Below are 72,089 nucleotides of genomic sequence, written 5' to 3'. Positions count from 1 at the left end.
CCCCTTCTAAATTTTGCACTGAGAGTCATTTCTCACAAGTTCTATCAATCCAGTAGTTTGAATAGTGTACCATGTATTACTATGGATGTGGCATATAAACTTGTCAAAAGGGATCATACATATGATCTGGCAGAACTATTATTACAACATATCATGGAGAATCTAGGAGCAATCAAAAGATCCAAAGGTGCTCAGTGTAAGTTTGGTTCAGTCCTTGTTTGCATATTCTTCTATGTTTTGGAAGAGTTTCCTTCAATTGGGAAAGTAAAATGGAATTCAAAAAAATCTGTAATTACTCAAATCAATGAGTATATTGAACAAATGGGTGACAACTTTGAAGCACAAATGACAAGCTACTTTGAGGATTTTAAAAAATCTATGAAACGAAGATTAAGAATACCATTTTCGCTAGTGGAACAACATGTCAATGACATCTACTTCTTAGTTGATATTGATTACACCTACATCCAAGTAGTAGTTTCAAGGGTGAGATGGCTAAGGCCATTGGGTTATGAACTAGATTTGGATGAAGCATCAATAGTAATAACTGCATTTCTTATAGAAGAAATAGACAAGATTGCCAAACCTTTTGGCACATATGATGTTGTAAAGTCTAAAATTGAAACAAAGTTGAAGATAGCCTCTGTAATTAAGAGGAAAGATAAACTAGTAAAGAAGATAAAGAAGAACTAAATGGTACAAAAATTGAAGGGGCAGTAGGTGCAAAGGATGTAGATGAGGAAGAAGATGATGATGAAGAAGATGAACTACGGCAAAGCCCAATGGAATTAACTCAAGGCTTAGGTGAAGATAAGGAGGAAGGTACAGAGGAAGAAGAAGCCAAGGAAGCACCATCACAAGTCAAGTCAAAGAAAGGAAAGGCCAAATTAAAGCCTCCAGCCCAGCCCAAAGGTAAGAAGGTTACAAAGCCTACACAACCCAAGTAGACACCTACAACAAGAGCTACCACAAGGGCCTCTACTCAAAATGCCAAGGAGCAAGCGAAAGAAAAGAAGAAGGCCATTGAGCAAACTGGTGAAGTGCAAAAGAAAAGGAGAAAGTATGTAGCACAACCATATTTTGATGATGAGGAGAAGACTAAATCAAAGGACATCATCAAGTATAAAGTGGTAAGTGATCCTTCTAATTCACACATAGATAAAACCTGTAAAAATATTAAGAATGCAAATTTTTTTGGTTTGAAAAATATTGATTTCAATAAGTTAAGTAGAGAGGATCAAAACAAGATAGAAGAGTCAGTGTATGCCATGATGGTAGAATTTAAGAGTACACCTCTTGAGTTAGACAATACTATGCCCAGGGAGTTGTATGAGATTATTGAAAACAAGTGGCAGTATTGTCTAAAAATGGAAAAGGAAATAAGAGAATCAACATTGGCACGAGTGATGCCTGATTTGACTAGAGGTCAAATAACTAAGGCTAACAAGAAACATGGTGGAAAATTTGCACCAAAGTATAGAGCCTTCAGCATCCTACAAAAAAAAATTGAAGAATTTGTCAACAAGTCCAAAAAATTGTGGAAGTCATTATACAAGTTGACTAATGACAAGGATGAAAAAGGAGAAGAGGAGGATGCAGAAGTAAATAAGGCAAAGGCTAGTGAAAAGGAGAAAGAAGACAAAATAGAAGTAGAGGAAACAAGAAAAGGAGAAGAAGAGAAGAGAGAAGAAAAAAAGAAAGAGGAAGAGAAGAAATAAGAAGAGAAGAAAGATGAAGAGGAGAAAGAAAAAACTAAGGAGGAGGAGACACAAAAAGGAGATCAAATGGCAACAATTGAGCAAGAGTAGCAATAAGACCAGAGTGTGCAAGACACACAATTGCCACCTCCTAGCCCTCCTCATATAACCATCACACTTGTAGACATTATAATTATGAAGGATGTTACTGACAAAACTTGTGAGAACATCAATCCACTGACTGGAGAGGATCTTAAGAAGATCCTTAACCAATCAATGCTGCAAGCATAGCTATGCACAAATCCTATATTGGTGAGTGTGGATGAGTTGAAAAAGGTAGTAGCAAAACCAATTAGAGACAAGGTGAAACCACAAGAACCACCTTCCACCATCTTTACAATGACTAGTGGTAAATTCCTAATGCTTCCACCACCATTTCCAATAGTTGACACATCTGTAATAGTTGATACCACAATGCAGAAGCCAAGTGTATAGGTAGTGAAACACACAGAGAAAATAGGACAAATTGCTACATCTAATCCTACACTATTGTCAACAGGAACACCTTAGATTATTGTGATTGATTAGGGGAGAACAGATGAGGAAAAGGAGGACAAATCAAAAGAAGAGGAGCAGGCCACAATACAAACATTAGTAGAGTTACCAAAAATAGGCACTCCTAAAAAAACTCTTCAGAACCCAAGCATTAATGTCATACCTTTGCACTAGGCTTGAGCTCAACCAAAGTGACAAGGGTACTTCACTATGGAGACCCTTAGTTAGATGAAAAAATGTCATACCTTCCTATGACTCTAAGACAATTAGCATTGAGCAAATCATAGAGATGTAAGATGCATTGAATAGGAGAAAGAGGCAAGAAATAATCAAGAAGGAGTACAAACATAAGCAAGAATTGCATGAGATTAAGGACATCTTTATAGATGCCTTTAGCTTGTAGTCACCAGATGAGACAAAGCCTATAATGGAACAATTGTCAAAAATTGTTGACCAGGAGACAAATGTGAAACTCATGGAATGGTCTGAAAGGAAGTTTCAAGGAAAAGTAAATGAGAAAATATCTAGTGCCATAGCACTTCAACAAGTTGAATTGGCCAAGAATATTGTAAAGGACAAAAATGTACTTGAGAATATCTTCTCATTGTACAACAAGCTGTGTGATTTTTCCAATTTCAAACAAGAGACAGGCCAAAGAATATTGAGCTTGGAGAGAAATCTAAGGATTTCTAGCATGCAACAACCAAGAGATCTAGCTCAAGGTGAGAAGCATTTTACCCAATTGCTTCACACCAAAAAGGAGTTAGTTGCAATCACAAGTGAAGAGGCCAATATAAAGGCCAAATTAATGCAAATTCAATCTTTCATAACCCCACATTTGGAAGTACTCCATATAGAGAAAGTCTATGTTGAAACTATTTTAAAGAAAGATTCTAATCTTTCTACATTAGATGGACTTGTACATCTTGCTGTAGAGACTACCATCCAGCATAAGTCACTAGAAATTTCTTTCGAGAATTGGGATGTAGCTCTTAAGATGAGAATGGAGGTCAATAGTACATTTTTGGTGAAATATGGTATTACTCCTTAGCACCCTTTGACATAAGTGTCAAAAAGGGGGAGATATAAAATAAAATGGGAAATATAATAAGGGAGATATAACAAAGGGGGAGAATACTAAGTATTTCATTCATTATTTTGGAGAATAAAGGGGAAAGATTGTAGATAGCCATAAAGGGGAGATACAATGTTTTGGGAATTGTATGGAAGGTAACATAGGTACAAACTACAGAAATAGGGCAAAGGTAAAGAGTATCAAATACATCAGCACAAGAATTTTGGTTACAGGAATGAAATGGCACAATCAACTCAGGGGGAGTTATAAGAATTTTAAGGTATATTTTTCCTTCCAAAATCTTGAACAAGTTTTTGAAATTTTGTACATATGCCAAATAGATTGGATAATGTACTGATAAGGTCAGATAAATAATGCTTAGTTAAGTGCTTTTGACACTCATGTAAAAGGGGGAGATTGTTGGTCTCAAATTGGTTTTTACAACTAAGTGTCAACACACTCAACCAATTTTCATATAGAAGCCAAGTACACTATATGTGCCGAGCTACAGTATGTGCTGAGCTAGAATTCCAATAAGTGTCAAGTGATCTTCAAATGCCAAGCAATCTTCAAGTGTTGAGTGAAGATCAAATGCTGAGTGACCTTAGGTGCCGAGTGAACCATATGAGCCGAGTGATATATAGGTATCTAGTCACAGTTGATATCGAGCAAGCTAGAATGCAATAGGTTCCAAGAAAACTAGAATCATACATGTGTCAAGCACCAGTAATCCAATATGTGTTGAGTAACACAAAATCAACATATGAGTTTGTGCCTTCACAAGCTTAGATGTAAACCATTTTTTGGGCCAACATAAGAGAATCTCGAAGGTTAATAAGGCTAAGAATGAATCTTTTATATTTCTTATGCAATCAGCATGTAGCCAATAAGAAAAATGGAGAAAGCATGCAACTAATAAGAAAAGTGCAAGGAATGAGCAAGAAATAAAGATTCAATATGGATCGTAGATCCATACCTAACCCTAAGTCTTTGATATCTTTAAAAGGAGGATGAAACCCCATTGTATGTGTGGATCAATGAAGTGTATGTATAAATTATAGTGAAATTCAATGGGAAGAGTGAAAAGACTTAGAGGAATAGAGTAGCATTGCAGTATTCAGTTGATCAAAACAGACCAAGGGATCAAACAGATATCAGATCTCAGAGGATCAAGATTAGAAAGAGCAGATCAAGTGCCTGAATTCAAAAATCAAGGATTGTAAGCTATCAGGTTTATTTAGTCTAATACTCTCTAGAAATTTTATTAGAAGGAAAATCCTATGTTGATGATTTAGCTTAATAGCTATGTTGTAGATCCTTTTAAAAAATGATAAAATCCTTTAACAGGGTGACACTTCATGTAAAGTGTTTGTAAATGCTTTAAACAAGTCACTATTGATATAGTGTAAAGCCTTTAATAGGGTAATTCTTTAACAAGGTAGACCATCAAAAGTGGTCAAACATTTTTTTTGCAGTGATTTTGTGGGTATCATCCCCACCCCAGTTTTACCTTCTCATTTTGGAGGGTTTATGGGTTACCAAATTTGGTGTTATGTTTTGTGATAAATGTGTTTACTTTATGCTTATTTGATATGTTTACATGCATGCAGTTTACTTTCAGTTAAAAAATTTTAAGGTTAAAAGTGTGATATTTTTTATCCACCACCCCCCGCCCCCCCTCTCTTAGAAGTATTCTTCCCATTTGATTATTCCAACAAGGTGGTGAAGAAGATGTGATCATGGGCCCAGTCAAACATGAAACATAAGGTTGAATGCTAGCAGGATGGCAAAATGATAGACGATGATTGGTCCATGTGGCAAGACCTCAGGGATGACTCCAAGTTGAGTGATGACATGATTTTTTTGGCATACTAATGACAAAGGAAGTAGCTCTCTGATGGTAGATCCGATCTTCTGAATCTCCTACGACCACTCTCATTGTTCCCCATGTTTGATAAATGAAAAGAGACACTCCATCATTTCCTATTGGTCCATCTAATTAGTCAAAACATTAATGGCCATCATTTTTGTCTTCTCAATGGCTCTATTTGTTGAATAAGTAATTTTCTTTCATCTAGATGTGTGCCATGATCATATCTTTCCCACATTTTGAGTGATTGCTCTCTACCATTGGAAATATGGTTTTTGTGTTTTGTCTTAGGGTGGAAAATATCTGAGTTATGCTTAAGGTATAAAAGCACATTTTATGCTAGTTTTGATATGCATATATTGTAAATGCCCTTTGCCTCTAAGCTATTCATGACATTTTTCCTTATCTCTTTCAGACATTGATGTACTATGAAAGATCTATTTGCCTCTCTTCAATGTATTATGGATATTTGTAATTTGCATGATTGTATCTCTCTTTGCCTATGAATGATATAAAGTGAAACTCTTCTTCCTTGTGTCACTCATTTGGTTGTCTGATTTGCATGTAGTTGATAGGTTAAACAAGTCTAGATTTGTATATCTTTTGGTGTCATGATAGTTACTATGCATGTATGGGTAGAGATAGGGTAGAACACTATGTTTTAATGCATCACCTCCTTAGAATAGAATGGGTAGTTTCTTTCATGCATTCCTTTTCCATTTTCCTCTCCAAGTGTAAATTAGGTGCATCTTGTTAGGAAAGGAAGTTAGCCTTCTCTGTAGACTCAACCTCATAGTTCAAGTCCTATAGCTTGGAGGTTGTTTCCATGTTTCACAAGGTTGTCCCTAGGTAAAAAAATTGGACAAGGGTGCAAACTTTTGTGACAATATCTTTTGGCATGCCTAGTGTGACCTTATTTGAGAGGATTTCAAGTCTACTGGTGTCAAAGAAGAAAAGTTCCAATACGTGCTGAGAAGATAGTGTTGCTCTTAGTATTTTCAAGCCTTCAAGAGGTTCATTTTTAAGTACTTGGTGACTCTTTCCTACAATATATCTACTTTCTAGACCAAGTTATTTTGATTCATGCCAAAAGCTAAAACAAGGGCATCTTTTAGAGGTAAGTTTCAATACCAAGAGCTTTCATTTTCAAAGTCTAGAAGAAGAAAGTCTAGGGTATCTCTATCACCAGTTAGTGCAGTAATAACACATACCCCTGCAAGATCCATCTCTAATCCACTTGTTGTTAGATCTCAACCTATAATACCATTTGCTCATATTAATAGATCACTTGCTCAACTGGATAGAGCTCATTCTTTTTCTACCTTTAATGGTGGAAGTCCTCTCTTATTGGCTCAAAGACATGGCATACCAATATCATCTCTGAAAAGTATACCTGAGTTTACTAGTGGAACTTCCATGTCTCCCTTAGAACACATCCAAAAAGTTGTAAATGTTTGTAATATACATGAAATATCTAAGGATGATGTTTTTTTTAGGCTCATAGGTTCATCTTTGAAAGGGAAATCACTAAAATGGTATAGAGGTTTGCCTTATAACTCTATTACTGATTGGGATGGGTTAGGAGAAGGACTTTGTAAGCATTTTGAGGACAAAAGTGATCACCTATCACTTTTAGAGTAGCTAACAACCATCAAGAGGGCACCCCATGAATATATGATAGATTTTAATTATAGGTTTTATAAAACATGGGATAAAATACCCACTTCAATAAAGCCTTCTCTAGGTAATGCATTCTTGTATTACCTCAAAGCCTTCAATAGTGATATCGCTACCACTTTGCAATCTATGGGAGGAGACACTTTATCAAATGCTTATGAGGTTTCTATAAGAGTAGAGAATATCTTGATACAAGGAGGGAAGTTAGCTCCAAGACCTCTAATGCCCTTCTTTCCTAACATGCCCAATCATCAACCTATTGTAGCCCCTATTCATACTTCCTCTGCAAGGCAACCTCTTGTTATAGTCCTAATAGCTTCCATATCCTCTAATGGGGTTGATAAGATTAAGGCCATGATGCAATTGATGTAGAATGTGGATAAGAGGATACAAGATCAAGAAAAGAAGATGGAGGGAAACAATGCAATAGTGCAAAAAAAGGGTAATGAGTTGGTGACTATAAAGAGGGACCAAGCTCAAAATAATAAGCCTCCCCAACTTTAGTATCAAGGTCCCATACATAATAGATCCTCAAACTAGAGTCATGTCCCCTACAATTAGAATAGACCTATTTACAACACCCATCCTATGAATACCAAGCAAAATAGGGCTTTAGTCCGTCAAAATAATCTTGCTCAAGATCAAGATTTCTACCCTTCTTGCAACTACTCCTATGGATATTGTATGTGTCAGAGTGTAGAGTCTTATTTGGAATTAACTACACACGAAAAAGCAATAGGCCAACAACACAATGCTACTCAACCTATTGATGCTTCTCAGAAAGGTGGTTGGTCTTTCATGAATCATTAAGTGGAAGAGAATTGTAATTTAAACTAGGATTCTTATGCTCACAATACTAGGAGAAAAAGAAGAGTTGTTGAAGATGTTACACCTCCTCCCAATCAAGCTTCAACATCAATCACAATACCTCATGTACAAGCAATAGATTAGCAACAAAATACTAATCAACTTGCTAATGTTCCTTGGCAACAAAGTAAAAATAATAGCAAAGGAGATGTGAATGACCCTCAAGTTGTTCCATCTCAACTTCCTACACATGTAGCTCCCAAGGTTTCTACCAAAGAACCTAATTCATCATTCGGTGTGATATATCAAAGAATTGGAGAACATTGAACCAAAGGATCACCCACCTAGCATAGAGAGTTCCACAAGTTTTGTACAACCATAAAAGGAGGTAAAAACAAGTAAAAAGGTTAGACCTCGTCCATTTTATGTTTCTCTAATTATAGGGGATAAGCTAGTCCACAATTGCATGATTGATTTAGCGGCTAGCAGTTCAGTAATGCCCAAGTGTGTTGTTGATGCATTAGAAATGAAATATGAGCCCATTGTTAGGGATGTATTGTGGTTGGATGGTAGTACTATCAAGACTATAGGAATCCTTAGGAATGTTTAAATTGCCCTACATGCATGCCTTGGTTGTACTATAGTTAAAGATATATTAGCTGCTAAAGTCAAGCCACATTTTTCCATTTGCCTTTCAAGGTATTTCACCACCCAAATAGGTGGTTACATATCCTCTTATTGGTCATACATGTTTTTTAGAAAAAGATATGGAACTAAAGCTTCAATTAGAGAAAAACACTTAGCCCTCAATCATATTGAGCCCTACACTCCTAATCTCATCAATATGAATTGTAGTATCCTAGAGATAGATGAAAATGACATAGAAAATGAGCCTGCCACTTCCCTAGCAAAGATACCTAATTTTCTTTTAGATGAATGGGCTAATACATACCAGTTTGATCCTATATCAAAAAGAGATGGGCCTTAGTACTTATTATATATCAAAGAAGTATGCTCTTGTCCCTAACCTAATGAAGAACAAAAAGGATATTAGTGGGGTATGGTGCATGTACTTTGATGGATTAAGAAATAAAAATGGATCAAGGGCTAGCATGATGTTGGGTTCTCCTACACTAGAAGGGTACTACTTCTCATTTAGGATTAAATTTAGTTGTACTAATCACATAGCAGAGTACGAGGCCTTGATCCAAGGTCTCTTACTCAACAAAGAGGAATTCAAGCCTTAAGTGTATATGGAGATATTGAGTTGATTTTCCATTAGATAAGAAATTAGAATGTCACTAAGAATCGTTTGCTCAAGTCTTTAAAACATAGAGTATGGGATTTTCTTGAAAATTTCAATACATTTAATATTCAAAGCATCCCTAGGATAGAAAATAGACATGCTGATAGAATTATAGTAGTTGGTGAATCTTATTATGTGCCAAGGAGCCTTGAAGATGAGTAGAAGTGGTAGATTAGAGTGGTGGTTAGACCTGTTGTCACTGATAATAATGTCAATTGGAAAGTCTTTGAATCTGATGGACAAATAATAAGTTTCTTGTAGAATGAAGCAAAGTTCTCAAATAGAAATTAGTCAAGGCTACAGGACTAGTATGGGGATTAGATCATTAATCTAATTTCTAACAAGTTTCCTAAGGGTCTCATTACCTTAGAGAGTGCCTTCAATCTGGATGACCAAGAAACAGATAGAGGCATGAACCTTACTACAAAAAATGATGATCATATAATAGTTGCAGTTGCTGATGGAAGTATGCTAATCATAGGCAAGGTATGTTCTAAAACTAAGCAAGAAATGTTTTTTCATCTTTGTCAATAATTTAATAATGTGTTTAATTGGACATATGATGATTTAAAGGGTTTTGACCCAAGTTTGTTTCAACATACCATAGATTTAGTTGATGAGGTCAAACCTATTAAAAAAAAGCAAAGGCCAGTGAATCCCAAGATTAATCTATTAATGAGAAAAGAGCTATCCAAATTGATTGAGGCCAATATCATTTTCTCTATTAAGCATTCCTCTTTGGTAGAAAACCTTGTCCTTGTCAGGAAGAAGAGTGGAGAAATTAGATTATGTATAGACTTTAGATATCTTAACCAAGCTTCCCTTAAGGATCACCATCCCCTTCCTTACATGGAGCCAATCCTATCCAAGGTCGGTGGTTAAGATATATTTTCATTCATTGACAGATTCTCTGGTTACAATCAAGTGTTAGTCAAAGAGACTAATAGATATAAGACTGATTTCACCACCAAAAGGGCACCTATTCCTACAGTAAAATGCTTTTCGAGCTAACAAATGCAAGTGCCACATTTCAAAAGGAAATGGAGATGGCCCTCAAGAACATGATTGAAAGGTTTATGTTGGTCTACCTTGATGATATCATAGTGTATTCAAAGAATATAGTAGATCATTTTGGCCATCTCAGACAAGTATTCCTAAGATGTAGAGAGTATGGAGAATCTTTGAATCCATGCAAGTGTGTCTTTTCCACTAATAAAGGAATATTGTTGGGACACATTGTATCCAAGGAGGGTTTGACCATTGATCTAAAAAGAACTAAGGAAATACTTGCTCTCTCTCTTCCTAACCACAAGAAAGGGCTACAAATTTTTCTTAGTAGGATAATTTTTGTGAGGAGATTCATTCCTAATTTAGCTACTATGGTGAAACCTCTTACATCTATGCTTAAGAAGAACATGATCTTTGCAAGGACCAAGGGAAAGCAAGTTTTGAAGAGATCAAAGCAGCCATAGCCTCAGCTCCTACTCTCATCAATCTAAGTTTTGAGAGAGACTTCATCATTTACACCTTAGGAGGTGAGTCAAGTATTTATTTATTTTTTACTCAATTGAATAACAAGAATGAAGAACATCCAATAGCCTTCTTTAGTGAAGGCTTGAAGGAGTATGAATATAACTATAGCTATATGGAGAACCAAGCCCTTGCAATCATAAGGTCTCCAAAAAAATTTAGACATCTTTTGTCTAAGAATCAAATCCATTTTCTAGTGCCTCATGCTAGTTTGAAAGACTTCCTTTTGAGCAAGGATATTAATGAGAAAAGAGTAGGTTGATCACTAAAGTGATGGAGTATTATGTAGACATCCATATCACTAAGTTTGTAAGAGGGAAAGGATTGTACAAGAAGATGATATCAGCTCAAGGATTAGATGAAGAAGTTGCCTTGGTATTGACTAAACAACAAGAAGCAAGGGAGGAGAATTCAAGGAGCTAGATAGATGACATGAAGACCTTCTTATCAGGAAATGGATACCCTTAGGGATTGTATTGAACCAAAAGAAGATAGTTTAGATTACAATCAATCCCCTAAATCATAGTTGATGGTATCATGTTTAGAAGGGACTTCAATAGAGCTTTGCTAAGATGTATTGATGCAAATCAAGTAGTTAAAATAATTAAGGAGCTTCATGATGGTCCTGATGGTGGCCACTTTTCATCAATAATGAATTCCATGAAGATAGTGAGAGTTGGTTATTACTAGCCATCCTTGTTCCACAATTTCCATAGGTATGTGAGGAAGTGTGAAAAATGTGTCTTCTTTTCAGGAAAGCAAGGTCTTATAGCCCTTCCACTTCATCCTATTCAAGTCAACCAACTTTTTTTTCAATGGGAATTAGATTTCATAGGTCCTATTAAAACTCCTTCTAATTCTGGCCATAAATGGACTTTAGCTGCTAAAGATTATTTCACCAGGTGAATAGAAGCAATTGCATTGAAGGATGCTAATAAGAATTTAGTTTTTGAGTTCTTAAATAATGTTATCACAAGGTTTGGTGCTACTTCTACCATAATTTTAGATAATGTGAAATCATTTTTTGGAGCTCATATTTGTGCATGGGTGGTAGATCATGGTATTTATTTGAGTACTTCTTCCAATTACTAGACTCAAGGTAATGGATTAGCTAAGTCATCCAACAATAATCTAATTAGGATAATGAGGAGAACCATAGAGGATAATCAAAGGTGTTGGCATCAAAAATTGAAAATAGCTCTATGGACTAATAGGATAACACCTAAGAGAGCCATAGGAAATTCTCCTTTCATGTTGGTATATGGCAGAGAAGCTAGGCTTCCTATTTCATTGGAATTTATTGCTCTTGAATTGGCTCATCAACTTGAGCTAGATGGAAATGATGTTATGATAATGAGAATAGTGGAGTTGATGGAGCTAGAGGAAAAAAGAAATTGAGCCATGCAAACCTTGAAAATGCATTAGCAATAAATGAAAAGGAACTTTGATAAAAAGGCTAAGTTCAAAATTTTTAGAGAGGGTGATCTTGTTTTAAAGTGGGATGTAGATAGAGGAAAACCAAGAAGGCACTCAAAATTTGATGCAATATGGAGTGGCCCCTATGTGATTATCATATGCAAGCAAGCTAATGCTTTCTAGTTAAGCAGGCCTAATGGTGAAGTCTTGCCTATTCCAATTAATGGAATGTACCTCAAGCCCTATTTCTGATAGAAATGAATGTTTCATGTATATAGTTATTTATTTTTCCTCCTATTCTTTCTTGTTTTCCAAGAAGTGCACGAGCACATGTTTTGATGCAGACAGTTTGGTTCCTATTTTGAATTTGTAGAGAGTAGTTTTGAGGTTTTATTGGGCATGTTTTTCTATGATTTTAGGTTTTTTTTGGGTGGATTTTCATGATTTCTATGACTCTTTCCCAATGGATGTGTAGGCTATTGGTCCATCCATAATAGGCTTGCATCCCATCTAAGTTACAAAAATTGTTAGCCATATTTACCCTCCTACCAAAATTTGAGTTTATCTATCAAACATGTCCAATGGTCATACCTTTTCAAATATTTAAATTATTAAATGTTATATAAGGATTTATTTAAAACTTTGGCCATATCTTTTTATCCTAAGTCTCATAGCCTTATTTTCATGATATTTCTTTGAAACATTTTAAGTTGTGACCATGTGAATCACCCTTTGATTCGCATAGTTTTGGTAGGTCAAGATCTAACCAAAGTTCAATTAGTGGTGAGGTGACTAAATTATTTTTGCATGGTCACATGGGTTAAATGATAGACCACAGTTGGAGTTGCTAATGAGAGATCTTCTTTTATTCACAAGTTCACTAATGGTTAGGCTTGAATCATGGTTAAGGTACTAATGAGGCAATTCCTTATGATTTCTTAGTTATAGGGGTTAGTGTTGGAGCCATGAGTTAGGGGTGTGGACATGTGATGAGCCAACGCATGTCATGTGTGACCTATTTTAGTGTAGTCTTCAAGGTCAAAAGAAGCTTTCAAACGATGTTGAGCTGGATGTTGAGTTCACAGGTAGGCTAGGATATGCCTTACCTTCATTGCTTGATTGCATGAGTTATTTGATTGACCCAAGTTAGAGTTCTAAAGGTGTGATTCCTTTATATCACGCAGTCACCCGAAGTTAAAAGTAACCTCGGTTCAAAGTAGTGATAGTGTGAGTGTGGTTAGGATTTTAGTTTCGCAAGCTCACAACGATTAGTTGAAATGTTGAAAATAAGCTATGAAGTAGTGATAAATAGTTGGTTGTCATTTCACTAGTAATAGCTGTTAATTAAGAAAAGTGGTGGAAAAGCTACAATCGTGGGCAGTCGAACATGAAATATAAGGTTGAAAGCTAGTAGGGTTGTGGAATGGTAGAAGATGATTGGTCCATGTGGAAAGCCTTAAGGGAAAACTCCAAGTTGACCAATGACATGACTATTTTGGCATACTAATGAAAAAGGAAGTAGCTCTTTGATGGTAGATATGATCTTCTCAATCTCTTGCAACCACTTTCATTGTTCCCCATGTCTAATAAATGAAAAGAGACACCCCATCACTACTTGTTGGTCCATTTAATTAGTCAGAACATTAATGGTCAAGTCATTTATGTCTTCTCAAGGGCTCTATTTGGTGAATAAGTGATTTTCCTATGTTTGGATGTGTACCATGATCAGATCTTTCCCATATTTGTAGTGATTACTCTCTACCATCTTGAATACAGTTGTTGATTTATTTTCTTAAGTTAGAAGCTATATGAGTTATGCTTAAGCTATAAAAGCACATTTTGTAATCTTTTGAAGGGTTGATTCTTCTCTGTTTTCCTTGGCATGTTTTGTCATGTACATTGTAAATTCCCTTTGCCTCTAAGCTATTCATGACATTCTACCTTATCTCTTTCAACCATTGATGTAATATGAAAGATATATTTACCTCTCTTCAATGTATTATGGATATCTATAATTAGGATGACTATATCTCTCTTTGCCTATGAATGATTATATAGTGAAACTCTTCTTCCTTGTGTCACTCATTTGGTTGTCTAATCTATATATCTTTTGGTGTCATGATAGTTAACTATGCATGTATGGGAAAAGATAGGATTGAAAACTCTATTTTGGTCCATCACCTCCTTAGAATAGATTGGGTAGTTTCTTTCATGCATTCCTTTTCCATTTTCCTCTCTACATGTAATTAAGGTGTATCTTGATAACAAAGGAAGTCAGCCTTCTTCAAAGACTCAACCTCATAGTTCAAGTCCCATAGCTTGGAGGTTGTTTCCATGTTTCACAAGGTTTTTCTTAGGTAAAACCTTTGGACAAGGGTGCAAGATTTTGTGACAATAGTTACTATCATTTATGCAAAAAATAATCCATTTTGAAAAGTTATATTCTTAATCATATTTCATATTGCCTTAATAGGATGTTAGAAAAATTAAGTTTATGATGGGTTTACATTTGGTTGAGGGACCTTCACCCCTATCTTCCATAGAATGGCATCCTTTGTGATGCAAAGTATGCAGCAAAAGCACCAACTACCCTTCCAACTCCAATCAGCACTTTAACTTGCTTCCAACCTCCAAACAACAACTAGGTTTCTTCCAAGGTTAATGACTGACCCAATGGGCTTCTAACAAAGGTAGACTCTACCTCAAAGTGGATTCCACTTCACAAGCCCAACCCTCAAACCTAGGGTTCACAAACAACTTGGGACAATCACACCTATTAGGGACTCCCTAACACCAAATAGGCCTAAAATGGCAAATACTTCTTAAATTGGGTTAGAACTCCATGCCCATGATAGAAATGGTTCTTACTGACTCAAAACAATAAGAAAAACCCCACTTTGAAGTTTCTCAACACCCAACACTAAAAATTACAAATTGTTACCAGCACTTTTATTAGGACAATTCCTAGTTTCAATGATCAAACTCCCAAACAATACAAAGAACCATCCAATATTTTCACATCACCAAACACCCTTCAACTACTCCTACGATATTTCAAAAGATCAATTACCAACTCTACTCCAACATCAAGTTATACCCGCATTGTGTCATAGTCCTAAATGGCCAGTTTAGGCTAGGTTACACAGAAAGCATAAATAAATGGGTTCAAAGACTTGGTTCAACCTCTTGGATCTCTTCTAAACCTTTTATTTGTCCTTCTACACCCTTAACTTGGTTCAAATAAATCAACTTGGGAGCATGATCCTTCATTTTTCTTCAAAGCTAGACTAGACATAAGACTATGTTCAGCCTAGGGCTTGCTGGTAAAAATAGGTAGCCAAATAGTACAGCCCTGAAACTCTGACATCTTCAATTTACCTCTCCTAAATTGCATTCCACAAAGTTGCATTGAAATCCTACAATGGATTTGCAAGTTAGGAGGCCATCTTGTTGAAACCCTCAATTGCAGCAATTTCAGACCTACCTCTACTAAAATAGGTATAACTTTTAACCTAGAATAGATAAAAACTTCAAACCAATTGCATTAGAATTCTGACTCAGTCCTATTTCCAAAATTATAATATTTGTACCACTAAAAGTCTGTACAGTTCCTATAGGATTGAAAAAACAAAGAAAATTGCAGAATTTCTGAGTTTTATTCACTAAATGTTGTCCACCCGTCCGTACCATGGCCTTCCCCACGTGTGGAAACCTTAAATAAGTGTCTCCCAATAGTTATAGATTCCATTTGGATGGTTGGAAGACCATACAAATTCCTTTTTTAAGTTTGACAACAAATTTGCAGAAATTGCTCTTTAGCAACTTTTTGCATTTTGCAACTTTCTTGCACCTTTGCACTTTTTTTACACACCTTCAATTCAAACATGTCCTAATGACTCAAATCCACCTAAAACATCATAAAAATAGTAAAATACTCAAGAATGTATAAATAATGACTCCTTGGTTACAAATGGTCACTTGGCTTATAACCACACCAATGTGCCATTGTACCTTACAATTGAGTCTTCATTACAAATAAGGACCAACTTCATTCCTAACAACTCTAACATACTAAACACCTTGAATTCATGCCTAAGAGCCTTATGTGCCCTGAACCATACTCCTTAGGCTGAAAAAACTCAAGTCTCTTGAGTTGGTAATGTGGAAACATTGTATCCCATCTTCTTTATAGCTGATTCAGACAGCCAACTTGCATCTTCAACTAGTCTACCTGTCCATTTGATGAGGTAGTCCATGTACACCTTCTTCCTAGTCCTTTTTCCTTCTCTTTTATCCAAAATAATTTCTATAGTGACTACCCTTACCTTGGGAAGAGATTCCATGATCTCTTTATCTACTATGGTTGATTCAATGCCATTGTTTTCAGTCTGAGAACCTCTGTAAGGATATAAATCAGAGACATTAAATGTATTGGAGAGCCCAATGTTTGGTGGCAACTCCACCTTATAGGCATTGTGTCCATATTTTTGCACGATACTAAAAGGACCTATTTTCCTCATCATCAACTTAGTAAACTTACCTTTAGGATTCCTCTCCTTTTTAAGGTTCACCATAACCAGATCTCCTATTTCAAATTGAAGATCTCTCCTCTTAGTATCTGCTACTTCCTTATACTTCATTGTCACTTTTCCTACCCTATCTTTGACCTCTTGATGAATTTCCTTCATCACCTCAGCAAAATCACATGCTTGACCATTGGTTCTTTCCATAGATTTGACATCTTTGACCTCCATTACTCCTCTAGGATGAGTGCCATAAACAATTTGAAATGGGCTCAATCTGGTTGTCCTATTCACTGAATCATTATAAGAAAACTCTGCTTGTGCTATGACTAAGTCCCAAGATGATCCATGTTCCTTAGTAAGGCATCTTAATAGGTTACCCAATGATCTATTAACCACCTCCGTTTGGCCATCCGATTGTGGATGGTATGCTGATGAAAATGAGAGGTCTGTACCAATTTTTCTCCACAAAGTCCTCCAAAAATGCCCAAGAAACTTAGAATCTCTATCAAAGACTATGGATAATGGTATTCCATGTAGTCTTACTACTTCTTTGAAAAAGATACCTGTAATATAAGATGCATCATGACTGGTTTTACATGGCAAAAAGTGTGCCATCTTGGAAATCGGTCTACTACAACACAAATACTATCATAACCCTGCTTGGTCCTTGGAAATCCAAGTATGAAGTCTAAACTTATAGCATCCCAAGGCCTGTTTGGCATAGGTAATGGCATGTACAGTCTTGCATTGGAAGTCTTCCCCTTTGCCTTTTGACAAATCACACAAGTCTCTCCAAACTTCCTTACATCAGTAGGCATCCTAGGCTAGTAATAAAATCTTCTTACTAGTTCAAGGGTCTTGTCCAATCCAAAATGACCCACTAGACCCCCACAATGCTTCTCCTTTATAATGTTCTCCCTCAAGGATCCTCTAGGGATGCATAGTTGACTCCCTTTGAAGAGCAATCCTTCTTGCAGCATGAAATCTGCATAAATGTTGTGGTACTGCCCTGTCATATCCCTGTAAACTTGATAAGGTTCTTTGAATTCTTCATCACTTTCATACATGTCTTTTATGGAGTGGAATCCCACATTCTCCAACCTCATTTCTTGAATGGTCTAATTTCTTCTACTAAGGGCATCAGCAACCTTATTTGCCTCCCCTTTTTTATGCTTAATAGTGAAGGTATATGATTGAAGGTACTCCATCTATTTCACATGCCTATGGTTCAAATTTTCCTGTCTATTCAAGAAACTCAATGCATGGTTATCTGTATAGACAATAAACTCCTTGGGAAATAAATAATGTCTCCATTTTCGTAGAGACTGAACCATAGCATATAATTCTAAATCATATGTAGAATATCTTTATTTTTCTTCATTTAACTTTTCACTAAAGAAGGTTGTTGGTTTACCTTCTTGACTTAGGACTCCTCCTATGGCCCTATTACTTGCATCACATTCAATAGTAAATACCTTCTTGAAATCAGGGAGAGCAAGGATGGGTGCCTTTGCAACCCTTTTCTTCAAGTACTCAAAGGATTGATCAGCGTCTCTATCCATGCAAATTTACATTTTCTTCCACCCTTGATTGTATCAATCATAGGGGCACACACATTACTGAAACATCTAATGAACTTTCTATAAAATCTTGCCAAACCATGAAAGCTCTTTACCTCACTCGCACTCCTTGGTGTAGGCCAGTTGAGGATTGCTTCCACCTTTTTTGGATCCATCTTGAGGTTGCCCTTGGAGATGACAAAAGCTAGGAACACCAACTCTTCTTTCATGAAGACACATTTATTCAAATTTATCTTCAATTCCTTCTGTTTGAGTTTCTTCAAAACCAATTCCAAGTGTGTTAGATGTTCCTCTTTAGATTTTCTGAAAATCAATATATCATCAAGATAAACAACAACAAAATGATTGATGAAAGGTTCCAAAACTTCATTCATGAGTCTCATGAATGTACTAGGGGCATCAAAAAGGCCAAAGGGCATCACCATCCATTCATAAAGTCCCTCATTAGTTTTGAAGGCAATTTTCCATTCATCTCCTTCCCTTATTCTGATTTGGTGGTAATCACTTTTCAAATCAATCTTGGAATAGTACCTTCCCCCTCCTAGGTGATCCATCAAATCCTCCATCCTAGGCATTGGGAACCTATATTTGATGGTTATCTTGTTTATGGCTCTTGAGTCTGTACACAACCTCCATGTACCCTCCTTTTTGGGTGCCAACAAAGCAGGGACTGCACAAGGGTTGATGCTCTTTCTTATGAACCCTTTTGCAAGCAACTCCTCAACTTGTCTTGCTAATTCCTTTTTTTGTTCTGGCGTCAACCTATAGGTAGGCTTATTAGGCAATGTAGAACCTAGAATAAATTCAATATAATGACTTACCTCTCTAAATGGTCCAAGGTATCAGTAGTAGGGTCTGAAATAACTTCCTTATATCTATCCAAAAGTTGCCTCACTTCCTTGGGTTCCACATTCCTTATTCCTAATCTGCCTTCCTCCTTTTTATCTTCTTGTCTTGGCTTTACTACAATGGCAAAGCATGGTGTGTTCTTCACCTTGAGAGTCTTCAAAAACTTCTTCTCCCCAACCACCATCACACTAGATGCATGTAGAGTCTCCTTTCCATCTTCTAGCAACGGTGTCATAGTGTACTCCTTCCCATTTTTGGCAATGATGTAGACATTATTCCTCCCATCATGCTTGGAATTGACATCATACTTCCATGGCCTACCTAACAAAAAATGACAAGCATCCATATCTGCAACATCACAAACAATTTGGTCCTTGTACTCCCCAATTTGAAATTCAACATTAACTTGTTCATTAACCACAACTTGTTGCTCCTTACTTAACCACAAAACTTTGTAAGGGTTGGGATGAGGTGACCTCTTCAATCCAAGCTTATTTACCATCTCTATTGATGCAATATTATCAGTTGAACTGGAATCAACAATTACCTTACACACTTTACCTTTTACCTTGCACAAGCTCTTGAATAAGGTCTTCCTTTGGGGAGGTTCTTGTTCTGCAACTGTCTTTAGCAGGGTTCTATTGAACATTAAAGATTCCCCTCGCTCTAGATCAGCATTCCCTCTTGCTCCTTGGTCAATTTGTGCATCCTCTTCTTGAGCCAAGTGGATTCTTCTATCTCCTTCTTGACTGCTGCTGCCCCCTTTCTTTGGACACCTAGAGGATCTATGCCCTATTTGATTGTAGGTAAAACACCTTCTAGTGAATACCCCTAGAGTCCTTCCTCCAAATCTTCCTCTCCCATTAGGTCTCCTACCTCTAAATCCTCCTCTAGGATTGGATTCTCCATCTGATTTTTCTTGACTACTGCTAGGTTCACCTTGAGACCTACTAGATGAACCTCTGCCCCCAAATCTTCCTCCACCTCTGTTACTTGCTCCTCTCCCTCTTCCATGGGAATCACTTCTCCTCTTGAGTTTCTCCTTAATCTTGAGGGCCATTTGATAACATTGGTGGATGGTCTTAGGATTGAACAAAACTAGTTCATCCTTGATGGAGTACTTGAGTCCATTCAAGTATCTTGCCAACTTTTTCTTTTCACTTTTAGGAACTTGAGCCCTTAGAGTGAGTTTATGAAACTCCTTTGTATATGCTCCTACATCCAAGTCCTTTTGCTTGAAACTTTGAAACTTTTGATGCATTAGGACCTCATAGTCCTCTAGTACAAATTGTTTCTTGATCTCTGATTTCATTCTCTTCCACGTGGCTATGGGTGCCTTCTCTTCCTCTATTCTCTCATTTTGAAGAAAATTCCACCAACTAAGGGCAGATCCTTTCATCTTAGACTTAGCCACCTTTATCTTTTGGTTTTCTTGAACATTATCAAATTCAAAGTGATTGTCAAGTGCTTCAATCCACTCCATGTATTCTTCTAGATTCAACTTACCACTAAACATAGGTAGGTCTGATCTTTGATCCTTTCTTCATACCCTTTCTAGGGCCTCCAACATGGCTCTTTGATCCACAGGCATTTCATCTCTAACCTGCCTAGGCTCTCTAACTTTAGTCCTTTCTTCTTCTCCTTCGGAGTCTTCCATGACTCCTCTAGCCATCTTGCCCTTCAATTTTTCCAATTCCCTTTTCATGCTTCTATTTTCTTCCCTTACTGCTCTACTTTCTGCCATTTGTTCTTTGACCAACTTGGCCAATTCCACATTTGTGATCCTAAGAGGTATCTCCCTCTCTCCTTCCTCATTATCTAACATCTTGCCTCTCCAATCAAGCTCTTAGTGGCTCTAATACCACTCTGATGCAGAGTATGCAGCAAAAGCACCAACTACCCTTCCAACTCCAATCAGCACTTTAACTTGCTTCCAACCTCCAAATAATAACTAGGTTTCTTCCAAGGTTAATGACTGACCCAATGGGCTTCTAACAAAGGTAGACTCTACTTCAAAGTGGATTCCACTTCACAAGCCCAACCCTCAAACCTAGGGTTCACAAACAACTTGGGACAATCACACCTATTAGGGACTCCCTAACACCAAATAGGCCTAAAATGGCAAATACTTCTTAAATTGGGTTAGAACTCCATACCCATGATAGAAATGGTTCTTACTAACTCAAAATAATAAGAAAACCCCCACTTTGAAGTTTCTCAACACCCAACACTAAAAATTACAAATTGTTACCAGCACTTTTATTAGGACAATTCCTAGTTTCAATGATCAAACTCCCAAACAATACAAAGAACCATCCAATATTTTCACATCACCAAACACCCTTCAACTACTCCTACGATATTTCAAAAGATCAATTACATACTCTACTCTAGCATCAAGTTATACCCGCATTGTGTCACAGTCCTAAATGGCCAGTTTAGGCTAGGTTACACGGAAAGCATAAATAAATGGGTTCAAAGACTTGGTTCAACCCCTTGTATCTCTTATACACCTTTTATTTGTCTTTCTATACCCTTCACTTGGGTCAAATCAATCAACTTGGGAGCATGATCCTTCATTTTTCTTCAAAGCTAGACTAGACATAAGACTATGTTCAGCCTAGGGCTTGCTGGTAAACATAGGTACCCAACTCCTACAGCCCTGAAACTCTTCCATCTTCAATTCACCTCTCCTAACTTGCATTCCACAAAGTGGCATTGAAATCCTACGGTGGATTTGCAAGTTAGGAGGTCATCTTGTTGAAACCCTCAATGTGCAGCAATTTCAGACCTACCTCTACTAAAATAGGTATAACTTTTAACCTAGAATAGATAGAAACTTTAAACCCATTGCATTAGAATTTTGACTCAATCCTCTTTCCAAAAATATAATATTTCTACCACTAAAAGTCCATACAATCTGTACGGGATTAAAAAAATAGAGAAAATTGCAAAATTTTTGAGTTTTATTCACTAAATGTTGTCCACCCGTTCGTACCATGGCCTTCCCCACATGTGGAGACCTTAAATAAGTGTCTTCCAATAGTTATAACTTCCATTTGGATGGTTGGAAGACCATACAACTTCCTTTTTTAAGTTTGACAACAAATTTGCAAAAATTTCTCGTTAGCAACTTTTTTGCATTTTGCAACTTTCTTGCACCTTTGCACTTTTTTTACACACCTTCAATTCAAATGTGTCCTAATGACTCAAATCTACCTAAAACATCCTAAAAATAGTAAAATACTCAAGAATTCATAAATAATTACTCCTTGGTTACAAATGGTCACTTGGCTTATAACCACACTAATGTGCCATTGTACCTTACAATTGAGTCTTCATTAAAAATAAGGACCAACTTCATTCCTAACAACTCTAAAATACTAAACACCTTGAATTCATGCCTAAGAGCCTTAGGTGTCCTTCACCACTTTGGATAGAGTATTTGAGTGTTTTCTATTAGATAAGGGATATAATGGTCACTCAAATTAAAAACAATGGACCAAGGAATAGTGAAATCATATTTTATAACTATGCTTTGTACTTCAACTTCTATTATGAAACAAAAGTGAAGAGAAACTTAGATCATGTCAAATGTCACCACCTTTCAATTAAGATTTTAGACTTTTGTGAATGGACAAATGCTTTATACCATGAGATTCATGATCTTTATCTTGCAAGATGCATTTTTAAAATTATCATTGAGCCAACAGTAAATGTCAAGAAATACACTCTCTATGATGAGCTTAGTCTAAAGTTTCTAAAATTTCATAAAGTAGAATCTAAAATTAATTATCACAAGGGTCCACTCAAAGAATGGTTTCTCACTACTCTTGACTTTTATTGCATCCTCATATTTATAGTGCACCAAGTCATTCTATCTTCTAGGTTGTTGCTTGCACATTATAGGGAACCTAAATTATCTGGTGTGAAGTGTACTCTATCAATTATGTTGGAAATACAATAGGGAAAGTAAACTCTGAGAGGGGTGGGTTGAATTAGTCCTTCAAAACTTTATCTATTAAAACATTTACCACACATCCATCTCACAATTTACATGTAAATTAAAATGCCAAACTAAGCATATTCATCCATAGCATGAAAAAAAATAAGCATTCAACACATGTGACACAAGATATTTGGTTACCCAGAAACCCTCCAATGAGAAGGTAAAACTAGGGTGGGGATGACACCCAAAAATCTTCACTACTACATCTAATGAAGGTAAAGTATATCTAATGAAGGTTACAGTGTTTGATCATAAACTATGATCTACTCAGTAAAAGGTTTTCCCTATTTAAGGCTTACAAAGATTGTTAGATCTTACCCTATTAAAGGATTTCAACACCCTATTAGAAATGTGTTTGGTGAAAGGACTTCAACTTAAAATGAAGTAAACACATTATTAAAGGATTTACAAAATCCTTCTAGGACTACTTGGTTAAGAGATTTTACTGATTCACCTATTAGAATGTTTCAACCTTGATCAATTAGCACCTATCTGGTAGATATCAGATCACCTATTTTCTGATGTGTACTTGATCCTCTCTAATCAAATGTATCACTTTTATCCTATCTACTTTCCTCTATTCTCTCTAATTAATTCTAAAATGCATTCCTTTGTCACAACTCCTTAGTTACCACGAATGTTGTGTCTGTGTATGCAAACTTCTCTCTTCACTCCCTAAACTCTTTAGGGTTTATCCTCCTTAAGAAGACCTAGGTGACCTAAAGTTAGGTAGAAATAAATGATTTTGGTTCACCCATTTTTCCACTTAATTCATCCCTCAATCTAATTAGTTGCATGTACTACATATGGATTCTCAATATAGATTTGTTCTTATCATCTAGAATCACAAAACAATCCTTAAGTCAACCCAAAAATGGTTTACGTAGGAGTTTGTGCCATTACTAAAAACTATCCAAAATTGTTTACTCGAGACTTGAAGCCTCTGATGCTCAGCATCCACTATATGTTTAATGGTATAATATAGTCTCTGAATGGCTCAACATCCACTATTCACTTGATATCTGAATCACTCAACATATACTAGTGTGCTCATCACTGGAGTGACTTGGCACTAACTATCTACTTCACACGCACACACACACACACACACACACACACACACACACACACACACACACACACACACATATATATATATCTTTCTTGGAATGCATTATCTAACAACTTAGTCTCAGCATATACTATTTACTGGCCATGCACTAAGTACTATTAAGTAATGGTTTTAAGTGTGTTGTCACTCATATGTCAAAACCAAAATGAGATAGGCAATTTACCCCTTTGACATGAATGGGAAAAACACTTTGTCATGAATATTTATAACCTTAGCTTGAGAATAACTCAAATAATCTATATTCTTTGCTTGACTTACATACAAAATTTCAAAACTTCAAAATTTTGCAAAACTGATGACTTATTAGTCATACCTCAAAACTTCATAACTCCCCTTGAGTTGATTGTTCTATGTTGAATTTGAATCTGATACACTCTTGTTGAGTAAATTTACTTCAATTGTTGGCTTTCTTTGTTTGTGCATTTACTTCCCCTTTGTATAATCCACCTTTTCTATTTCAATTCCCTTTTTCCTTTTTACTCAATATCCGCCATTTTTTTACACTTATGCCATGGGTGGTACAAAAATAGTGTATTTTTCCAAAAATGTTTCATGGACCTCCATTATAATCTTGAGTGTTGCATACCAATTGTTGCATGCTACCTCTAGAGAATGAATTTGAACATCCATCTCAGTAGCAAGGTCTACTAGGCCCTCATGAGTAGAAAGATGAGAATCTTTCTTCATCATTATTTCTAGAAATGCTAGTTCCTTGTGCAACACCTCCATATGTGGGGTCAACATGGCTTGAATATTTATCAAGGTAGCCCTAGTATTTGTATCTTGTGCTTGTAATGCAACTGCTTGATCTTGAGTAGATAAGAGTCTTTTAAAATGAGTTTAACTATGACAAGGAGACAACTAAAGAATATTACCTATTGTCTTTAAATCTCCCTGCAGTTGGTCAATAGCCCTCTATGCTTCTTGTGTAAATAAATTCACATCACAAAGCTTTATGTATAGAGAGAATATATTCTCTAAAACATTCTTTACATCTTCCATCTTGCTTTCTAAGTCAACCTATCTTAGTGCAATGGTACTAGAAATCTTTTCACAAACCTTTGTTCAAAATCTCTTCTAAGACATTTCTAAAAGTTTAGTATTTGTGTCTAGGTATGCATCACTAATTTTGTCAACTATATTCACCAATTTCTTGATAATAGATATTTCTTCATTAGGTGTTGGGAGGTTGAGTGCATCAAGAAATATTTCTTTTATGTTACATAGCACTTTTCTTTGCTTGTGCTCCCTTCTAAGTAACTCTTGGTTCTTCTTCCTTGCTAGAGCTTCTTACAATATGCTTAGTTACTCTATGGTGATTATTTCTAGATCAAACTTTGGAAGTTCAATCACCTCATCTAATTTTATATCTCCATAATATTTTCCTTCTCCAACCTTAGATGTATTAGGACTAGGCCTTAATGATTGCAATGGTGTAGCATCTACAATCAGCCTATGAAGAGTTTAACTAGAAATAGGAGATGCAGAGATTAGTAGAGTAACCAATATCTGAATTGCTATCTATTCCTCTAGTTTTGTAGTCAAAACTAACTCTTTAGTCGTATCCTTCTCCTTTTATTCTTTCTTCTTCACCTTTTATCTATGAGTTAGGTGTAGGACTACCTTCCTGACTTATATGGACTTGTGTCCCATCCTACTCAACTATCAATACTGCACTAAAGCATTTGGCATAATGTGTTGATATTTGATGTCATTGTCTCCTTTCTTTGATATATCACAATGGGCATTGAAACATGAGTGTCAGTGCTAACACCTAGTAGTGCTTATGGACCTCTTGTCTCTAGAGATGTAAGGGGTACACTAGATGTGTCAATTGTCTTCACCCCTACTGGTACCTTGGAAAAAAAAATTGTACTAATTAATATAGGATTAGTGCATAGTTTAGTAGCTAAATTGGAATACTATAGTATCCTTTTCAAATCTTTCTTTTTCAAAAGAGTATTGTTCTGTACTGTGTTATCAAAATATCCTTTATCTTGATACTTTTTGGTTGACTTCCTTGGTCGACATGAGGGGAATTGGTAGTCAGCATATGTACCTCAGGTACATTCTAATCTTGTTGTTTCTCTTCTTTTGTTGTAGCCTCTATAGTTTCTTCCTTCTTTATGCCTCTCTCATGTCCATGTTTGACAGATCCATCCTTGGTAATCTCTACTACTTCTTGTTCATCTTTGTCCTCACCTACCTCCTTGGGTGTTTGTTCAATTACCTTTTCTATTTGAAACCCATAGATATGTTTCCATATTTGGGTGCTCTGTTTGACAACTTCGTCAATATTATTCTTTAAAATTTTAAAGACTCCATATTTGGGAGAAAATATCCCCTTGTATTTTTTTATGGCCTTAGTCATAGATGACTTGTCCAATTTTAGCATTACTCTAGCTAGAGTAATCTCCCTTATATTTCTTTCAGTAGTTAAACTATATTGCCATCTTTGCTCAACTCTGTCATATAGACTTTTGTGTAAATAGTTGGAAAAATCAATAGGAGGCCATCATCTTATATACAGATTCATCAACCTTATTTACTTCTACCTTTCCAAGTTTATCAAACTCAACATGTGTGAAGCCTAATAAATCAATATTATTCTTGATATTATCACACAAGTTATCTAAATTAGAAGAAGGATTGTGGCTTACCACTTGGAATTGACTATTGTCATCTAATTCAATCTTCTCCTCATATGATTCATTTGGAGCCATATACTTCCTCCTCTTTGTTTGATCTTGCTAACCCTACTCTACAGTAGCAATATTTCTTTTTCCTTTGGGTTTGTTAGCTTCCTATGTCTTCTTTGTAGTTGCACTTTTGCTAGCCCTAGTAATAGGTATTGTTGGCTTCTATTGTGTTGGCTTTTAAACCTTCTTTGGTTTTCTCACTGCAGGCTCCTTGGATTTCCTCTTCTTCTTCCCTATAGGCTTAGATTCTTTATTGGCTTCTTATTCGTCAGTACCTTCATCATGTTCTACCTCTTATTCTTCTTGGTCCTCCCCTTGACCTTTTGTTAGTGCAAGAGGGGCTTGGGCAGGTTGTTCTTCTTCATCATTGTCATCATCTTCTTCCTCCTCTGCCACTTGTCCCCCTTCACCAAATCTCTCTTTAAGCTACTTCACAATTTTATTTTTCTTTCTCACCACAAAATTTGTCTTCAAATCTATTATGATTCTTGATTTGGCTTCCTCATAATTTCCAAATGAGGTTGCACTTGTGCCTACTTCCATTGCTAATAGTGTTGTGATGGATTTTGATGCCTCATCCACATTTATTTTATAGAGAAATGGCTTGAGCCATCTAACCCTAGGAATAATTTCTTGTACATATGTATGATCAACATCAACTAGAAATCAAGCATCATCATAATACTTCTCTACTAGTGATACTGGTATCCTCAATATCTACTTCATAGACTTCTTAAAGTCTTAAAAATAGCTTGTCATAAGTGCCTCAAAGTTGTCCCCAAGTTTCTCTATGAACTCTCCAATCTAAACTACAATAGACTTGTTGGTCTTCCAAGAAACTTTGTCAAATAAAGAAAATGTATTCTACACATAAAAGAATATGCAAACTAATAATGAACATGGCTTTCATTGTGCACTCTTTGTCTTTTTTATTTCTCCCAATTTTTTTGATAAATGTTGGAGTTGTAACTCAGCAAGGTCATAAGAGTGATTCTCCTTCACTATCTTGTAGCCTATATACATAGCCATACAAGACACATTGTTCAATTTGTTGGTTTGAAAGAACTTGTGAGCAATTTTTCTCACTACTAATGCAATTAGGGAACTTGAAATTGTGTACATTGTCATCCCTCTTTTGTTCCATGCAACCCCTATATTCTTTTCAATTACTTCCTTTACATCACTTCACATGGTCTTAGGTCTATCTAGGGTAGGATACCCTAGTACTCATTGAATGATCCTTTTTGTGATCTTGGTAGGGCCATTTTCTAACCATATAGAGTGATCATCCATCTGCTCAATACTATCTTAATCCATTCTATTTTGAATACATTTGGAAAATCTAGGGCGTGGGTTAACCCTTTTCTCTCTACAATTTTATTTTCCTCCTTCAACACTCCATCTACACATAGTTTTCCATACAATTATCTAATTTCCATGTTTCGAATACTACTAACCTTACAAGTGTAACAATATCTTACATCTTGTATAATCAAAATTTGTGGTAGTATCATCGATAGCACACCAGTTGGATCTCCCTTGTATGTGATCTTAGGAATAGCTCAAAAGGGTGGTTGTTCAATCTCTTTGCTTATTAATTGAATGTTCAAAACATCTTTTCCTTCCTTCCTAATAGTAGTAGAAGAACTAGAAACCATATCAAATAAATAGAGTTTGTGATTATTCAAACAACATAACTTGACACATGATAAATACCTTATGAATCTGATGATTCATGACAAATAGTAGCTATATCCAGTTTAAAAATACTAGAATCCTTCACCTCAGTTCATCTTATGCTCTTTGTGCTCTCTTCAATCTTGAATCAATCCAAATGAGTCAAAAATTGACCATATAACCCTTAAAACTCGACAATAAATTCTTAGTGCTTACACAGCTATAAGCTCAGCTATCATAAAAAATTCAACTCACTTGGTTTACATATAATTTCTTCTACGCTCACCAACCACAGCAAGCTCAACCAATACTACCATCTTTAATAACTCAATATCAACTAAAATTTCATTTTCACTTGGCAACAACATGAAAACTAACAAAACTTATAGATTTCTTCCAAGTTCTAACCAATACATTGAATCTTAATTTATGCATATATAATCTTTTCAGAATTTAGATTCTTGGAACTGATGTGAAATATATCAATGAAATATCAATCCCACATACCTTTTGATTTCCTAGTTGGGGGTGATGTGATCACTTGATCCATCAGATGAGGTGACCTCATCTGAACTTGATGTGTTGTAATCTTCCTTTTTCTTCCATATCTTGTTCATCTACATTTTTACTTTCTTGAAATCAATCTTCTCTTTTCCTTTGTTGAATTCATTACTACATGTGTTTGACCTTGTTGGATAGTTTCTACTAATGTGACCAGTCTTAAAATAACTAAAACATGTAGTTTGACTCAACCATCTACTGTAATTACTTTTGAAATGTGTTATAATTCAATTCTTAGAAACATGCCCATTCTCTTGACAATAGTGACAACTATACCTTGTATTGTAATCCCAATTGTAGGGTTTTCCATTATTTTGTCCCTCTATCTACTTCTTCGATGTCCACTTGGTATTGGATCTACATTCATATGCTTTATGTCCATACTTCTAACAATTGTGGCAATATCCTTCAAATCTTTGTGTACTTGAAGTCTTGGTCCTACATTCATGTTCCTAGTGTCTGATGCAGGAGCATCTAGAGGTGTAAGGGCAATCTTGTGTCAACCAAAAAAATGTACTTAGAATTAGTTTCTATTTCATGTGTTTTCATTTCTGGATACCCATTTGTGTCAAATAAAATTTCCAACTCTCACAGTTCCACTATTAGTATTCTGGGTTAGAGTTTTTAATCACCTTGGGATATGTGTAAATGCCAAAAAAATAGGAGTATGTAATTGAGCCATCATTTTGGTGAACTAGAAGGTGTAAATTGGTCAAATTATTGTAATTTTAATTTAGATCATTCCAAAAAAAGAATCAGGTCAAAAGACCCCATGGTTTGAAAGTTATCATAGTTTTTCGGTTTTTGCAGACATCCTAAGAATGCTTCAAAGTTAGGTTAGGGACATTAAATGACCTCAAACAGGGCTGAAAAATGGGGTATGAGAAAATTTTGTCCACAGGGCTATAGAGCGCTTCGAGAGCTTTCTGAAAATGTAAACAATTTGTCAATCGGAGCTACGGTTCAAAAGTTATGCCTCTCGAAAGTTCAGTTACCATTTCTGGATTCTTCTAATTTTGTGCCGACTTCTAATGTGACTTCTAGAGCCTTCTATTTGGCTAGTGGATACCTACTAGCACTTTCTAGAATTTATTCCTAATCCCTAACCCTCCAGGGTCTATTTAAGAACATTTTTGGCATTGTAAAAGGCAGTTCGAAGTGGAGTTTGAGAGGAGGTACTTAAAGGAGAAATTATCTCTAGATTTATGCTACTGTAAGCCCATAGGGCATGTTTTGAAGTCTATTTTCTCTATACTGAATGTATTATCTTATTTACAAAGTTAATAAAATTTCCCTTTCTTGTTGTGTCCATTCTGTGCTTGGCTTATGTCCCCATCAAGTGGTATCAGAGCTGGTTTTCCTGAGTGTGTAGACAAAGCACCGACTGTAAGCTAGTTTGCACCAGGACTGTGTGGTTGTGAGTTTGAATTAAGAAGATGCCTCCATGAAGAGAGTGTGGTGGAAGGGTTGGAGCTATTAATCCTGAGGAAGTTAGAGCCCTCCAAAGGTAGGTACAAGCATTGTAGGAGGAGCTTCGTAGAGGAACAAATGTTACTGTAGGTGACGAAAGTGAGGATGACAATGAAGAAGAAGAAATTGGACCAGAAGGGGAATCTGAGGGAGAAGTTCTGAATCAGGTAGAGGAAAGGCTTTTTATGGTCATTACTAAGTTTGGGAAAAGACGTACAATTGATGTGGGCGTATTTTCAGGAAATTTGAAACCATATGAGTTGATCGATTGGATCAATGAACTGGAAGAATACTTTGAGTATGAGGATATGAGGGATCTAGATAGGGTTCAGTTTTCAAAGGCCAAACTGAAAGGCCATGCCAAAATCGAGTGGCAAGAGGTTCAATTGGAAAGAAACAGAAGAGGAAAGGAGAAGATCACAAGGTGGGATCGCATGGTGGACAAACTAAAGAAGTAGTTCATTCCTGTTGATTATGAGCTTGATTTGTTCAAGAAGATGCATGGGTTATAGCAAGTAGGAAAATCAATCCAAGAATATATAGAGGAGTTTTACCAAATTTTGATTAGAGCAAGGCATGTAGAAGAAAATAAGGAGAAGGTTGCTCATTATATCAGTGGGTTACGACCTAGCATCCAGGAGGAATTAAGTCTGGTAAGAATGACCAGCATTGAAGAGGCATACCAGTTTGCCCTACGAGTTGAAGAGAAGCTAAATAAGAGGTTTGAAGGGACATAAATAGGGAGTGATCAAGGAGGAAGGGGTAGTGGTAGGTCATCTGAAGGCTGAAATGAAACCCAAAAGAAAAATGAAGATGCAGGTACTAGCAAGAACCAGAGAAACGAGGGTTTCAACCACTCCTGTGATCAAGACTTTGGAAATCAGAGAGGAAGAGGTAGAGGACATGGACAAGGAAGAGGAGGCTTCTATGGTACCTATTTCCATTGTAATGAAGAAGGTCATTGTGCCTTTGAATGCCCTAAACAACAAGGAAGGATAGATAGGAGAGCTGAGGGTCCAACTAGGGTTGCTCATGTGGATGAGGATGCACAATCATCACATTCAGAGGATCCAGATAGAGGAGAGACTTTAGTAAATTAAAGGGTCCTACTAAATGGTGAGATTGAACTAGGACAAAGGAGGAGTTTATTTTGTACCAGGTGGAAGTATGAGGATAAATGTTGTGATGTGATCATTGATGGTGGTAGCACTGATAACTTGGTATCAGAGGAGATGGTCTCTAAGTTGAAGCTCGAGAGCGAGAAACACCCCCAGCCCTATCGGATTGCTTGGGTGAAGGATGATCATAAGGTCCTAGTAAGTGAACAATGTTTAGTGAAATTCAAAATTGGGAATTACCATGATGAAGATCTCTGTGATATTATTCCAATGGATGTTTTCCATCTATTGTTGGGAAGACCGTGGCAGTTTGATAGGCATGCAATACATGATGGTCATGCAAACACATACTCTCTAACAAAGGATGGAGTTTGCCACAAACTAAAGCCCATGAAAAAGGAAGGTGAAAAGGTATGTAGCAGTGCTAGGATTTTTATTGTTGATGGAAGGAAGTTTTTAGATGGCATAAAACATCAGTGTATGTGCTATGGTTTGATCCCTAGGAAAGATAAAGAAGATAGTAGTGAAATACCACTTGAAGTTTCAGATTTACTAGGTGAGTTTGGAGATATCATCTCTGATAATGTTCCAAAAGGATTGCCACCGGTAAGGAAAATCAGTCATCAGATAGATTTAAACCCAGGAGCTAGTTTGCCTAACAAGATTGCTCACAGGATGACTCCTATTGAAACTTAGGAGCTAAATAGACAGGTTCAGGAGCTATTGAGGAAGGGCTTGATTCGGGAGAGCCTGAGTCCATGTGCAATACCTACAGTACTAGCACCAAAGAAGGATGGAGAGTGGAGGATGTGTACAGAATCTCTAGCTATAAATAGGATAACCATCAAGTTTCAGTTTCCTTTGCCAAGAATGGATGATCTTATGGACTGCTTGAGTGGAGCTCAGTATTTCACAAAGATAGATCTCAATAGTGGCTATCATCAGATATAGATACAAGAAGGAGATGAGTGGAAAATAGCCTTCAAGACCAAGGAGGTTCTTTATGAGTGGTTGGTCATGCCCTTTGGATTGATGAACGCCCCAAGCACCTTCATGCGACTTATGAATGAGCTACTTAAGAAGTTCTTGGGAAAATTTGTTATTGTCTGTTTGGATGATATTTTAATTTTTAGCAAGACTTTGGAAGAAAATTTATTGCATATTCATAGTGTCCTTGAAAAGTTAAGGGAAGAGAATCTGTTAATTAATCTGAAGAAGTGTATCTTTGCAAAGAGGGAGTTAGTCTACTTGTGGTTTGTTATATCACCTGAAGGTCTCAAAATGGATCCAGAGAAGGTAAAAGCCATCTTGGAATGGCCTACTTCAAGGTCTGCTACTGAGGTAAGATCATTTCATGGTCTGGTTAGTTTTTATAGGAAGTTCATTAAGAATTTTAGTGGCATATGTGCACCCCTGACTGATACTATAAGAGGGGATAGAAAAGAGTTCAAATAGACTGCGGCAGCTGCGAGAAGTTTTGAATTGTTGAAGAAGAAGGTGACAGAACAACCTATGTTGGCACTTCCAAATTTTAGAAAGGTGTTCCAGGTGGATTGGAATTCTAGTGGCAGTGCTATTGGGGCTATATTAATCCAAGAAGGTAAGCCTATTGCATATTTTAGTGAAAAATTGAATGATGCGAAAAAGAAGTATTCTGTTTATGATCAAGAGTTCTATGCAATAGTTCAAGCCTTAAAGAAATGGAGGCATTATTTATTTCCAAAGGAATTTGTATTGTATACTAATCATTAGGCATTACAGTACCTAAATAGCCAAGGTAAATTGAATCAGAGGCATATGAAGTGGGTAGAGTTCTTGCAGAGCTATACATTTGTGTTGAAGCATAGAAGTGGAAAATCTAACAAGGTTGCAGATGCACTAAGTAGGAGATAGTTGTTGCTTACAGTAATGCAGGTTGAAGTAGTTGGGTTTGATGAACCCAAGAATCTATACCCTGAGGATCCTAATTTTGTTGAAGCATGGAAAGCTTGTAAAGAGTCTGTTGTTGTCGACAGAACTAAGTGGTTAGACTATCTGATTCAGGATGGTATGTTATTCAAGGGTAGTCAATTATGCATTCCAAGGAGTTCCATGAGGGAAAATCTAATTAAGGAGAAACATAGTGGAGGGATCGCAGGAAATTTTGGTCAAGATAAGACCATTGCCATTCTCAAAGATCAATTATTTTTGGCCTCAAATATCACAAGATGTGAAGAAGTTTGTACAAAGTTGTCGGATTTGTCAAGTTGCCAAGGGATTTAGTCACAATACTGGACTATATCAGCCATTGCCTATTCCATCAAAGCCATGGGAGGACATAAGTATGGATTTTATTCTTGGACTGCCAAGGACACAAAGGGGTAATGACTTAGTATTTTTGGTGGTTGATAGGTTCTCCGAAATGGCACATTTCATTCCATGCCACAAAACTCATGATGCTATCCATATTGCAGACTTGTTTTTCAGAGAGGTGGTAAGACTACATGGCCTCCCAAGGAGTATAGTTTCTGACAGAGATACTAAATTTGTGGGGTATTTCTAGAGGACATTGTGGAAGAAGTTGAGAACAGACTTGAAATTCAGTTCCACACATCACCCGCAGACTAATGGCCAAACATAAGTGGTAAATAGAAGTCTGGGCAATTTGCTGAGATGTTTAGTTGGGGATAAGCCCAAGGGATGGGATTTGATTCTACCACAAGCGGAGTTTTCTTAAAATAACTCTGTAAATAGGAGTACTAGTAGATCACCATTCCAAATTGTATATGGAAGTAGCCCAAGGACTGCACCAGAATTGAGGAAGATAGAGCAAGGGGAGAGGACAAGTGCTGAAGCTGAAGAATTTGCTGAACATATCAAGCATCTACATGAGGAGGTTCAAGCACACATTACCAATATGAATCAAGATTATAAATCTAGGGCTGATCAAAGGAGAAGATATAAGGAATTCCAAGTAGGGGATTTAGTCATGGCACACTTAAGAAAAGAAAGATTTCCAACTGGTACTTACAACAAACTGAAAATGAAAAAATTTGGCCCTTGCAAAATTTTGAAGAAACATGACTCAGTTAATGCATATGAAGTAGAGTTGCTAGATGGAATTCACTTTTCTGCTATTTTCAACATTGCAGACTTAACAGAGTATCATGATGATGGTACAGATGAGGAGCTGATGTTAGAGCCATGTGCAATTCTTGCTTCTAAGAAGGAGGAGATAGAAGACATTCTAGATCATCGTGTGGGTAGGAGTACCAGAAATAGGCAGTATGAAGAGTATTTGGTCAAGTGGAAAGGATGGCCAATATAGGACTCAAATTGGATTTCAGTAGCTGAGGTTTCCCATTTGGGATTGGGTGTCTGATGTAGGAGCATCCAAAGGTGTAAGGGCAATCCTATGTTAAGCAAAAAAATTTACTTAGATTTAGTTTCAATTTCATGTGTTTTCATTTTTGGATACCCATTTGGGTCAAATAAAAGTTTCAACTCTCACGATTCCACTATTAGTGTTCTGGGTTAGAGTTTTTAATCACCTTGGGATACGTGTAAATGCCAAAAAAAATAGGAGTATGTAATTGAGGCATCATTTAGTTAAACTAGAAGGTGTAAATTGGTCAGATGATTGTAATTGTAATTTAGAGCATTCTAGAAAAAGAATCAAGTCAAAAGGCCCCACGGTTTGAGAGTTATCGCAATTTTTTGATTTTTGCAAACATCCTAAGAATGCTTCAAAGTCAGGTTAGGGGCATTAAATGACCTCAAACAGGGCCAAAAAATGTGGGATGAGTAGATCTCATCCATAGGGCTATAGAGCAGTTCGAAAGCTTTTCGAAAATGTAAATAGGTCGTCAATCAGAGCTACGGTTCAAAAGTTATGCCTCTCGAAAGTTCAGTTACCATTTCTGGATTCTTCTAATTTTGTGCTGACTTCTAATGTGACTTCTAGAGCCTTCTATTTGGTCAGTTGATACTTACTAGCACTTTCTAGAATGTATTCCTAATCCTTAACCCTCTAGGGTCTATTTAAGAATATTTATGGCATTGTAAAAGGCAGTTTGGAGTGGAGTTTGAGGGGAGGTACTGAAAGGAGAAATTATCTCCAAATTTATGCTATTGTAAGCCCATAAGGCATGTTTTGAAGCCTATTTTCTCTGTACTGAATGTATTAGCTTATTTACAAAGTTAATAAAATTTCCTTTTCTTGTTGTGTCCATTATGTGCTTGGGTTGTGTCGCCATCAGTGTCCTTGCTTGTTGCACTTATGATAGTAACCCATGAGTTTTTGCATAGGGTTCTAATTTGTATTGTTTCTCCTACAAATATTTGTTGTATGACCTAACTTTCCACAATTATGAAAATTGAGTTTTTAGTTCTTATCTTTGTTGCATTTTTGTTTACCACATTTAGATGATTCTCCTTCCTTAGTATTGGTGTATCCCAATCCAGTAGTATCATTGTTGGATCTAGGAGATCTCATCAATTTCTCAAAGTACTTGATGGCTTAACTTGGTCTATTGAAACTTTCAACAAATTCTTTTTCTCTTCTTAGATTATTTCTCAGTTGTTCATTCTGTAATTTTAGGGTTGTGATCTCAATGTCCTTACCATTCAATTCATGATTGGGAATGATCACTTGATTCATTATTTCAAATGCATGTTAGAAATCCTTTGTACCTCTAATGTCTTTTCTTTAAGTCTTTTGGTAAATATCCTTTTTTTTATCTTCAATCATACTTTTTCTTCCTCAACTTTATTTTTATACTCAGTCAATTCACATAGCAATATCGATTAGACTTCTTGTTCTATTCTAAGATTTTAGATCTCTTTAGTTAGGGAACCATTCTTTTCCATTAGATCTGAAACTATTGCATCAAATTCACTTGAGTTTCCATCTAAAAATAATTTAGTAGTGTCTTCCTCTTGGTAATGTGTGTCATTCTCCACAATAGCTATCTCTCCTTCTCTTTAATGAGTGCTTTAGATCATCTCTTGCTTCATTCAGTTGATGTAGGGAAAGTTGGATTTCAATCTTCTAATTCTCAATGACTTCTCCTAAATTTGGACTTCAATCTTCAAGATCTTTCCTCAAAGGTGCAAAGAATTCCTTTCAAAAGAACAAGGCTCTGATACCAATCATTGGAAATACAATAGGGAAAATAAACTCTAAGAGGGGAGGATGAATCAGCCCTTTAAAACTTTATCCATTAAAAAATTCACTACACATCCATCTCACTATTTGCATGTAAATCGAAATACCAAACTAAGCATATTCATCCATAGCATGAAAGAAAATAAGCATTCAACACATATGACACAAGATATTTCAATAAGTAGGAGATAATTTCCACAACAAGTCAAATTGTGAGATTGCTATCAGTATTTAACTGTGTAATTTTGAGTCAAACTCATTGACCTATGTTTCATGAGTAGTGATTCAACATGAATCCATCTCTCATGACAATAAATGAAACACTTAGCACTCATTGGATCTAGGTGATGCTCACAGTGGTGAAGCACCGAGACTTCCCAGGAGGTCACCTATCCAAGTACTACTCCAACCTGAGTGCACTTAACTATGGAATTTCCTCTGATGAATGGTTTGTAAGGCACAACACTTGGTGAAGGTTTTACAAATGGGTTTGCAAGCTTTGGGTTTAACCACGGAGAAAACTCTAATGAATGGTTCATAAGGCACAACACTTGGTGAATTTTTTGCAAATGGGGTTGCAAGCTTTGGGTTTAACCATGGAGGAAACTCCATAGTTAAGCGTGTCTTAGGCTGGAGTAGTACTAGGATCAGTGACCTCTAGGGAAGTCTCGGTGTTTCACCCCTATGAGCATCACCTAGATCCAATGAGTGCTAATTGTTCCATTTATTCTCATGAGAGGTGGATTCATGTTGAGTCACTACTCATGAAACATGGGTCAATGATTTTGACTCAAAATTACACAGTTAAATCTTGATAGCAATATCACAACAAGATATTTCATTCTCCAAAAACTCTCTAATGAGAAGATAAACCTAGGGTGTGGAATGACACCCACAAATATTCACTACTACAGTTGTAAAGTGTATTCAATGAAGGTTGCAATGTTTGATCATAAACTATGATCTACCCTGTGAAAGGTCTTCCATGTTAAAGGCTTACAAAGATTGTTAGACCTTACGCTATTAAAGGATTTCAACACCCTGTTAGAAGTATGCCTAGTTAAATGACTTCAACTTACAATGAAGTAAGCACCCTATTAAAGCATTTAAAAAATCCTGCAAGGACTACTCGATTAAGAGATTTTACTATTTCATTTGTTAAAATGTTTTAGCCTTGATCCTTTGGTTAGCACCTCTCTATTAGATATTAGGTCATCTATTTTCAAATGTCTACTTGATCCTCTCTGATTAGATATATAACTTTTTTCCTCTCTACTTTCCTATGTTCTCTCTAACTAATTATGCAATTCAATCCTTTGTCACAACTCTTTAGTTGCCATGAATACTATGTCTACATATGCAAACTTCTCTCTTTTCTCCTTAAACTCTTCAGGGTCTATCCTCCTTAAGAAGACCTAGGTGACCTAAGGTTAGGTAGGAATCAATGATTGTAATTCACTTATTTTGCCACTTAACTCATCCCCCAATCTGATTGGTTTCATGTACTACATATGGATTCTCAATATAGATTCATTCTTATCATCTAGAATTGAAAAACAATCCTTAAGTGAGCCCAAAAATGGTTTGCATAGGATTTTTTGCCATTACAAACAACTATGTCCAAAAAAATTTACTCGACACTTGAAGCCACTAATGTTGGGCATCCACTATATCTTCAATGTTGTAACACTGCCTCTAAATGACTCGGCATCCACTGTTCACTTGGCATCTGAAACACATAGCATATACTAGCTTTCTCGTCATTGGAGTGACTCGGTACTAACTGTCTGCTCGACACATACTATATATCTTACCTAACATGCATTATCTGGCAACTTATGCTCAACATACACTACTTACTTGACATGCACTAAGTATTGTTAAGTAATGACTTTAAGTGTGTTGTCACTCATATGTCAAAACCAAAATGAGATCAAAAAATTAAAGTTTTAAAAATTATTCTTGGAAATGTAGAGTTATTACCAGTCCATCCATGGTTGAAAAATGAAAGTATTCTACATATTAATTGACAATGTATTGCCAAAAATTTTGAACAATAGTCTTTTTTATGGTGCCCAATATTGCAATAACCAATTACTATTACACTATTATTTTTTGTGATGAATTATGTCCAAATTTGTTTGAGTAATTACCAAGTATGAAATTTTTAGATGATATTTTCAAATTTCCTTTACTATTGCTTCAATTTGTATTAACTATTTGACAATAGAATGTATTTACTTACTATAACCTTCAATAATTGTCTAAGTAATTTTAAAATTTCCTTTCAAACTAAATTATTTTTTTTTATCTTTAAGGCATAGTTTTAATTACTTGTAATATTTATCCAAATTTAGTTTCATTTATTGTTTTTAATAATGACTTTAATTTTTACTTGTTCAACAATTTTTTTATATGAATATTTTGATGATATTAATTACTATTTTTTAACATACAAATTACTTTAATTTATAATGAATCTATTATGCTAAACACATTTTTTAAGTGAATATATTATAATATATCATTTTAAAATAGATATTTAATAATCAAATTTTATAACTACTCCAAAAAATTAATAATACCTTTTATTTTGCATAGTGACTCCTACTAGCTTTTATATATATAATATAAACCAGTTTAATTAGAATCATTCACCATTTCCATTAATATAAAAAGTTAAGTGCAAACTTAATATAAACATAATAATTAAAATTAAAATTAAGTGTGAACCTAGTAAAAACATAATAACAAAAGAATATTTTTTTGATTGAGATCATTCATCATCTCAATTCAGATAACACCTAAAACTTCATTAATATTCCTTTTATTCATTTGTTACTTCATCAAAATGCATTGTACCCTACTAAATTTTTCCTTTGTTAGTCCTTGCCTATATATATGTAGGGAACTAATGTTTTCATTCGACCCATGTCTATTAATTTTTTTTATTTTTTGAATGTTACTTTCTAGAGTTTACAAATAATTTATTTTTAAAATCAATTTATGTACACTAATTTCTAAATTCTTATTGACTGAAACCATTTTTGTTAGGGGTAAAATGAATTTTTTGACACAAAAAATTTAGAAAACGCAAACTATGGAATGTTCTAGACTCTACAATTTTCCAATAGAATCCACCAAAAGCTCTTTCTCGTCAGGATAAATTTCAACCCTCCTCCTAGTCTTGTTACTAATTGGCTAAAAAATTAATGAGATGGGGTATTAGATACATGAGTTTGGAAGCTAGAAAAGAGTTCTCTACTTTGACGAGGTCTCATTGGCAGATTCTCTAGCACAAGCCATCTTAAACCAATATAAGGTTCAACCAAATGGTGCAGTCAAGATTTCATGGTAGAATACATGTCACATGGTATTGTCAAATTTCAATCCATAAGTACTACTTGGGCTCCTTACAATGAAAGAGGGGATACAACATTCAAGCCTACTAACCCATATCATGAACAATGCCCACCCAATGAATTTGAGAGGAAGATTGTACTTCCAACTAGGATTCTAGAGAATGTCAATCTTGAAGCCTACTATGTCAAGGTTAGTGTGGGTCTAGAGATAATGGTATGCACCTTATATTGCACACTAATTAAATATATTAAAACACCAATTAAAAATCTCTGAAACTTTTTGCAAAATCAACAACAACAGTAGACCATGAGATGTCCATTCATAGTTGTGGAAGAAATGCTACTCCTCTTCTACATGAAGAGCATATGTCTCCAATTTATTAATGGAGTCAAATTGAATAAGCTTTTTGTAGAACTAGATTTTTCATAGGGATCTGTTAAAATAGCTCCTTGTCACCAACTAAGTAATAGCGATAAGTTTAAAAAGGCCTCTACAAGAAGAGATTTTTCATTAGTATTTGGAAGAAATTCTTCTCCAATTACAAATGAAGAAGGTTTTCAAAAAATAGTCCTCTTGATCTTAAGAAGCCCATTGATATGGAAAATATACTTTGGCCATTAAAAAAACTTCTAAATAAATAATTTTGAAAAGTTTAAGAAGTCATCTAAAGAATGAGAAATGTTCTCCACTTACAAATGAAGCATGCCTCCAAACAAATAAGGTTGTTAAACTTAACAAGCTAATTGTTGAAAGATATTTTCTATTAGGTCATGGAAGACATGATTTAGCAAGCCATAAGAAGAATCTTCATTAGAGAAAACATTGGGACATTAGTAATAGTGATGCCTGTACATGAAATTTTTTCACAGAACCCCATGATGGCTTCTCTTCTATGCTAGACTCTTCTCCACAAATTCCTAATTTTGATAATGATAGAAGAAGAGCAATGACAAATAATCTTTAAGCCAATAGGATTTTCACTACTGACAAAAAGTTGTCCAACATCAAAAAATTGTCTTATACCAAGAAAAGATGAAGTCATAAATAATTACCATTCATTGAAAACAACATTTTACAACTTGTTCCTTGTGGCAAAATCATTTCAAAATAAAGGACACATGTCATGCATGTAAGTTCAATTTTGGAGATGTTCATTAAATCATGGAATTTAACACCATACTCCCTATTGACACTCACTAACATAAGAATATATTGTGGACTCACCCTTTCCTAATTTACATAGGTGGTATAAAAATTTCTGAAGACTTGTGAAAAGCACATAAACTCTGGAAGAAGTGGGGTTCAAAACACTATAGCAAGTATAATGTTGCTCTTAGCTGTATACGAGGATTAGTAATGCAAAGAACACTAAATATAAAATCAAAAAGTATTCACAAAACTAAATAAACATAACTTCAAGATAGACTAAGATGAGCTCTCAATTGAGAATATGAGCCATTAATGGGCTCTCTCAATAAGAAGCTCTCTTGTTGAGTAGCTTTGTCTAATTAGATAGGATGTATGCTCGATTCTCCAAAGGCTTAAATGGTGTTCTTGATAGATTTTGGCTTGGGTTAATGGATTTGATGTAAAATGGCTTCTCAAAAATGGCATTATGGCTTTACTTCATGATCAAAATGGCATTACTTTGTTACTATGGGTGATTGTGTTAAAATGGCTTGGGAGAGCATTCTTTAAATAGGAAAAGGCCTTGAGGGATCAAGGGCTAGGATGCAAGGATGGGAGAAATTTTATGGAAGGTTTAGATTGAATGAGAGGAGAGCACATGGATTGTGCTTCCTTACAGCCAATCAGGGAGTGACACATGTCACAGGGTCATTGGTTAGAGCAAGAGGGGTTGAGGGGTCAACAAAGGAGGCTCAAAGCTCATAAAGACCCTCATAATGACTTGTAAGAGCAATGAATGGGCTTGTAAGAGTCATTTATGGCTTTGTGGGCTTCATAAAGTTTTATGGTTGGGATATTTGTGAGAGAGTTGAGATATTTTGACTTGTGTTGGATTAAGAAAGTCTTAATCTTGACTTAGGAATGTGCAAATGATTAAGGCTTGGATTAGGCTTGAGTTAAGATTAGATTAGGTTTGTTAGAGATGGGCAAGTGGATGGAATTTAATGAGGGTGGGTGAAGGAGGAGATATTTGTTGGCTTTGGCTTGGGTTAGCAAGTCTTAACCCATGTTTAGGGAATGTGACAAGGTTATGGGGGGATTAGGATTAGGGTCAAAGATAAGGATTGACATCTTCTAGAAGAGTCTAGGCTTTGGATGAGGATGAAGACTTTCTAGAAGAGTCTAGGACTTCCTAGGATGAGGATAAATAAGGTTTTTAGGAAATAAATAAAGTTTTATTTATTTCAAGGGTTTGGGTTGAGGAGATATTTATTAAAATATTTTTAATAAACATGAGGATTAATATTTAATCTTAATTAAATATTTTGAGTTGGGATTAGGGGTAGGAAATGATGGGATTAGCCTTTAATCAAAATTAAAGAAGGATTAGAAGATTTTGGAAGACGTTAGTGGTCTTAAGGAAATTGGCCAAGTTTTGGGCAAAAAATAAAGTAATTATTTATTTTGGGATTTTTGGAAATAAACAAACAAACAAACAAAAGACTTGATCAAAACTATACACTTAGAGTGCCCCATTCGTAGCATACCATGATATGGAAGATCATGGAAACCTTGAGGAGGGAACAAAAAGATTGCTTGGAAAAGATACTTCAAGACCCAAAAGGGAAGATTCCAAATCAAAAGAAAGTGAAAATCCAAAAGAGAACTGTTTGCCAATGAGATGGGTAGGACAAGGTACTAACGGACCAAGATCAAACATGAGGAAAGCTATATCCTACAAGGATCTATCGGAGAGCACCTAAGCTGGTGGATTTGAATTAGTGATGCACTTGGCAAGCTGAACTAAGAAGGATAACACTTTGGTGACAGGAGATCTAGCTAAAGGATGCATTTTGCCCCTCTTTGACATAGTGTTGAAACAACACTATTTCAAAGAAGTTCAGATATAAACGACATGGAGATGAATTTATGGAGCAACACAGTTGCCCCAGTCTCGGGTAGAAGAGAGAGAATGGACTGCATGATGCCCCCTTAGAAGGCAATGGGGAGAGAAAATGAGGCTTGACAATTTCTTGAAAAAATACAAGAATCCAAGATGAACAAGGAGACTCAAATTGGCAAAGAGAAGGGGTTGAATTAGCTCAAACTCTCACTATGGGAGAATGATAAAGGAGAATCAGATGCACAAGAGGAAGCAAGCTTAAGACTTTAGGGAAGGTGAAGGATGAAGGAGCAGAGTGCTATAAAAAGGAATCCAGGATAGGGAGAAGGATGAGGGGATTATAAAACTGATGCAACAGAATTTCAAAGAGTCAGATTGGCAGAAGATGGGTTTTGGAGATCCCTAGGACTAGGATTGTGGATCCCGAAAGATGAGGCTTAGTGGATTGATTGGATTGGTGGATTCTTAAGACTAGGATTGTGGATCTCTAAAGCTAAAAGTGAAGATTGATTCAAAGAGATACTGATGCATAAGCTAGGGTAGGAGAGACAGATGCTGGATATGGATGGGGGATAATGGAGATGAAGGGAATCCATTGAAGCTTTTGGAGTAGGGGGAATACTTCAAAGAGAAGTACCACCATGTAGTTGAGCATTAGATTTTCTATAGGACTATTGGTTAATTTCCAAGGTTACCAAGAACATCAGGGTCATCTCACCAACCGTCCAGAGGACTGATGAATTGACTCGAAACAAACACAGAAGGATTGCCCCAGCATCACACATGAAACCTAGAGGAAATAGCATGGAACTGATACTGGGTAACCCACAAGCAAAAAAGAAACAAACGAAAGACTTGATCAAAACTGTATGCTCAGAGTGCCCCATTTGCAACATACCATGATATGGAAGATTGTGGCAACCTTGAGGAGGGAACAAAAAGATTGCTTGGAAAAGATACTGCAAGACCTAAAAGGGAAGATTCCAAATCAAAAGAAAGCAAACATCCAAAAGAGAACCGTTTGCTAATGAGATGGGTAGGATAAGGTACTAACAAACCAAGATTAGACATGAGGAAAGCTATATCCTACAAGGATCTATTGAAGAACACCTAAGTTGGTGGATTTGGATGAGTGATGTGTCTGGCAAGCTGAACTAAGAAGGATAACACTTTGATGATAGGATATTTAGCTAAAGGATGCATTGGAATAGCTAACTAAGATTTGTGTGATGTGTGCAAGATGCTGATCAAGGATGAACTAACACAAAAGCTGGATAGATACAATGGTACTAAGCTAAAGAGGATGTATAAGCTGATGGACCAAGATATGGTACAAATGTACAAGTTGTTTTGGACAAGATTGGATATACAAGCTATGATACAAGGTATGATACAAGTGTTGGATACAAGATTATTTACAAGCTGTATAGGAGCTCCGAATGATAAGATAGTGGGATGGTTCAAGTTGGTGCAAGATGCAGAAGCTAAGGATGAGGTGATAGTGGAAGATATGGATTTGGTAGGATGCATCCAATGATGATGATAGATGTGCGACCAAGGATGGGGACAATGCTAAGGTTGGTGGTAGATGAGCTAATAGATGGTGCTAGAGTGAATGGCTAATGACATGATGACATTGGATTTTCATGAGGATAGCCTAGATTGAGATACCAATGACAAGGGAGGATGGACAAGACAAGATCTCCAAGGAATATAGTGCCCCCAGTCAGAAGATGGCATGCAGAAGGAGGTCTTACAATGGAAAAGCTGAAGGCGCTAGGGAGATGGATGATGGTTGGGATGATGCGGTGAGGTTGTAGAAGATAAGTGGATAGTGATAGATAAAAGCTGGAGGATGAAAGATAGGTGGATAAATTGGAAGATGGAGCTGGATGGCAAGATGTGACCAAAAGCATGAGGATGCTAGGCTAATTTGGGGATGGCTAGATTATGCATGATGCTTGTTTGCCAAGTTTTCATCATGGTACTTGTCCGGCGCTTGAATTGCCAAGTTTTCACCAGTGGACGATTTATTTTTCTTTTTTCTTTTTTGACTTTTTGACTTGGGACTTAGCTGGAATGATTTTGGCTTTCTTCAACTATTTTTGGCTTTTTTGGGATTTTTCACTAGCTGTTGGAATGTTCAATTTTATTGCTAGCTATTGGTACACTAGATGTGTGGTTTATGCAATAGATCAGATTAGATGGGATTGACGGTAGGAGATGGAGGGATGAAAAGGATGGAAAGGAGCATGAGATGGGGATGCTTGCAAGATCAACATTGGCACATGTTGGGATGGGTGTGAAAAGAGCATATGCGGGATAGATGGTAGATGCAGGCTTGATGGAGGATTTATGGAAGCGCGCTTGGGGATATAGGCACCCAAGATGGAGTTAGGAGATGGGGGACATAAGTCACTGGATGGGGGATTAGCAATGGTGGATGTCATTATGCATTGGGTTTCAACTTTTTTCTTTGGGATCCACATGATTTTGGATTTTCTTTTCATAGGCTTTTGCATTGTTTTGCAATCTTTGATTGGATTTTTCCTTTTTGGAGTATGTCTTTTAGAATAGACATATGATTGCCTAGGATGTGGATTTTTAGCTTTATGCATTTTGAAGTTAGCATTCACATTGCGTAAGCTTTAGGAAGATGGTTAGGAGAAGCTTTGTGAGATGGAGAGGATATGGAAGAGCATGTAGTGGGAGGATGATGGATGATAGGTAGAGAGATGTGCCTTTGTTGATCCTGAATAGGAATGAAAGGAGTGGGATTTTTATGCTAGATGATAGGAGGATGGCTGATGGTAGATTTTGGTACATAAGGACCCAAAATGGATTTAGCAGATGAAGGGGGGATATGGTAGGTTGTTTTTGGTTGAAAAGATGGTGGAGGGGGGATGACATAAATTTCTTGAAGGAGTGATGGGAGGTTGGCATGGTGGGCCTGGAGATAGGCTTGGTTTGGCAATGGCGTGTACCAACACTTTCAGATGGTGAGCCTTTGGATACATATCTAAGACCATGAAATCTTGGATTCTTTTGTGCAATAATAGGCTTTCTGATTCCTTGCTCTTATGGTCCTAAAACTTGACGTTGATAATGCCATTGATTGAGCATTTGAACGAGCTGAGTAAACTTTTTGCTTGTAGAAAATGGTAGAAGTGCTTTATTAGATGTACTACAACAGGGAGATACTGTTCTTAATTATTCTGCTAAGATGGGGCCACCATGGATGAATGTAAGTGAACCAAGAGGGTATATTATAGATGGTGGAATAGCTTGGATAGGTGGTAAGATGGAAGCATGGAGCGGAGGAGATGGTAGGATAGGATCTTGATTTAGCTGATGGGATGAAAAGATATCTTGCAGTAGAGGAGGTATGGCTTGAGGTTTTGGAGATGGAGGGGATGGTGATTACACTATGGATGGAAGGCATGCTATGATGATATCTTCATTTATGCTTTGGGAGATGTCAACATGCTTTTGGGCAGGATCTTGATAGGATTGGATTGGAGTGGATGGTGCGATAGGAGGTGAAGGGATGGATTCTTCAAAGGCAGCGGATGCATAGATGAGAGATTCAGTAGTGGAGATGGGTGAGTAGAAGATGGATGCATAAGGGTCATTACAGGAGATTTGGGAAATGCTTGGAGGTGATGTGGATAGGATTTAGAGGGATTTGACAGGTGGTGGGATTTTGATGCTTGCAAGAAGTGGAAGGATTTTAAGCAATTTGATGGATGGTATGGGGATGATAGCTATGGGAGATGGAGGTGATATTATAGATGGGGAAGCTTCATCACTAACTACTTCACATGGTTGGATTAGATGACATGGCCTATCGACTGTTGGAGGCATCTTTTCTTGTATTTCCTCTAGGAGATTCCTGGGAGACTTGTGTGTCAGAGGTGGAGGTGGTGGATTGACAGGAATAGCTGGTGTGATGGGGGTGGGAGATTAGAAGCTTGGTTGATTGGGTGATGGAGGAGAAGCTAGGATATGAGATGCCATGACTAGATAGTTTGGAGGAATGCTTTGATTTTGGGGGATGGTTGGCAGAAGGCATCTAAGGCTCTCAAGATACCCGTCATAGTCAACAAAATTTTCATCATCATTGGAATAGGCTGCAGTAGGAGAAAGCACAATACGACCAAACTCATCATGATAGGGTTGGGATTTCATGTTTTGATGATGAGTTGGATGGGGATGGGGTCTTGCATATGGATGAACACGAAAGCTCATGGTTGGATTCGGATTAAGCACAAATTTTGGATTGGTTGATGAAAGATTTCCTAGGGAGAGTCAAAGCTGCATGACAGACCTAAGGAGGATTGGCTGGAGATTTTTGGCTTTCTTGTGGATGGAAGACTTCAAGGGTATGCTGTCAAAAAGTGAGAGTTTTGCTTTCCTATGTGCAGGATTGGTGGCTTTTGGTGTCAACTTGAGGATAGACAAATGATCCTATGGGCATGACATGAGATTGACCACTTGTGGATCTCAAACTTTAGCTTAAGGTGATGAGGGATGACAAGTGACAAGGCTAGATTACCCTAGACAAAGCTCTGTCAAAGGGATAACCTTGGGGAGATTGAAGGATTTGGTTACATTGATTGGATAGCAAACTCTGGCAGAGTAACAACAATTCCTTAAAGGCTTGGGTGATTTTGGATTGGGTTGCTAGCTGGCCAGGGGGATGATTTGGATGTACTTTGGATTTGGAATTGTTCTAAAGCAAAGAACTAGATAGATTCGGTTGCGGCGGGGGAACTTGGATGATTTTCTGATGAGGCAGTGACTACGCTAAGTATGCCTTGAGCTAGAAGATTTTTGCTTTTCTAGGATTTTGACCAAAGTTGGAAAAAAATCATTCAAAAGCTATGAACAAACAAGCAAACAAAATTTTGAAACAAGCACATCAAACACACCAACATCCTAGGAAGCTTTCTACAAGGATGAAATTTGGTTTAGCTAGCGAGTCCTCGATATACGCAAGGTACGTAAGGCCCAAATCCATAGATGAAACCTTCCTAAACTTCCTAAGGGAGTTCAAAACATTGTAGCAAGTATAATGTTGCTCTTAGTGACCATGAAAACTAAAGCCTCATCTCTCATGGTAGTGAAAGGCATAACAATAATTTTGTAGCTTCAATCTAGAGCTCTACAATTCAAATTCCAGTTCACACCTTTGGCTTCAGTTTTAATCATGATAGGGCATTGATGCATTATGTTTCTAAATGATCTAGCAACATGTTTTATTTTCCATTCAATTGGAAAGCCTTGCTCAGTGTAAGGTGTTGCTAGAAATGAGTTATATGTGATGAAATTACAAATAGGACGATACACTTCTGAGAGGGGGGATGAATCAAAAGTTCAAACTTTAACAACTAAAACTTTTACCATTTCATTAGATGCATATAATATCTGAACTGTAAATAACATGTAAAGTAAATGCATCCAAACATGTAAACACACACACATACTTTACACTTGATATGATTACATAGAAACCTTCCAAATGAAAAGGTAAAACTATGGTGGGAATGACACCCACAATTCTTCACTACTACAGCAATAAAGTGTCACTAATTATGGTTACAAAGTGTTGACCATGATACATGATCTACCCTATGAAAGGTTTTCCCTGTTAAAGGCTTACAAGGACTATTAAGTCCCACCTTGTTAGAGGATTTCAATAGCCTGTTAGAAGTGTTCCTCGCTAAAGGACTTTTAGAACATCCACCTGAATGTCATCGTATTAAAGGATTTACAATAGTCTATTAGAACTACTCCACTTAGGAGATTTAATTAAAATCACCTGTTAGGATGTTTTAGCATAGATCTTGTGATTAGCTCTAGTAGCCTTATTAAAGATCAAATCTGTACTATGTCCTTCTTGATCCTCTTTGATCTAATATTTCAATGTTGTATCCTCTATCCTTTTTTCTTCTCAAACTAATTCCGCAATTCACTCTCTACAACTTCTAAGATTCCATGAATGCTCTACTTTTCACATGCAAACTTCACTTATTCTTCTCTTTCAATTCCTTACGTGCTTGTTATGAAGTTTAGGGTTTTTTTCCTCCTTAAGAAGAATAGAATACTTAGGGTTAGGTATGAATCTATGATTGGGATTCATCCTTTTTACTACTTAATCCTTCCCTTTTTCTAATTGGTTGCATGTAATTTCATAGGGAATCCACATACAGATTTGTCTGTATCTTCAAAAGATCATATTCTATCATTAGTTTAGCTAAAAATGGTTTACATAGTTGTTTGTGCAATCACAAACAAATATGTCAAATCTGTTATTCTCAGCACTTGAGGTCACTAATGCTTGGCACATACTGTAATTTTGTTTCTAACTTGGCACCTAAATTGCTTAGCATCTACTATTTTCTTAGCACTTGAGTGACTTGACTCTAAGTGCAACTCAACATAGTCTATATTTATATATCATACTTGACATACATTACTAGTTTAGTATGAACTTAGTGAATGTCTTAAGTGTGTTGACACTCAATTGTCCAAACCAATCTGAGATCAACAATCTCCCCCTTTGACATGAGTTTCAAAAAGACTTAACTTTACATAATCAATCTAACCTTCTCGAGTATAATATATTCACAACTTGGATTATATATAAAACTTCAAAATTTTTTAATAGACTATACCCCTCAAAATTTATAACTCCCCTTGAGCTAATGTGTCTGTATTGTATCCAAAAATCTATTCTCCATTTTGAGTAATTTTGTCTCTTGTTGATAATCTTTGTCTTCGAATATGCTGATACTCTTTATCTAATATGCTTTATTTCTACTCTTCTATTTTCTCCCTTTGTGTTTTCTCCCCTTGTGTTTTACCTTATCTCCCCCTTGCTTATTTATCTCCCTCTTCTTTCTATCTCCCTCTTTGCACATTTATCTCCCCTTTTTTTTACACTTATGTCAAAGATTCTATACACTGATTGTGTATCTATCCAAGAAGCACTTGTGGACCTTCATGATTATTTTTAGAGTAGCATCCTAGTTGTCACATGCAACATCTAATGACTTTATTTGGATTGCTATCTCTACTGCAAGGTGAACTAGTCCATCAAATTTTGAAAGATTTGGATGTTTCTTCATCAAAGTCTCTACATATCCTAGTTCCTTGTGGAGTATCTCCATATGAGGGTTTAGGGAGGCTTGAATGCTAGTCAACTTGGCTCTTATATTAGCCTCTTTTTTTGTTAGCACAGCTAGTTGACTTTTTGTTTGAAGTAATGAATGGTAATGCTTTTCACTTTGAGCTAGGTTCTGAGATAGTTGCATACCTGATATTTTCAATTTTCTCTCTAGACTCAGAATTTTATGGCTTGTTTCTTGTGTGAAGAGTGTGGGAGATCACACAGTTTTGTGTGCAATGAGAATATGTTCTCAAGTACCTTCTTTACTATCTCAATTTTTGTAGCCAATTTTACTTATGCTAGTGCTATATCACCAAATATTTTCTCATTGACTTTCCCTTGAAATTTTCTTTCTAACCATTCCATCAATTTTACATTTGTATCTTCGTCTACATTATTCACCTATTCCACAATATCTGATAATTTTTCTAATATTGGCTTTGATTCTTCAGGTGTAGGCAAACTAAAAGCATCTAAGAAAATGTCTTTTATTTCTTGCAATGCTTGACTCTATTTATACTCCTTTCTCAGTATTTCCTAACTTTTCTTATTTTCCAAGGCTTGTTGCATTAAGCCTATTTGTTCCAAAGTAATGGTTGCATAATCATATTTAGGTATCACTATTTCTTCATCTAGAGTTACATCTCCATAGTGAATTACCTTTGCAACCTTGGATGAATTGGAGCTTGGTGCATTTACAGTGGTATAGCTTCAGTGCTCAACTCTTGAGGAACTTTTGTAGAAGAGCCAAATGTTGGTAGATTTACCAATACTTGTATGGCTTCTTGATCCTTTTCCTTTGGTATATCCTTTTCCTTAGATCTTCCTTGATCAATCACTATTATCTAACTTTCACATTGTGTCCATGCATTAAGATGAACATTGGCTATTTCTTCTCCTTTTTCCTCTGTTGCAATCTATTTTTCTTCAACTCTAACAGTAGTGCCATCCTTTGTAGATGTTCCTTCAGATGTTTGCACCAAAGGTTGAGCACTAGCAGCTGAAGGGATAGCAAAAGGTGGTTCATTTGTGTTCACCTTATCCCTTGTAATGTTAGCTACTACCTTCTAAAGTTCATCAACACTGACCAAAATTGGATTATCACACAATCTAGCTTGCAGTGTGGATTGGTCAAGGATCTTCTTCAGGTCTTTTGCAGTTAAGGGGTTGATGTTTTGAGATGAGCTATCAAGAAAACCCTTCCCAATTACAATTTCTTTAGGCATGCTTGTGTCATGTGGAGGGCTCATGCTTGCCATTTGTGTGTCTTGTACACTCTATTTGTCCTGCTACTCTTGAGTTGTAGCCATCTCATTTATCTTTTTTTGTGTCTCCTCCATAGTAGTATCATCTTTTCCTCTTACTGTTTCATCTTCCTTGTCTTCCTCTTCAACTCCATTATATCTTCCCTCGAAGGGATCCTCTTCTCCCTCTTTAAGTGTTGGCAAACCATATATTAACTTCCACATTTGAGTGGATTTCTTCACAACATCCTCAATATTGTTCTGGAGTATGTTGAATGCCCTATATTTAGGTGAAAATTTACTACATTACTTATTATTTGCCTTGACAATTTGACTTTTTGTCAAATCTAGGATTACCTATGCTAGTGTTGATTCCCTTATTTGTTTCTCCAAGTTTAAGTAGTAATGCCACTTATATACAACTCCTTTGGCATTGTATTGCCTAGCTCGAGTGGAGTATTCTTGAACTTAGACATCATTGCATAAATTGATTCTTCAATTAGATTTTTCTCTATTCTACCAAGTTTCCCAAAATCAATATTCTTTAAGCCTATAATATCTGCATTATCCTTAACATAATCACAAATATTTTCAAGATCACATTTAGGTGTATAACTTACCACTCTAAATTGACTTGTATCTTCAAACTCTATCTTTTCATCATTTGTTTCTAGTTGTGCAATATATTTTCTCCTCTATTTCTTTTGCACTGGGCCCTTCTATTCAATAGCCTTTGTTTTCTCTTTTTCTTGCTCTGTGGCTTTTTGAGTAGTATCTCTTGTACTTGCCCTGGTTGTTGGTGTTGTTGGCTTTTCTAGGCTAGGCTTCATAGTTTTATTTACTTTTGGTTTATCCACAGGCTCAGCCTTGGCCTTTCTCTTCTTTGGTTCTGATGGCATTGATGTCTCTTTGATTTCATCTTCCTCGGCACCTTCTTTGCTCATTTCAAATCTTTTAGAATGTTAAGGATATTAAAGTTTTTGAAGTATTAGAGATCAATCAGAGTAAAAAAGGCCATTTAACAGACACTCTCCGGAGGTTACCTCTCATTTAACAGACACTCTCGAAGGTTACCTCTCAATTATCTAATAGATTTGGTCAAAGCTAGAGGTTCTTGAGCTTGTACCTCTTCTTCTTCTTCATTCTCTTCATCATCTTCTTCTTCCTCACCAAATTTTTCCTTCAATTTCTTTACTAATTTGTCTTTTTTCTTTTGTAGAAGCTATCTTCACTTCCATTTCAACTTTAGAATTCATTAGATTATAATTACCAAATATCTTGGTTGTTTTGTCAATCTCCTCTGCTAGGAGTGCAATAATGGTAGTTGAGGCTTCATCAATATTAATTTCATATCCTAGGGGTCTTAGCCATCTAACCCTATGTACAATAGCTTATTTATAAGTGTAATCAATATCTACAAGGAAACATATGTCATTATAGTGTTGTTCTACTAGTGAAATAGGTATCCTCAATCTCTGCTTCATGGACTTCTTGAAGTCTTCAAAATAGCTTGGCATAGCTAACTCAGAGTTCTCTTCCATTTCTCAACATACTCATTAATTTGGATAGCCACTAATCTATTTGTCTTCCATCCAACTTTGTCAAAAGATAGCAATTTAATTTGTATGTAGAAGAATATTCACACAAGTATTGATCCAAATTTACATTGTGCACTTTTTATCTTCCTAATGGCACCTAAATTAATATTTATCTGATGTAATTGAAGTTCTACAAGATCATAGGTATGATCTTTCTTGAAAATTTGTAACCAACATCGACTAATATGCAGGGTACACTATTTAGCCTGCTTGACTTATAGAACTTGTGGGAAATAACTCTTATTGCAAAGTCAAGTAAAGGATCTATAATGGTATCTATAGTCATTCCACACTTGTTCCATTTTGCACCCATATTTTTCTCAATTACCTCTTTGGAGTGACTACATAGGATCTTTGGCTGATCTAGGGTTGGATAACCAGTCACCCTATGAACAATTCTTTTGAAATCTTGATAGGTCCACCCTCTAACCATAGACATCCATCATGGATTCTACTCAGAACTATTTTTATCCATTTAGTTTTGAAAATGTGGCAAAATCTAGGGCACAAGTCAAACCCTTTCTCTCCATAATCTTAAATTCTTCCTTCAAGACTCTATTTTTGCATAATTTATCATATCCTTATCTTATCTCCATGTCACCTATGCCTCCAACTTTGCAGTTGTAACATTTTTTGACATCTTGTACCATTATGAATTTAGGTAGAATCATGGATAATGCACCTAACATATCTTGTTTATAAGCAATGTCTGGGATGGCCTTGAAATTGGGTTGTTTGACCTCATTGCTAACTAATTGAACCTCAAAATATTATTTCTCCTTTTTATTCTTCAAACTGGAGGCCATTTTGTCAAATTAGGGTTTACCAAATTTAAACTGTGCAACTCAACTTATAAAGAATACTTTTAAAATTTGATGAACTAGTGTTTGATTGTCACTAAAATCCTTGAAAATGCTTCAAACTAGTTTGTGAATCACCTCTTCACTCTGCTCATTCTTACTTTGAATTCATAATAACAAAAAATAGGTGAAAATTGACCTTATACCCTTCAAAACTTCTCAATTATTGTTTGGTACATGTACAGCTATAAAACTCAGAATCAACATAATGGTTGTTCCATTTGGCATCTATAGAGACTTCCTTCACTCGGTAGCTACTACAAGCTTGGCTCTAATTGTCTTTGACTAGCAGCTCAGCATTAACTATTTTTTCACTCAACATACATGGAAGACTTTTCATACTCGGCAATAACATGAAAACTTGAAGATTTAATCTTGAATTTTCCACAACTTCTTGCATCTTAATTCATGCTACTATAATCATTTTAGTCATAATTTATTTTGGAACTAATGTATAATGCAACACACTTTAAGTATCAGTCCCACATACCTCTTATTTGCTTAGTTTGATGCGATGTGACCACTTGACCCATTAGGTGAAGTGATCCCTTCTCCATTTGACGTACTACCAGCATCTTTCTTCTTCCATGTCTTGTTCATCTCATTCCTGGTGTTTTTCAACATTTGGCTTGCCTTACTCTTATCAAATTCACAACTTGGTGCCTTGGACCTAGTTGGACAATGCTTGCTAATGTGACCAGTCTTATGATAGCTAAAACATGTGGTTTGACTCAACCATCTCTTGTAGTTACCATTGAAGTGAGTCCTAATGCAGTTTTCAAGTACATGTCCATATTCCTAAAAATAGTGATAGCTATATCTTGCATTGTAATCCTAATTATAGGAGTTTTCTTAGCTTCTTACCTTTGTTGGCTTGTTTGATGACCATGTGGACTTGGATCTACATTCAAAGGCTTTATGTCCATACTTTTGACAATTGTAGTAGTGTCCTTCAAATTTTGGTGCATGCATGGTTTTGGTTCTGCATTCATGTGCATGATGACTTTGTTTGTTGCACTTGTGACAATGAGTGATGTTCTTAGGCTTAACATTCTAATTTGCATTCTTGCTCCTACACACATTAGATGTATGTCCTTTCTTACCACAATTATGACAAGTAAGTTTGGAATTCTTACCTTTATTGTTCCTTTTCTCAACAGCTTTAGATGATTCTCCTTCTTCAATGCTTGTGTAGCCCAATTTTGATGTAGCTCTACTCGATCTAGGGGATTTTAGTAGTTGATCAAAGTACTTGATGGCTTCATTTGGCTTGTTGAAACTTTCAGAAAATTTCTTTTCTCTTTTCAGGTCATTCTATAGTTTTTCATTTTGAAACTTTAAAGTGGTTATTTTAATGTCCTTGACATTCAACTCATGATGAGCATTCATCATTTGGCTTAAGGTATCGAATTGCATGTTTGAGATCCTAGATAACTCTGTTGAATTTTCTTCCAATCTATTTGTAAAAATTCTTTTGTCTTCTTCAACCATGGCCTTGTCTTCCATAGCTTTCTTATTTTTTTCAATCACCTCATACAGTAGTATAGCTTGTGATTCCTACTCCAACTTGAGATTTTTGATCTCTTCAGCTTGTGCTCTATTCCTTTCCATTAGATCTGCAATTGTTGCATTGAATTTACTGGAGTTTCCATCTATAAATAGCATTGTGGTGTCAATCTCTTTGTATCGTGTGTCATTTTCTACTATAGCATCTATTTCCTTCTCTTCGAGGAACTCTTCAAAGCATTTTTGGCTTCATTCAGTTGATGTAGTATGAGATGTATCTCAATCTCCTAGTTCTCAATGGTCTTTCCCAACTTGTATACTTCTATTTCAAGATTTTTCCTCTAAGCTACAAAGCATCTTCTTCTAAGAACTTAACTCTGATACCAATTGATGGAATTACAAATGGGAACATACACTTTTAAGAGGGGGGTGAATCAAAAGTTCAAACTTTAACAACTAAAACTTTCACCATTTCATTACATGCATATAATATTTGAACTATAAATAACAAATAAAGTAATTGTATCCAAACATGTAAACACACACACACACACACACACTTTACACCTGATATGATTACCCAGAAACCCTCCAAATGAGAAGGTAAAACTGGAGTGGGAATGAGACCCACAATTCTTCACTACTATAGCAATAAAGTGTCACTGATTATGGTTACAAATTGTTTACCATGATACATGATCTTCCCTATTAAAGGTATGTCCTATTAAAGGCTTACAAGAACTATTAAGTCCCACCTTGTTAGAGGATTTCAACACCTTGTTAGAAGTGTGTCTGGTTAAAGGACTTTCAGAACATCCACTTGGAATGTCACTCTGTTAAAGGATTTACAACAATCTGTTAGGACTACTCCGCTTAAGAGATTTAACTAAAATCACCTATTAGGATGTTTCAGCATAGATCTTGTGATTAACTCTGGTAGCTTGATTAAAGATCAAATCCATACTATGTCCTTCCTGATTCTCTCTAATCTGATATGTCAATGTTGTATCCTCTATCCCTTTTTCTTCTCAAACTGATTCTGCAATTTTCTCTCTACAAATTCTAAGCCTCCATGAATGCTTTACTTTTCACATGCAAACCTCACTTATTCTTCTCCTCCAATTCCTTACATGCTTGTTATGAAGTTTAGGGTTTTTTTCCTCCTTAAGAAGACTAGAAGACTTAGGGTTAGGTATGAATCTATGGCTGAGATTCATCCTTTTTTCCACTTAATCCTTCCTTTTTTTTGATTTAATGCATGTAATTTCATAGGGAATCTACATATAGATTAGTCCTTATCTTCAAAAGATCATATTCTATCCTTAGGTCAGCTGAAAAATGATTTACATAGTTGTTTTTATAATCACAAATAAATATATCAAATCTGTGATGCTCGACACTTGAGGTTACTGATGCTCGGCACATACTGTAATTTTATTTCTAACTCGGTACTTGAACTACTCAGCATCTACTATTTTCTCGGCACTTGAGTAACTTGGCTCTTATTGCAACTCAGCATACATTACTAGTTTACTATGAACTTAGTGAATGTCTTAAGTGTGTTGACACTCAATTGTCAAAACCAATCTAAGATCAACAATATGGACATGGAGCAACTTTCATGGTCAATTAATGTAGCTCAGTAATACTATTTAGGAATATGGATTAAGACCACCTTGATTCATTGCCACCAGCTCTAAGTACGATTGTTTAAGGTGACTAGGTTTCTTTTACCTTGTTATATTGGATTCCCGGAGGTTATTCTTGATAGGCTACAATGGGTCTACCGACAATGTGGTCTTGCAATGTAATTCTACTTTTTTCTTTTGAGGGGACGGTTATCATTTGCTGACATAAATTTTTTTAAAGTTACATATAGATATTTATCATAGGGTAATCATTATCTGCTCATTATTAGACACATATTGAAAATACAATAAAATTTTAGCTACCTATAGATATTTGTCATGGAATGATTATTTGTTATTAATTGTTATATATCTAGTTGAAATACTATGAAATTTATGATAAGGCAACTATAATAACATGATTGTGTGTTGTGGAGATTTTTAAAACCAATTTCAAGTGTGAATTGGCTTTCTCCCAGTTTGTAATGCCCTACCAAAGAAGCCAAAACAAATTAACCCAAACTTTTCACTAAGTTTGCCAAACATTTTTTTTCTTGAAAGATACTAAATTAACAACAACAAATATAATATTTTGGAACCAATAACATACACACATACATAAGAAACACAAACAAAATACATCTCTTAAGGGTCCCATGATGTTGAATTATATTTAAGTTTAATTAATACTAAATCCAATATATAACAAATCCACATCAAGAATAACTACATGAATGAATCCATTTAAATAATATACAATTACACGATGCCACTTAGTAATAATCAGAATGCACAATCATCCACTATACAAGTCACAAGGTAAAAAAGGTTGAAAGAATATACATCATAAAATAAATTACATCATTATGTAAGATCTCTGAAATCAAATACAATGCAATAGAGTATAACCATCCATCATAGTAGACAAGAATAGAATGAAGGGTAATACAAAATAGGGAACACTAGCAATGACATCGAGCTATCAGATCTCAATAGTAAAAGTAAAAAAGCACTATCGCCCGACCTTCTAGTAACCTAAATGGCCCACTCCCACTATGTTGAGGAGATAATCTCAAGTCCCATATAGTTCTCAATCCAAAAGTCAAATCCAACATCTAAGTCAAGGAGAACTTGAAAGCAATCTAACTCAAGGTATCAAGACACAGATGACATCTAAACCAAGAGGCAACAAAGACATGTAGGAAATCTACTATGCAACTAGGCAAGTGTCATTGCATGAGCCAACTCTAAGGTTACCCTAGCAACCACTCTAGACTTTGGCCCCATATTGTCTCTATATGACACCAGTATGCTCTCATACAGATAAGTCATAATAATGAAGCAAGGTCACAACCAAGCATCCTTTCTACTCCCATCCTAGCCTATATGTAATGGGCACCCTTGGATGTCCCAAAAAAACTAAACCAAATTGCTGAAAGGAATTATGTCAAACAGTTTGCATTCAACTTCTTATTTCTCCGTTTAATGTTTTAAACCCCTTATAACTCCGAAAATCAAACGTTTATTTTTTTGTTGTGTTTCGTGCATGGGATTGGTATCATACAACATAAACAAGAAAGAAACTACAATAATATGCAAAGTGGAAATGAATTGCTGCTAATAAAATGTTATTTTCAGAATTTATAAAACCAAATACATGGCAGATTTATCTACTCACTAATTACTTCAGCAGTATTGACACAATACTCCAGCCCATGCTTTCGAACTTGCTGCAACAATAATTTGTCCTTCAATCAGTCCACTACCTTCATAATACCATTCCCTCAAAGCAACATAAGCGTTGGACAAGTAGCGAAGAAGATATGAGCAAAATACCAAATTTTTCTGTAGCCGGAAATGCAACTAAACTACCTGATAATGAAGCCAATAACAAAGAATTCCAAAGGCCAAACCCCAAGGGAATGATGTCTAGAATGTTACAAGAGAGGATAGACATCCTCAAATGCCAAGAACGGAGCTACAACTCACACACAAATTTCTTCTCATATTCAACTTGTCTAATGAAGCCGCAAATGCTTCCTTTTATTCAATTCCCAAGGGTCCGCTCAACTCATATGGGCAATGTGGGATAAAAGATGTGTAATATATAAAACATATATTAAAATACCCCTTATGTCTCCCTTGGGTACACATCACCATAAAATAAATATTAAAGTAACACTTTAATATTTTACAATTAAATTAGATGTTACTTTAATAAAACTTCAGGCATTAAAATGTATTAGCAATCGGACTCCGAATAATGCAAGTGATAGCTCATCAGAAATCTCTCACCAAAGAGTATCAAATCCAATCACCAAAATTGACCTACACTATGCCCTGTCGACTTGCTAAAAATAGTAAGTATGCCTGAAACTGAGTAAATCAACTTCATTTTGGCCCAAACTAGAAATGACTAGGCCAAAACACTCCAAGATCCCATTAAACCCTTCGTTAGCCCTCGGGACCATGTAGAACAAGGCTAACGCACACACACTTGGTCAACTGCTAAAATGGGGACATTACAGTCCACCCCCCTTGAAATTTCTTGTCCTCAAGCAATCTTAGTCCAGCCTGCTGAATAACCTGCTCACTCTCCCATGTAGAATCTTCCTCGGGCAGGTCTTTCCATCTGACCAAATACTCCTTCACTATCCTGTTTCTAAGCTTCCTCTCTCTAGTGTCAAGAATAGCCTTAGGTACTAACACAAGCTTCCCCTCCTCATCCAAAGGGGGTAAATCTGCAGAAGGCGCTACACTCTAACCAATGGCTTTCTTAAGCCTAGACACATGAAACACATTATGCACTCGATTGCCCTCTGGAAGCTCAAGCTCATAGGTGACTTTGCCCACTTTGCAAATCACCCTGTAGGGACCATAAAATCTAGGTTTCAACTTTTCAGCTCCACTCTTCTTGAGCGATGACTGTCTATATGGTTGTAGCCTCAAGTAAACCATATCCCCTACCTTGAAGCTACGTCTATTCGGTGTTGATCGGCATCCAATTTCTATTGATTTTGGACCTGTTGTATATTCTCTTTGAGCACTTTCAGGATGTCCTGACTATCCTGCAATAATTTTTTGGCTTTGGGCACTCTACTGTCTTCCAAAACTAAATCCATGAAACTAGGTGCTTCATAACCATAGAGTGCCATGAAAGGAGTCATCTTGATGGACATATGATAAGTTGTGTTATAACAATACTCTCCCATATCCAACCATCTGATCCAAGCCTTTTGTTGTGTAGTTACATACTTTCCTCAAATATCCTTTTGCCCATTTATTCACAATCTCTGTTTGCCCATCTATTTGCGGATTTGTACCACACAACCTAAACAACTCTTGCCAAAAAACACTCATAAACTTACTATCCTGGTCGCTAGCAATGAATCTGGGCAGCCCATGTAACCTGAATACCTCTCTAAAGAAAAGATCTGCCACCTGTGTTGTTGTGTAAGTGGACAGAATAGCAAAGAAGTGAGCAAACTTCATCAAGCGGTCCACCACCACATAGATGCAATCCCTTCCCTGCACTCGTGGTAAACTAGTGATGAAGTCCATCGAAATACTTTCCCATTTCCTATCAGGAATGGGCAAGGGTTGTAATAACCCTACAGGAAATGTGTGCTCTCCCTTATTCTGTTGACAAACCACACACTCCCTGACATACCTCTGAACATCATCCTTGAGCCCTTTCCATGAAAACCACTCTCGGATCTGCCTGTAGGTCTTGAAGACCCCTGGATGTCCAGCTGTGGGTGCATCATGAAATGCCTTCAGTATCACCTCTCTCAAATGTGATGACAGAATCAAATAAACCTTGTCCTGAACTCTGATCAATCCATCTATCACCTCATAGTGATCATCCTATATGGTACCTGAAATCAATCCAGAAGCCCAAGCATCTCCCACATACTCTGCTATAATTCTATCTCTCCAATATCCTAAAATCTCTACCAGAGCACATAAGTGAGGTCTCTGAGATAAGGCATCAACCACCACATTTTTCTTACCTTTGACAAACTCTATGTCAAAGTCATAAGCCTACAATTTAGTCACCCATTTTTGTTGCCAGTCATTAAGATCATGATGGCTCATGAAGTATTTAATACTGTTGTGATCAGTCTTGATCACAAAATGTCCACCTACCAAATATGATCAAAATTTGGCCAATGCATGCATTATGGCCAACATCTCTCGGTCATAGACAGAATAACTTTTCTCAACTCCCCAGAGCTTCCTACTCTCAAATGCAATGGGATGCTTCTCCTACATCAATACTACTCCAATCCCATCACCTGATGCATCACAATGAAGCTCAAAAGGCTTCGTGAAATTCGGTAGAGCTAGAACTGGACATGAAGACATTACTTGCTTGATATGCTCAAAACACCTCTGTGCTGCCCTTGTCCACATGAAGGCTCCTTTCCTGGTAAGATCTGTCAAGGGTGTAGCAATCTGTGAGAATCCCTTAACAAACCTCCTATAAAAACCACATAAACCAAAGAATCCCTTAAGTTGTGTAAGATTTGTCGGAGTAGGCCACTCTACAATAGCTCTAATCTTTTCGAGATCAACCTGAATGCCATCTGCACTAATGTTATCCCTAAGGTAAAGGAGCTCAGTCATGCCAAACTCACATTTAGATTCCTTGGCATACAATGACTCTCTCTCTAGAATAGATAACACCTCCTCTAGATGATGTAAGTGCTCCTCCCAGGTCTTACTGAAGACCAAGATGTCATCAAAGAAGATTAAGACAAATCTCCTCAGCTGCTTCCTGAATACCTAGTTCATATAACTTTGAAATGTAGTAGGTGCATTGGTTAGACCAAATGGCATAACCATGAACTCAAAGTGGCCATAGTGATATCAAAAGGTTGTTTTCTCAATGTCCTTTGCTCTCATCCTGATCTGATGGTATCTGAATCACAAATTAATTTTGGTGAAGAAGCATGCCCCATGCAACTCATCAATCAGCTCATCAATCCTAGGAATGGGATACCTGTTTTTAATTGTTCCTTTATTCAGTGCCATGTAATCGATGCACATGCGCATTGTCCCATCCTTCTTCTTTACCAATACAAATGCTAAAGAAAAGGGGCTCTTACTGGGCCTGATATGCCCCATCTCCAACAAATGCTTAATCGCCTTCTCTATCTCATCCTTGTGTTTCTTAGGATGACGATAGGGAGTAATCATAACTGGTTTGGCTCCCTCCTCCAGCTCAATAACATGTTCCATCCCTCTGTCAGGAGGAACCCCATGAGGAATATCGCTAAATACTTTAGCATGTCTATCAAGTATCTTCTGGACATCTGGTGGATGACTCTTTTCTTGCAACTTTGGTGAAGTTGGCATAATGTAGCACTCTGTCGCCCACTCTATGTCATCATGATGAAAAAATCTTTGCATTCTCCTCAAGGACACTACTCTGTAACCTCCATCTAAAAGTCCTCTAAGTACCACAGTTCTGCCCTCATGCTGGAATCTCATCTCCAATTTTGCTAGGTTGAGTGTGAACTCAACTAGTGAAGCCATCCATGTCATGTCGAGGATGACATCATAATCTGCCATGTCCACAACATAGAACTTATCCTCCAACTCATAGCCATCTCCAAACCTGATGCGAAGATTAGATATCTTCTGAGTGCATAATATATTATCACCGTTAGCCACCATGACTCTAAAACCATCATGCTCCTCTGTCTGTAACCCTCTCCTGGCTACCAACTATGCATCTATGAAGTTATGTGTAGCCCCAGTGTCAATAAGAGATATCACTTTCTGCCCCTGGATAGTACCCCTGACCTTAAATGTGATTGCCTTTTGGGCCCCTGTCAAGCGTGCCAATGATCTATTATCCTTAGGAATGTTGCTCTCCTCTATAGTGTTACCCTCATCTGAATCGGAGTGCTAATCCTCCCCCTCTGACTCGAAATCTTCTGCAGAAAAATGCTCCATTTGATTTGCCTTAGCCTTGAGAGAACATTTATGAGATAAGTCCCAAGGCTCTCTACAATGGAAGCACAACTTCTTCTTTCAAAGTTCATTCAAGGTTTCATTGTCTAGTCCTTTTGATCCTTCTTTGGGTTTGCTATACTCTTTCTGAAATGGTTTTTTGTCTTTTTCCTTGCGGTAGGAAGAATCTATTGAATGGTTTTTTCCTTTGTATACCGAAGGGGCTAAAAATTGTGCCTTTTTAGTTGCTTCAGCTAAGGTGAGTGGATCATGTCCCTTCACCCAACCTCATAATGGATCAGCAAGACCATCACAAAATAACATCACCAATCTCCTAGGAGAGATATTAGTAACAAGTACAGACAAGCGCTGAAACTTGGCAATGTAAGCATCCACAGAACCTGACTTTTTTAACTGTGCTAGCTCCTTGAAATGTAACTCGGGATCCCTAGTGTCAAATCTCTCAACCAATGTTTCGATGAATTCCTCATAGGATTTAATCTGATTATGCTCCAAAGTCACCATGCCATGATGCTACCATTCATGTGCAACACCATCCAAGTGCATAGCCGCATACATGATAGCCTCCTCCTCAGGCATAGGATTAAGCTGCAAGTATGTATCTACCTTCTGAGCCCAAGCTTGTGCAGTCATCTTCCCTGAAGCATCATAATAAGGTAAAGAAAGTTTTCCAACTTTCTTCCTTAGCTCAAAGTTCTGATTCCTCCCTCCTGCTCTAGGCATGTGTCTCATCCTCAGGTCCATATAGTCTCTGAGGGAAATATCCGCCTAAAACTCTGGTCCACTAGCCTTCCAGTCCCTCCTGAACTAATCCTGTAACTCGATAATCTACGATTTGTTTACTGGTTGAATCAGATCTCTGGGTGGGAAAGTGGGTAGAAGAGGTCTCCAGCTCGTAGTTCGCACTGGGCGTGCAACGTGTCTAAAGTTATCAGCCTCATTTCCATTATTGCCATGTCCATTATTACCATTAATGTTATTCTTAGGACCATTTTTGTTGCCTTGGCCTCCATGGTTATTCTTTCCCCCGTTGTTATTGTTTCCCTCATTGTTATTGTTTCTATTGTTGGCATCACCTGGATTAATATTGACACCCATCTATCTAGCCATGAGCTGCAACATTATGTCCATTCGCCTATTTTGCTCCTGCTGCATATGCTGCCCCTGCTCTAATGTATCTAGTAACTGTCTGAATAGTACCTCCCCTGATCTAGACCAGCATTTCCGCCTCCGCCTAATCCTGTATTCCTGTCATCTCGATCACCCATATTATTGTCCTGATCAAAGAATATCTCCTCTATATCTGTATGGTTGGATTCAATGTCCACCTACACAAATGTACTAGACTATTTGCTTTGCAAGTCTGAAATCCTATTTTGTCTTGCTCTGGTATTGCAAAAATTATAAGACCCCTGTCGCATGCTCAAATATAAATGCTTAGCCTGGGTTTTTTATTTATTTCTGATTTTAGTGTTTTGACATTTTGTCAAACACTTTTTCCCTCTATCCGGCTGTTCCAAATTCCCTATAAGAACTCCACAGGATGGCAGGACTTATAGCTCTGATACCACTATAATGGGCACCCTTGGATGTCCCAAAAAAACTAAACCAAATTGCTGAAAGGAATTATGTCAAATAGTTTGCATTCAACTTCTTATTTCTCCATTTAATGTTTTAAACCCCTTATAACTCCAAAAATCAAACGTTTATTTGTTTGTTGTGTTTCGTGCATGGGATTGGTATCATACAACATAAACAAGAAAGAAACTACAATAATATGCAAAGTGGAAATGAACTGCTGCTAATAAAATGTTATTTTCAGAATTCATAAAACCAAATACATGGCAGATTTATCTACTCACTAATTACTTCAGCAGTATTGACATAATACTCCAGCCCATGCTTTCGAACTTGCTACTACAATACTTTGTCCTTTAATCAGTCCACTACCTTCATAATACCATTCCCTCAAAGTGGCATAAGCGTCGAACAAGTAGTGAAGAAGATATGAGCAAAATACCAAATCTGCCTGTAGCCAGAAATGCAACTAAACTGCCTAATAATGAAGCTAATAACAAAGAATTCCAAAGGCCAAACCCCAAGGGAATGACGTCTAGAATGTTACAAGAGAGGATAGACGTCCTCAAATGCCAAGAACGGAGCTACAACTCACACACCAATTTCTTCTCATATTCAACCTGTCTAATGAAGCCGCAAATGCTTCCTTTTATTAAATTCCTAAGGGTCCACTCAACTCATATGGGCAATGTGGGATAAAAGATGTGTAATATATAAAACATATATTAAAATACCCCTTATGTCTCCCTTGGGTACACATCACCATAAAATAAATATTAAAGTAACACTTTAATATTTTACAATTAAATTAGACATTACTTTAATAAAACTTTAGGCATTAAAATGTATTAGCAATCGAACTCCAAACAATGCGAGTGATAGCTCATCGAAAAGCTCTCACCGAGGAGTATCAAATCCAATCACCAAAATTGACCTACACTATGCCCTGTCGACTTGCTAAAAATAGTAAGTATGCCTGAAACTGAGTAAATCAACTTCATTTTGGCCCAAACTGGAAATGTCTAGGTCAAAACACTCTAGGATCCCATTAAACCCTTTGTTAGCCCTCGGGACCATGTAGAACAAGGCTAACGCGCACACACTTGGTCAACTACTAAAATGGGGACATTACACTATACTAGCACTTGAGGCGTGGATAAGGAAAAATAATGACTCTTATTAATTCATTTTAAAACACATTTAATGAAATGTTATCACTTTATAAAACAACTTACAATGGGTTGCCTAGGCAGCCACTTTGGGCTCTGACCTCCATTGTAAGCCACTTCCCAATGTACATGTAGATTACCTACCTTAGGCTCATAAAAGTACAAATCAAAGAATCACAGTTTTACCTCAGTCCTTTACAAGCAACTGGAAAGCACCTATAGATAAAACATAGTATTCACCTCAATCCTTTACAAGCAACTGGAAAGAATTTAAACTTAAATTATAACATTCACCTTAGTTCTTTACAAGCAACTGGAAAGCACCACAAGACAAATCACAATAATCACCTTAGTCCTATACAAGCAACTAGAAAGCATCCAAAGATAAAACACAACAATCACCTCAATCCTATACAAGCAATTGGAAAGCATCAAAAGGTAACTCATCGAAGACTAATGGTTACACTAGGAAAATTCATACCATTCACCTCAGTTCTATCCAAGCAACTGGAAAGTGTTAACAAACAACAAATCAAACTCATTATGGAAGACGTCTAACACATCACCATAGTCAAGTATAAAAGATCATATACATAATATCATCACAGAAAAAAAAACCCCAAGCCTCTGGCAAACATCTTGATTTGGTCAAAGAAGTAAGTCAAACCAAACCCAACATTAATACCACACATCACATAAAGTAGATACAAAAGTAACTTTCATAATTCATTAGGTTTGAAGACATATAGGTCAATTTTCACTATGGTTTTCAAAAGAGAACACAAGATTCGATATGCAACCAAGGTTCCAACTTTCATCTTCTTAAAGTATTATAATTACTAAGCTTTTCAAAATATAATATTTCCCTAGTATTAGAAATTATTTTCATATATCTGAACCATATAAACACATCCAAGCTTATAAAACAATACTAATTCTCCCAATTAACTTTTTTTCTTTTCAATTTACTTTAAAATTATATTTAAATAATAAATTAATAAATCATATTTTCAAATAATAAAATTTAAAATTTTAACAATACTTATTAAAATTATTAATAATTATTATTATCAATTATTACCAAAATAATTTTATATGTATTGAATTTTGGAAAAAAAAATTCTCGAAATAGAAACCTGCTAAAAATGAAAACTTTGTCAAACTAGAAACCTGCTACAAATGGAATTTTTCTAAAATTAAAGCTTGCTATAAATGAGAACTTTCCAAAAATGGAAAATTTTCAAGAACAGAAACCTACTAAAAGAGGAAATTTTTCAAAAATAGAAACCTACTAAAAATGAAAACTTTCCAACAATGGAATCATGCTAAAAAAAGTGAAACCTTCCAAAAATGCAAACTTGCTAAAAATGAAAACTTTTCAAAATTGGAAACCTACTAAAAATGGAAACTTTCTCGAAATAGAAACCTGCTAAAAATGTAAACTTTCAAAAAATGGAAACTTTCTCGAAACAAAATCCTACTAAAAATTCAAACTTTCCAAAAAAAAAAACATGTTAAAACTGAAAACTTTCCATAAACAAAAAGTTGTTAAACAATGGAAACTTTCCAAAAATGGAAATCTACTAAAAAATTACAAACCATGAGTTTCTAAGGAACAATAAAATTTGCAAGAAGGGCTTTAACCCAATTGAAATATTGAAAACATATTAATAAGAAGACATGGAGAAGATAGAAATCTCAAAGGATGAAATCTACTGCACAAAACCCACAAGATCCTATCTAGATATGATGCTAAACAATGGATGCATGAAACTTGCAAGTGAATTATTTTTCTTTCAAAAACTATCCTCTCAAATGTTGGTTCCTCAAAACCTCGGAATGAAGAAATAAACTCTAATTTTCTAATTTAAAGAGTTTTTTTCCAAATTAGGGCTTCAATTGTGCAATCACGTAAAACCCCTTTTCTTTTATTATTTTATTATATATTAATTTTCATGCACCAACATTTGCACTTTAATTAAAATAAACTTTATTAAATCAATTATTTTCCTCTTTCATTAAATCGTAAGACATCTTTAATTAAATATTTATTAATTTAACTAATAATATTATTTAGAGATTATTATTAAAATGAAACTCCTAAATGATAATTATTAAATAAAATAAATATAAATATGCCAAAATTAGAACTTTAATAAATCTTTCAAATTAATTCTTTTATTTAATTAATCTTCTCAATTAATTAAATATAATTAAATATTGAATTTTCTTTATAAAATTTTCATTAAATTATCTTTTAATTTAATTTAATTATAATTGAAAATCACAACAAACCCACAAGACTAAATACGACAACTCGATTGAAGACAAAGAACAGATCCAACTCCAGGGTCAAAATCATGAATTCATGTCACTTGATGAAATCAGATAGTTAAACAACTCAAACACCTATCATAATTTCGAAGACAATTGTCTTAGGTTAGGTTTTGGACTCAAGAATTATCTCCCCTCTTTTACCATTGAGATACTATGATAAGGCATGCTCATCCTAGCAATTTAGGGAAGTCGATCCCTGGTACCTATAATCTGCATAAAATCCACACATATACATGCACATATAATCTAAACTAAATAGGAAATGGCAGGAGTAGTGCATCGTGTAGATCTCGACTAGTAGGTGACTACGCCTCCCTTCCTCAACTACATCAGAAATGTCAAACATAAAGTAAAACATACAGGTACACCATACACATGCAAGTATGTGGTAAGTAAATATAGAACCCCATATACATCATGCATTTAACCATCATCATGAGATAAATGAAATCATTGTATGAATGTAGTGCTTGCCCCTAGTTCACATTTTTGCTATCATTACTGAACTCTTCTAGGCCAGTTTTATGCTTGTTGATTAGTAGCATTGTTTTGAGATTATCAGATATTGTTTCAAATTTAGTTGATTTATGATGAGATTACTTGGTACTTTGTACTTCATATATGCATGATGATTATTTAGATGGATTATAATATGTGTTTTCTTATGGATACTTACGCCATACTACATGTATATGGTGTGCATGTATGTTTTCTTTATGTATAATGTTTCTAATGTGGCTAAGAAAGGGAGTCATAGTCACCTTCTAGTCAAGATCTACACGATGCACCACTTCTTGCCATTGCTTGTTTAGTTTAGAATATTGTGTTTGTACATGCATAGATTTTATGTAGATTGCAAATACCAGGTATCGACTTCCATGAATTGCTAGGATGAGCATACCCTATTGCATTATCTCAATGGTAAGAGAGGGGAGATAAATTCTTAAGTCCAAATCCTAAACCTTTAAGCCATTTGTCTTAGAAAATTAGGACAAGTATCTAAGTTGTTTACCTTCTGAATGCGTCGAATGACGTTAATTCGTGATTATAACCCTTTAGTTTGATTTTGTATGTGGTTGTCTATGATGGATTTTTGTATTTTATTTTGTAAGTCTTTGGTGATTTTTCTATTAACTAAGTCAAATTAAATAATTAAATTAATGATTTAATTTAATAAAAAATTATTATGATATTTAATTAATTGAAAAATTACTTAAATAAAAAGAAATTAAAGATAAAAGTTTTAAGTTTAATTTTAGAATGTGATAATATTTATTTTATTTAATAATAATATATTTAGAGTTCATTTTTAAATAAATGCTAAATATTATTATTATTTAAGTTAATAAATATTTTATCAATTAACATTTCAAAAATAAATTAAAGCATGAAAAGATATTAATTTATTAAGAGTTTTAAAATTGCATAAAGTATGCATGAGATTAAAATATAACAAATTAATTAAAAAGTGAAAAAAGATATTAATTTATTAAAAGCTTTAAGATTGCATAACATGCGCATGAGATTAAAATTTAATTAATTAATTAAAAAGAGAAGTCAAGTGAAATTAAATGAAGTTATTTTATAATTCAATAAACGTGTATGGAAAAAATAAAGAAAAGATAATAAAGACTTAATGTATGGTGAGCAAGTAGTCCTCTTGGGTGATCGCACAATTAGTGCCTCGATTTTAGGAGAAAACTCTTTATCACCAATTGATGGGTTCATTTTCAAGGCACCAAATTTTTAGGGAAGGACCGCAAATTTTGGAAAGAGAATTTTTGGAAGAGAGAAGGTTTTGAGAGAACAATTTTTTCTCACAAATCTTCTCGGTGATTGCGATTTTAGCATCAGAATCTAGGTAGATTCTTATGTTTTGATTTGCACAGTTAGTTATGCAATTTAAATAATTCTATCTTCTTCATGATTGTGAATTGATTGTTTGTATTTCATTGCAATGAATCTTTCGATCTTGTAATTTTGAAAGTTCTGGTATGCATGTTGATTTTGACAATGAATGGGAAGATTGAAAATATCATTACAATACTCCTTTAGAAGTTTTAAAATTTGAAAATTAAATTGGGAGGGATTTTGAAAGAAAATAAAATTTTAAATCAAAAATTTGATTGGTTAATTCTATTTCTCCTATCAGACTAAAATTGCAAATGTTTATGAAAAAAAAAAAAATTAGAATTTTATTGAGGAGGGTTTTGATTTTTTTAAAATTTTATATAAAATAAAACTATAATAAATAAATTTTAGTTTTAAAAAAATATATAATAATTTAAAAGTGGGAGGCAAGGTCGTAACATCCCCACCCCTCCTCTTTTATTATGTTAGTAGCCATATTGCTGCCATAGGTACTAGGACAGCAATTTTGTCACAGGTGGTGCATCAGTAGGAGGCTGCACGATAGCCATAAAGGCTAAAAGCTGACAGCTTTTATAATGCGTCATTTTTTATTAAAGCTTTTTTAATTATAAATTTATTATTATTTAATAATAATTTATTAATATTTTTTTTTAAATATATAAATATTATTATTTAATAATATTTATTAATAAGTTATAATTATTAAATTAATTATTAAATGAATTTATTGTTAATGTTATTAATTATTAATATTTAATAATTAATAAGATAATTAGTGAAGTTTTAAAATTTATTTAATTATTATTATATAATTTTGATTTCAATAAAATTGTAAATCATTTTATTTAAAATCAACAAGTATTATTTTAATAATTTAAATAAATGATTACCCTTTGATTATTTTTAGGAAATTGACTTTAAATATATAGGGGTAATCCTATATTTTATTCAAATAAATGAATGGGATAATTTATAGGGTAAACTTTGAATCTTGTCTACTTGGAATATACATTGAAACGAAAACTAAAACCTTACAATTAACTCAATGATATGTTTTCAAAATCAAACCAACTATGAAACCCAGACTTTGTTTCTATATATTATCTATGTTTTTGGGTTTGGGTTGACTACAGTGTTGACCAGTTTAGGACATCTACCAGAGGCTTAAGAGTTATGTGATTGTGATGTTATGACGAATTGATCTTGATCTTTCAAACTCAACCATGGTAATATGTTGGTATGCTCTATGATTATGATGAGTTTGTATTTACTATTCATTATTGATTTCCAGTGTTCTTATGTGAAGCTAAGGTGAATGTTATGACATGTTTGACTTAACCATTTTGAGTCTTCGATTAGTATTTTTGGGAAATGCTTTCCAGTTGCTCGTAGAGAACTAATGTGATTATTGTGAGTTATCTTTTGATGCTTTCCAGTCACTTGTATAGGGCTAAGGTGAAATTTTTGATTCTTTAATTTATACTTTTATGAGCCTAGGGTAGGTAATATGTATGTTAAGTTGGGAAGTGGCTTGCAATGGGGGTTGGAGCCCAAAGTGGCTACCAAGGTAACTCATTGTAAGTAGTTTAATAAGTGATAACATTTCATTATATGGGTTAAAATGAATTAATAAGATATTGGTATTACAGAAAGTCACTAAGCGGTGGAGGATTAAAAAACTAGCAAGGTAACCTTAGAGTTGACTTGTTAGTATGCCTCGTAAATACGAGAGGATACTAGTGTTGCATAGGGTCACTAGGGAGCCAGAGGATTAAAAGAATAGCCAAGTAACCCTAGCATTGATTCGTGTGATGACACTTGTCCATTAACAGTATAGATTTCCTGCATGTTTGTGTTTGCCTCTAGGTCTAGATGTCAATTTATCTTGGAACCTTTGAGTTAGATTACTTTTAAGAATTCCTAGACTTAGAGATTACTTTTGATATTTGGATTGTTATCCTATTTGGGACTTGAGACTATCTCCTAAGCATGGTGGGAGTGGGCCATTTAGGTTCCATGCAATCGGGTGTTAGTGCTTTTTACTCTTACC

This window comes from Cupressus sempervirens, chromosome 1 (genome assembly GCF_028749045.1).
Source record: "Cupressus sempervirens isolate cs-2001-9-10 chromosome 1, ASM2874904v1, whole genome shotgun sequence".
In the NCBI taxonomy this organism is placed as follows: domain Eukaryota; kingdom Viridiplantae; phylum Streptophyta; class Pinopsida; order Cupressales; family Cupressaceae; genus Cupressus; species Cupressus sempervirens.
The sequence above is the reverse complement of the archived record's forward strand: the minus strand, read 5'-3'. Positions refer to the sequence as shown.